A 72,089-nucleotide genomic window follows, 5' to 3' on the forward strand; every position below is an offset into this window, starting at 1 on the left:
AAGAGCACCCAAAAAAATGATCTTGCTTTCAAATGGCGCTCTTCTTTTCTTTGCTATGGCCACAACTGTTTTTGTGAATGTTTTGCACCCTGTAGAGTTTGATAAATAGCCTTCTATATTCACTTAAAGGTGGGTTATATTTTACGCCACACACACAAAGAATGAGGAAGAGTGAATGAATTGGTGAAAGGTTTTCAGAGGATACAGTCTGCACGAATATACTATTACAGTATATTATCAATGCCACTCAGATATCTCCAAGAGTATGAGTCTAGTGCCAATTCTATACTCTGAATGCAGCAAGCAAAGAGCTGGGTCAATGGTCAAGACTAATAGAAAATGCCATATAGTACTCATGAGTCAGCAAACATTTGATAACCTAAGTAAACCAGAAATCTAAATTACATGTGCCCTTCATACACAAAATGATATTTTTTTCTGCAATGCTGCAGTTTTTTAAATGAGCATTTTTTTTTATTTACTGCATTTTTTAAAGCTCTTCTCTTAATTCAGTGGTGCTCAATGTATAACAAAACAACAAATTATTCTACTATGGTTTAATTGTATTACCCAAGATAAGAGGGTTATTTAAAAGGGGCCATCCAATCTAGGACCACAGAGCACTAATGATATGTACTGTATGAGATACTTCAATCTAATTGATGCAATTTTTGAGAAATTTATCAGACAAGCATAAACATTTGGTACAGGATATGGAGCGCAAATACTCCCAGGTATATGCAAGAATGAAAAAGGGGGAAAATAGTGCAACACAGCAAAAAAGCTTAAAAATATAGAGGCAGAAAAACCCAAAATCCTCACACTCACAGGTTTACTATTTTTTACCCATTTATTATTCTTGTACAGTATATACCTGGGAGTATTAGCTCTCCATATCCTGTACCAAACAATTCTTAAGACAATTGGAAAAAGTATTTTTTCATCAGAGCTGCACTACCCCCTATGGTTTTTGTATTGTGATGTATATTATTCTTATTACATTCATTTTTCCCATATCACTGGGTTGGTTGAATAGTACCTTAATTTACAAGTGAAAATTGTCCCTTAACCTCTTCACTTCTGTTCACTAAGCATAAACATTTTAAATTATTTTTAATAGGCTGAAAGTTTTTCAGTGGGAACTGTGAAAGGGGAGAAAATGCTTGTTTATTTTTAATGGCAGGGTTGTAAGTACTTGAGAGTACGGCTGCGCTTATAGTGCTGGCGACGGCAACGCTACATCGCGTCAAAACAAATGCATTGTCGCCGGTGCTTATAGTGGACGCAACGGAGCAACAGCGCTACCAAAATTCTGGTAGTCAGTAGAATTTGATTTTTGGAGAGACGGTCTCCACATGTGACTGGCTATAAGTCAATCAATGAGCTTCTCCACCCGCCTGCCTTCCCCCTTGCTGACATCACTGGCCTTGCAGCCAGCGACATCTCCAGAATCTGAAATACAACTTTCGCAATGGCAACGGCAACGCCATCCTTCGTGTCGCCATCGCCGGCTGTAGAAGCGCAGCCTAAATTAAAAATAGAGAAGAATGTCTATGGATGAAATCTTAGAAGGAGTAGGTTATTTGTGGAGGATTTTGGGAATGTCCTAAATGCTTGAACTTAAGAGTATGGAAGTTGTAGTAAGTCTAATGAAGGTTAGTTAAGGTCTCATTTTGCCTTCTGTTAACAGCCTGAATTAGAACCAGGTGACATCAGTTGCCAACCAATGATGTCACAGTGCAGTGTTTTTATTTGAGTGTGTGAAATTAAGACAGATGCATATTTTCAGCTTGGAGCTTCAGTTGGACCTTGAAGCTGAAATCAACAAGTCGTGAGTTTCTCAGGAAAAAGAAATGTTAAACATGTATCATGCTAACCCTTCCACAATGTCTTCTGAGGTACAGTAAAAACAAAGTGTTGATGGAAATATTTTCTCAAAAGAAGACCAATAGTACATTTAATGGTCAACTTAAGATGTTCTCAAGCAGCATCAGTGATCATATAATTTGTTTGCTACATACTGTATATCTCATAAGAAAAAAAAATGTGGTGTATTTATTAAGCAGTCTTAAGCAGTATTAAGACACATTCCAGTTGTGAAAGATATTGCAGCATATTGGCTTCTAGCACCACAAGGTGTCTTATGGCTGAAAACAGCTTTGTAAATATGGCACTATGTATCAGATGCTGCTGATAACCAAGAACTGATCTTCAATTCTGATTTGCTCATTCTTACTTTCATAGCAGATGTGTATGTATACATAAAGATCTAAAAGTTATAGTGACTCTAAAATAATACTTAAAGACAGACTTTATTTCAGGTGAGTTTTTGGTGTCCCTGGTAGAAATTTGTAACATTTTGGCTAGTGCTCAAAAAACAGGCAACATTATCTTGCTCTTTCGTGAAAAATGTAGTGAATCCCACTTAAAGACATTCACACAACTGGAGTCAAGAGACGCGAGGTCATATAACCCTTTATACCGCCATTTTCATGTATTTTCACAACAACAATTTGAAAAACAGTCACACATCTCTAACCCTTGGTAAAGAATTAGTTCTATATCTAGATAAAAATAAAATTAAAAAGGGAAAGTCTGTTTAGAGGCGAAAATGCCATATTCAAAGGTGACAACAGAGCAAGGGCCAAATCCACTCCCCCACAAAGGTCTCCATTTTGAAAAAGAAACAGTATTTTTATTTGTAAAATATTCAAAAAAAATTTTTTATATGCCTGTAAATGTTTTATTGTTTTAATTTAATTTTCTGTGTTTTAAATGGGGACGGTTGTTAAATCTTGTTTCTTTACCACATTGAAAAGTGAAAAAGACATATGCACAGCCCTTGCATGTGAAATAATTAATTAAAAAAGAGAAGACAGGACAAAAGGAAGGTAACGCAGCAATAAAGGTACTGTAGTAAAACCCACCCACAATTTAGGTTAGTGTTCAATGTGAACATATATTGGCAGAAAACGTGATTTATTTATTTTTCATTTTTTTTTTCAACCCAGCATCAATTATCTAACTTTACTCTATTAAAATATCTATTCCTGGTTGAAATTGAAATTATAATGCTACAAAAAAGCAAAAGGAATATATTGAGCCTCGACCTAGCACAGATCCAGTAGCCCTGAATCTAGACTCCACTACATAATAATAAAATCCCTAAACTCCCATGCTTTCTCATAATAGAGCTAGTTGAATGTCTTTTCAGCTTGTCTTTACGAAATATTTAAACGTTATTGACCACTGCTGTACAGTACAATATGTCTGTGCTTATGTCTTTGAGTTGACATCCATAAACTTAGTATGTGGGACACTTTTTTTTTTTTTTTTAAAGACCCCCACATCCGCCTGGATTCAATAGGCTCTTCACTTACATCTTAAACTGTTTCCAACGGCAAGTAAACAATATAATTCCACTTTACCACATGCCCAGTAATGTGTTTTAAGTCACTGCACTTTGTCAGGGGGTCATATCTGGACTTCAAAAGGTATTTTTTCCCTCTGTACAAACAATAATCCTGGTGTATATTATTGAGTATACTACAAGGTAGTTGAATACTGTATATTACATCATAACTATCCACTACAATTCAGCAATAAGCAAATATGAATAATGCACAGAATTGAATGTCGTATAAATCACATTTACATACTCTGCGAAGAATAGCTATTTTTGTCATACTTGAAAGATTATGCTATATTTAATGTTATTAATGCCTAGATTTCTTCGCTTCATTAAGTCATTTTATAGACTTAAATCCTAGAAAAACAGTATTCTTGATAAATTTGGAATTAGTAATCTTTTTAATATTCTGTGAGGACAGTAAAAAAAGTATTTATAAATAAAACATTTATTGTATAATCTTGAAAATAGTTATCAATTGTTTTCATAAAGTATTGAATCTTATGTTAAATTATAGGTAAATGCTACCATCCCAGCTACAAAGACCCTTATCTGCTATGCTGATGGTATTGGAAAGGACACCTTTAAAATTGTAAGGTATCATGAGTATGTTGGTCATTAGACATATATAATCGTAGCTTTATTAACATGGAATATATTCATATGGCACATGTGGGAGGATGCATAAAATGTTGTGTCATGCATAAACACAAAGTGTCTTTATTAAGATTTTCATTTAAATATACTGTATCTGCCACTATTTTTGAAGCAGTATTGTACAAATGTACCTAACCTTACTAGTTACGTGGCCGTGGGTAAAACACCGAAATACAGAGGAGCTGGGTGAGGTCCGTTCTTTCCAATAGGACTTCTCAGAGCATTAATCCTTCCAAGCCACATTTGGCGCTGTCACGCAAATATTATGTCCAGCTACATTTGTATCAGTGAAACACTGTGTGTTTGTGGGTTCGACATTGGTGCAAGAAATGATGTCCAATCAAATTATTGCACATATATACAGTGGTGCTTTTGAAGGGGAAAAAGTGCAGGAATTAAATATAGTAAACAAGTACAAATCTAATCTCACTAAGTATTCTAGCACTATTCCCATTATTTCCAAATTCACTATACAAACCCTTTAAAAAAAAAAAAAATGCTACCACTCAGCTCCTGTGAGTTCCCCTATAAAAATAGTCCTGTGAAATTTCTGCTTTGTGGTTACTTTGATATAAATACTTTTTTGGAGGGTCTTTAGGAGAGAGAGAAGAAAAAAACCCGACATTACAGCTTAGAGTCTGCAACTTTAAAACAATCTGCTGCAATATTTCCTCAGTTGGAAATCAGTTATGATAACCCAAATCTAATCCCTTACAAAAGCAATATGTATACTTGTTACTGTGCGTTTCAGAATTAGTTTTCGGGCCTGTATTTACACATCTAAAAACATACATTAAATTATGTAACTGTTAAAATAATAGACAAGGTGTTTTATGAGGGCTTTCAATTTGTACTACAAAATAAAACGGCTGTGTTACATGTGCCAAACTTCCCAGACAGCCTTGCCCTGAAGTTTCTGTCAAAGGAAAAGGAGATGTGTAAGGGGTATGGAGCAAGATTAAATGTTGAAAAAAATATTTGAGCATTGCAGCCTTTTACAGATCATGATTACACCATTTAACCTAAGGCAATGATAACATAGATTAATGAAGAAACAAGTGAATTTAAACCAGATGTATCAGAGAACCAGGAAAGTATACAAGAAAAATTCCTTTCTTCTTTGTATAAAAGCTCAAGCCTTATTGTTTTTTGTTTATGCTCCTCAGAAAGCGGTGTTACTCAGTTCTATTTATATCTACAATCTCTTGCCAGCTCATATCACAATGCAGCTTGGCGTGCAGTTCAGTCGGCACCAGCTAAATTCCCATTCTGTTTCATTCATTCATTGCTCCAGGCATATGATGGAGAAAGCATTTTCAGCATGTCTTGCATGAATTCAGAAAACTTCTGGCAATTGTCTTCATTACCATGATATCATTTTACATGTTGTTTGATAAATGGGTATTGATTAAAATCCACTTATGTTAATCATTATGCATTTGTAATGTGTGTGTGTGTGTGTGTGTGTGTGTGTGTGTGTGTGTGTGTGTGTGTGTGTGTGTGTGTGTGTGTGTGTGTGTGTGTGTGTGTGTGTGTGTGTGTGTGTGTGTGTGTGTGTGTGTGTGTGTGTGTGTGTGTGTGTGTATATGCCTATAGGGAACAATGTTAAAAATGGTTATTGAGGCAAAAAGTGACACTGTGTGCTCATTTGCATGTCATTTCCCAGAATCCCTTGCTGCAGTGGAAGTGCTGTATGCTGGGTGATAATGGGGAAAGGCGGGGTTGCAGACCTGCCTAAGACATGCAGATGAGCACACAGCTATATTTGCATATTTGCTTTCCTGTGGAGGGTTTTTGTCACTTTTTTTACTCACCATAACTTAACTCAGTATTATGGTTTATATATATATATATATATATATATATATATATATATATATATATATATATATATATATATATATATATATATATATATATATATAATAATACTGAGTTAAGTTATGGTGAGTAAAAAAAGTGACAAAAACCCTCCACAGGAAAGCAAATATGCAAATACAACTGTATTCTCATCTGCATGTCTTAGGCAGGTCTGCAACCCCGCCTTTCCCCATTATCACCCAGCATACAGCAGGAACCATGTTAAAAATGGTTTTTGAGGCAAAAAGTGACACTGTGTGCTCATTTGCATGTCATTTCCCAGAATCCCTTGCTGCAGTGGAAGTGCTGTATGCTGGGTGATAATGGGGAAAGGCAGGGTTGCAGACCTGCCTAAGACATGCAGATGAGCATACAGTTGTATTTGCATATATATATGAATATATATATATGAATATATATATATGAATATATATATATATATATATATATATATATATATATATATATATATATATATATATATATATATATATATATATATATATATATATATATATATACAGTGTTCGACAAACCTATACATTTGCACGCCCCGGGCAAGTGGATTTAACATCGTGGCGAGCTCCTATTGGCCCAAGCAGCACACGTGTGGTACTAGGTGGCGAGTAGATTTTTTTGTTCGGCGAGTAGATTGTTTGGTGATTTGTCGACCTATATATATATATATATATATATATATAAAAGTATACATTACCGCATAGCAGCAAAAAGGGAGACAGCACTCAGGTGAATGAAAATAAATGTATTAAATACAGCACATAACTCCAACGTTTCGATCCCACAGGGGGATCTTCCTCAGGGTGGTGCAACAGACACAGGACAGTGAGTGACTTATATACCCCAACACCCAAGTGACATAAACATCTCCACATCATCAGAAAGCATCATCATCGGGCGACAAAACAGCTGTGCATAATACAATTTAATTAGATCATGCTCCAACTCCATGTCTGTACTCCTATTGGGGAATCCAAGTCACATGATCAAACCCAAGCTGTCAGTGTCATTGCATGTAAACAAACTGATGCTGCATCAGCAGGCCCGGTTTTCAAGGCAACAACATGTGTGCTCAACTCTTTAAAGGCAGCAGACACCGGTGGTTGTCATGTGTACTGCACGTGTATAGATACACCACTGCAAATGTGTATGTGCTGTAGCAGTGATGAATTTACTTCTAAACAGCACCTAAGAATAACAGATACTGGCATGCGTATATCAGTAGAATCCTATGACAGATAGAACCCGCTGTAATCCCAGTCGGGTAACCCATAATAAACCTGTCGGCGTCACATGCTGCATGGATATACATAGGTTGCTAGTTAACCCCTAGTATACCAGTACTGCTAAAGACACAAAGTGCGATCAAATAAAGGAACATACTGTCTGTAGAACTACATAAATATACAATATACGGACCTGCAAAAATGTGGAATAAAGAACACCCAATACACAGTGAGGGTAAAGTGAAGAGAACCGGGAGGGGAAAATAAAATCAATGGAAGAAGCTGAACGACAAGGATATACAAGCTGTAGTAAAATATACTGTATAATAAATGCCTTTTACATAATCATTTTGAACTACGCTGATCCATGTATACATACAGTTGATGTTGAACAGTAATAATTACAAAAAATTACAAAAAATTACAAAAAACAACCCAAGTTCATGTCCTCATTCAGGCCTTTGGGGGCCATAGAATCCAGTCTGTGAATCATCCTCGCCTCAAGCTGGAGCAAAAGCCTGTGTCTATTTCCTCCCCTGGTTGGAGTATGGGCTTACTCCAACCAGGGGAGGAAATAGACACAGGCTTTTGCTCCAGCTTGAGGCGAGGATGATTCACAGACTGGATTCTATGGCCCCCAAAGGCCTGAATGAGGACATGAACTTGGGTTGTTTTTTGTAATTTTTTGTAATTTTTTGTAATTATTACTGTTCAACATCAACTGTATGTACTGTATACATGGATCAGCGTAGTTCAAAATGATTATGTAAAAGGCATTTATTATACAGTATATTTTACTACAGCTTGTATATCCTTGTCGTTCAGCTTCTTCCATTGATTTTATTTTCCCCTCCCGGTTCTCTTCACTTTACCCTCACTGTGTATTGGGTGTTCTTTATTCCACATTTTTGCAGGTCCGTATATTGTATATTTATGTAGTTCTACAGACAGTATGTTCCTTTATTTGATCGCACTTTGTGTCTTTAGCAGTACTGGTATACTAGGGGTTAACTAGCAACCTATGTATATCCATGCAGCATGTGACGCCGACAGGTTTATTATGGGTTACCCGACTGGGATTACAGCGGGTTCTATCTGTCATAGGATTCTACTGATATACGCATGCCAGTATCTGTTATTCTTAGGTGCTGTTTAGAAGTAAATTCATCACTGCTACAGCACATACACATTTGCAGTGGTGTATCTATACACGTGCAGTACACATGACAACCACCGGTGTCTGCTGCCTTTAAAGAGTTGAGCACACATGTTGTTGCCTTGAAAACCGGGCCTGCTGATGCAGCATCAGTTTGTTTACATGCAATGACACTGACAGCTTGGGTTTGATCATGTGACTTGGATTCCCCAATAGGAGTACAGACATGGAGTTGGAGCATGATCTAATTAAATTGTATTATGCACAGCTGTTTTGTCGCCCGATGATGATGCTTTCTGATGATGTGGAGATGTTTATGTCACTTGGGTGTTGGGGTATATAAGTCACTCACTGTCCTGTGTCTGTTGCACCACCCTGAGGAAGATCCCCCTGTGGGATCGAAACGTTGGAGTTATGTGCTGTATTTAATACATTTATTTTCATTCACCTGAGTGCTGTCTCCCTTTTTGCTGCTATGCGGTAATGTATACTTTTATTATTTATATGGGACATGCACCTATTCATTATTGAATTTCTATTGGAGTGCCAGTGATTTTTTATCATATATATATATATATATATATATATATATATTTATTAGTCTCTGAAAATAATTTATTGAATATAGCAGCGAATAGATTTTACTTTGCAACAATTTCCTCATTACGATTCCAAAGCCTCATTACGATTCTGTTATGATATTATGTGAAGGTGTAACTCGAGAACTTGGTATGTAACAAGCAATATATGGAGATCCAAGAACTGTATCGCGAAGACGTAGTGATCCTCAGCAGCTTTTATTTTACAGGATACAGTTATAATATAAAGAATAATTGCAAAGGATCAAAAGGTTTGTATGAGAGATAAAGTGGGAGGTCACAGGCACAAAGCCGTTTCAAACGTTATTATCTTGACTCATGAGCAAAATAATAGCTGCATGTACAGGAGACTGTGATGGGAGCAGTCCGGTGTTCTGAACCTACATCTGATCATAATTGTTTTGCTTCCTGGATGTATATTTCTGCATGAGATCAGGTAATTTGAAGTTTAAAACAACAATCCCATCCATTTTCAGCACTGTGAACCCCCCAGTTCCGGAGATATTAACAGTTTGCGATGCCGACATACTTCCTGGTTTTTAAGAGAGCCCACTGCCGTCCAATAAAAAGCCAAAAAATCATCTGTTGTGACTTTCTATTGGCCTGCGGTATAGCAGCTACAGGTAAACCCTGTTATAACGCAAATCGGTTATAACGCGGTTTTCCCGTGGCTCCCGTTTAAAAAAAAAAAAAAAAAATTAATTTTTTTTTGCACACTGCACACACTCCCTGCACACACTGCACACACTGCACACACTGCACACACTGCACACACTGCACACACTGCACACACTGCACACACTGCACACACTGCACACACTGCACACACTGCACACACTGCACACACTGCACACAGCACACTACTCACAGCACACTGCACACACTCCCAGCACTCACTCTCACTGCACCACTGCACACACTCTCACTGCACACACTCTACACTGCTCACTGCACACACTGCTCACTGCACACACTGCACACACTGCACACACTGCACACACTGCACACACTGCACACACTGCACACACTGCACACACTGCACACACTGCACACACTGCACACACTGCACACACTGCACACAGCACACTACTCACAGCACACTGCACACACTCCCAGCACTCACTCTCACTGCACCACTGCACACACTCTCACTGCACACACTCTACACTGCTCACTGCACACACTGCTCACTGCACACACAGCTCACTGCACACACTCCTCACTGCACACACTCCTCACTGCACACACACTGCTCACAGCACACACACTGCTCACAGCACACTGCACACACTCTACACTGCACACTCTACACTGCACACTGCACACACTCCCAGCACTCACTCTCACTGCACCACTGCACACACTCTCACTGCACACACTCTACACTGCACACTGCACACTGCACACACTGCTCACTGCACACACACTGCTCACAGCACACTGCACACACTCCCAGCACTCACTCTACACTGCACACAGCTCACAGCACACTCTCACAGCACACACTCACTGCACACTGCTCACAGCACACTCTCACAGCACTCACATGTCAGCAGCCCACCCCCCCCTCTCACATGTCAGCAGCCCCCCCCTCTCACATGTCAGCAGCCCACCCCCCCTCACATGTCAGCAGCCCACCCCCCCTCACATGTCAGCAGCCCACCCCCCCTCACATGTCAGCAGCCCACCCCCTCACATGTCAGCAGCCCACCCCCCCTCACATGTCAGCAGCCCACCCCCCCTCACATGTCAGCAGCCCATCCCCCCCTCACATGTCAGCAGCCCATCCCCCCCTCACATGTCAGCAGCCCACCCCACCTGTCAGCAGCCCACCCCCCCTCACATGTCAGCAGCCCACCCCCCCTCACATGTCAGCAGCCCACCCCCCCTCACATGTCAGCAGCCCACCCCCCCTCACATGTCAGCAGCCCACCCCCCCTCACATGTCAGCAGCCCACCCCCCCTCACATGTCAGCAGCCCACCCCCCCCCTCACATGTCAGCAGCCCACCCCCCCCTCACATGTCAGCAGCCCACCCCCCCCTCACATGTCAGCAGCCCACCCCCCCCCTCACATGTCAGCAGCCCACCCCCCCACCAGCCCGTTTTTCACACCCCCCACCAGCCCGTTTTTCACACCCACCCCCCCCATCAGCCCGTTTTTCACACCCACCCCCCCACCAGCCCGTTTTTCACACCCACCTCCCTCCCCCCCATCAGCCCGTTTTTCACACCCACCCCCCTCCCCCCCCACCAGCCCGGCATGCTATGACCTCCCCGGCAGCCTGCTACCGCGCAACGCAAACCCTGGGGGCTGGGAGGGAGAGGGAGGGGGCTGGGAGGGAGACAGAGGGGGCTGGGAGAGGGCGGGAGGAGGGATGAATCGCCGCCATTTTTTAAAACTTTTTTTTAATTTATTTATTTAATTAATTAACTGGCGCCCGGCCAGAGTCATCGCGGGCCACACAGAGAGGCCAGACCGGCCGCATGCGGCCCGCATGTTGTGCAGACCTCTTCCTTCCTTCCCTCCTCACTCCCTCCCTCCCGATCAGGCGCGCGGCGGCCATTTAAAAAAAAAATTAGCGCGACCCCATTACTAACGCGGTGGTCTCGGGGTGGACCCCGAGGACTGCGTTATAACAGGGTTTACCTGTATTTTGATTTGCTCAAGAGGGACAGGAGACACAGGCACTTTAAAGCAGCAGTCCAAGCTGTTGTTTTTTGTCGTCCCTGCTCCCCCCCTTTAATATGTGCATAAATACAATCCACACAATGATAAGTAATTAGCTAAGTTTCCAATCGATCGATGAAGATTCAGCTCGGGGTTCACTAAATGGTTGTCAGTGCAGCAGAAGAGGACCAAAGATGCAAAGTTCTGTGGGGAAGATCGCGTAACCAGGCAGCCAGAATTGGTGCACTGCTAGAGAAAGGGCAGGGATCAAAAAGGGGTGTGCCAGAGCCTGTTTCAGAAGAGGAAGGGGATGTGACTTTGTAAACGGTTGCTATAGAAATACAAAATGCTCGTTATACAATAATACATTAAAAATTTAATTCAGAGGTGTTTATTTATTTTTTTAAATGCTGCAAGTATTTTCTCATAGTACAGAACTGATTTATTAAAAAAAACACACATAAAAAACACAATATACCAAGATATTGCTTGGTCTGCAGCTTTAAACTGTAAGGCCGCGTCCATAGTAGGACGCACTAGCTTCTGTGCTCCTCCTCCTCTCGGCGTCGCACTTGCAAAACAAACTTGTTTGTATTGCGAAGTGCCACTCTCCCTGTAGCGCATGGGCACTATGCACTACTACATTGCCATCCTAGTTTGTTTCGGTGCGAGCTATCCTGCACTTTGGACGCGGCCTAAGTTTCTCGAGAACCAGGGTGTCTCTGAAACTAGAAATAACTCAGTTAAATTCCAGGGGAACCCAAAATCCAAATGTAAAAAATATAAAAAATGTAAAAAGAGTAGCTGGGATAGCTGCTTTCTTTGGCTTTTTGCTGTCTTTATTTACATAGCGCCATTATTTGTTCGAATAAAGGCCGCTGCATCTGTACGTATAAATGACACGCACTTGTGGTCTGCACGGTCCGGCCATCTTGCCCAAAGTCCAGCGTTCCTGAGGCCAGAATACAGCAACATAAAGGTCAAGGTTTTCAGTGACCAAAGACCCTCTGTATCAAGGACTCGCAGGTACAGACGGGATGTCTTGGTGTCCCTCTGTATCAAGGACACATACATGCGGTCTGCAGGTCCGATTGTCCCTAGGTAGCAAGGACACATACATGTGGTCTGTTCACAGACCAGGTGAGAGAGACAAACAATTCCCTTTTCCTGACTTTTATACCATTGCTACACTCAGGTGGGCTCATTAGCAGCCCTGCCTTCCTCCATACAGGGATTAACTACTACCTTAACTACTACCTGGCTGACACCCAACAGCTCTACCTGTTGGTAACAGACTTGCCCTTGTTACAGATATAAACTGAACAAAGCTTGTACATTCAATAAAGATGGTTGTGACAGAATGGGCTAGCATAAACTGTAGGAAAATAACATATCATTTGGGTACCTGCAGACTGAAGTCCACAACGATGGATATGGACCAGTAAATCCGATGCTGCTAATTTGAAAATCCTCCTAAATATAATACCCTACTGGAAATGATCCAACATACTGTATGTTTCTGCTTGTTGGTGTTGCACTACTAATTAGCATTTTCTCTCTTTAGTGCAAGGAATATTTAAGGCCCCTGAAGAAATCACTTAGAGAGATGGATTTGCCCGAGGAACTTTCTAAGGAGAAAAAGTTAAAATATACACAGAGGAGTCTTATTAGACTTGGAGACCACATACTTTTCTTCTTGCAGCATTACTGTAAACCATGGGAAGTCAAACACTGGAAAAAGTAAGAAGATTTTTCTCTGTAAATTATACATAGAATAAATAATTGGAGGCTGAACTATAGGGTGGACATCACATTACGTGTTCAGTTAATCATCAACCATAAGAGCTTTGATGTTTCATAATGTCACCAACAACCCTGATTTTATTGCTTTTTTTAAGGCCAAGTATCACCATTTTTAATTGTGTAGGAAGCTCATATAAACCTGACTAGTGAACCATGAGTAGTCTAACTTTGCATGGATGTTGGGTATCAAATGGAGTGTCATTCAACTGTATAGTCTTTCACCCTATTCCACTAAAGAGATTACTAGACAAATTAAACAAAGTGGGCATGGTCCTTGAGTGATTGGATGTTTTAGAAATGGAATGGATTACAGACTAGTAGCATATAAAGTTTATCCTGAAGACAGAAGGGTGACCAGTGAAGTGTCAGATGGTTGAGTCGTAAAATTGGTCTTTAAACTGTGTTTTAAGTGGATATATATGAGCTAGACGTATAAGCAGGGCTGCATACAGCTTTCCCGGGGCCCAAGACTAAAGTTTCAACCAGGGTACCCCCATATTGGTGGCCTTCCAGTACTCCCCCTTTTTCTCCTACACACCTCCTCGATCTCTCACCCTATATTTTTCCCCCTTCTCACACTGCCCCACCCCATGTATTTATCTCCCCCATCTGTCTCTCACTCTTCCCCCCTCTTATTCACTCTCTCCCCCTTACGCTTCCATCAAATGCAACCTACACTGGCGACACAGTTTATTGCACTGCGGCCAGATCCGCAAGCCGGGAGATTTCCCGGCTTGCTAGTGGCCGCCCCTCGGCGTGCCGCGCGTCACCGACGCGCGGTCACGCGTCATCGGGAGCGTGCGCCCCCTGCACGCGCGTCCAGGGCTCCCCGAGGGAGCCCTGGTGTCCCGCGATGTGGGGGATGGCGGCAGGGGGTTCCGGGGGACCCGGCGGACCCGGCAGCGGGAGGGAGAGCGCCCCGATCGGAGGGCGCTCTTCCGCTGCTTCGGCGCGCGCCCGTCACCCTCCGGCGCGCGCCAGGCTACTGCTGCGGCCGAGAACGGGCAAATGCTCGAATAAACTCGGCCGCAGCAGTATGCTAAATTTAGATGACAGCTACTTTATCCTATTTTTGTACTTACATTATATTTATCAAGAAAAGGCAAACAAAAAACCCAGTGAAACATCTAATTATCTCATAAGGGGAAAAATAAATTCCTTCCTGACTCCAAATATTAGCAAACAGATTACTCCCTGGATTAACATCCTTTCCATGTTTACTTATTTGGTATATCGCTGTATACTTTTCCTTTCTAAAATGACGTCCAACTTTTTTTAACAAATCCATTGTATCTGCCATCACAGTCTCCATGGGTAATGAATTCCACATTTCAACTGCCCTTACTGTAAAGAACCCTTTCCTATGTTGCTGGTGACATCTTCTTTCCTCCAACCTTAAGGGATGACACCATGTTGTTTATACTGCCCTTGGGATGAATATTTATTTTGAACTCTCCATGTATTGACCCTGAATATATTTGTATATAGTTATTACATTAAAATGGGTGCTCGCCACAAACAAGACGGGACCGCGTGAGCGCGTCCAGAGTGCAGAGTGATAGTCGTATAACCAGGTCAGGGTTGGAGAAGTGAGGATAATCGTTATACTCGCCGTGGTCAGGGGTTGGAGAAGTCGGATGGTCGTAGAGGGTAGCCGGGGTCCAGGAGCAGAGAAGGTAGAGGTCCAGAAGCAAGCCGAGTTAGAGAGAAGTTGGTCCAGGTAGAGCCAAGTTGGTAGAGGTCCAGGTACAAGCCGAGGTCAAAACACAGAGACAAGACAGTATCAAAAATGCACAAGGCAACAGGACAGGGCAGCAGGAGCTTGAGGTAAGCACTACGCTCAGGAACTGTAACGCTGATGGTCACCACAAACAAGGCGGGACCCCGGTACTGAAGTGGGAAAGTGTAAACGCCACCCACAGCAACGAGGGCACATCTGGAGAGTGGATAGTCAGGTTAACTGTTTCGGTATTGGAGATGGGAGAACAGTCCAGATACTTGCCAAGGTCGGAGGGCGGAGCCGGTAGAATAGTCAATATCCGGGGTGCCGTGGTCAGGGGTTGGAGAGATACGGAAAGTCAGACGTAAGTCAGGGTCAGTAATCCAGAAGAGCGGAGTCCAAGGTTCAAGCTGGGTCAGTACACAGGGAATCAAACAGCAACAAGGTTAGAACAAGGCAAGGCAAGGCAGGAGAAAGCTAGGAACGGGGAAGTGGGAACACACAGCTACAAGGAATTATGCTCAGCCAAAGTGCCAGTGGCAAAGCTGAGCATATATAGGAGAACAGGTCCAATGAGACAGGAGGGAGGAGTGGAGGTGCGACCTCAGCGGAGACAGGGATAGGTGGAGCTGTGCAGGAGACAGGTGGGAGTGATGAACTTGATCAGTGATGTTGACACGCAGCTGGGGAATGGTACACACGCGTCACATGTGCACGCCGCCGTCAAGTGACATGAACGGTAGGCGGGGCCAGTCCCCATGATCTCATAAGTACCTCTTCGTGCGCGCGTAGTGATGTCTGCGGAGGTGTTTGAAGCTGTAGGTAAGGAGGGAGCACGCCGCGGGTGATGCGCTCCCCGATTCCTTACAGGAGCAAAGAAATATGCTCAGCCAATTTGTCAGAGGGCTGGCTGAGCATATAAAAGGGCAAGTGACCAATGAGCAGCCAGCAAGCAGCTGCTGCACATTAGCATGAACCACCCACTCGGTAGCAAGCGCCCAATGGTAGGACGGAGGAGGAGTGAGCCGCAGGTGATCCTGGTTTAGTGTGGAGTTAAGGATTAACCCCTCACGTGCTCTTCATGTAGCGGCACCGGTGCGAAGTTCCTGTGGGTGTTAAGCGTCTTCCGTGTTGTCACGGGACGATGCGGGGGTGGGACCTTACCGCGAACCTGGAGGTATCCCCCTGTCTGGCGGCGCCTCTGGGTAGATTCCCTGGTCTGCAGTGCGTCATCCGTGTCGTCACGGGAGCTGTCGTGGGGGCGGGACCTAACACCGATCCTCCCACATATCCCCTCTTAGACGCCTCTTTTCTAATGTAAACAAATTTAATTTAGCTAACCTCTCCTCATAAGTCACATTATTCAGCCCCTTTATTAATTTGGCGGCTCTTCTCTGCACTTTCTCTATTTCCATAATGTTTTTTTCTATGGTGTGGTGCACCCAAATTGTACTCCATATTCAAGGTGTGGTCTTAGTAAATCTTCATAAAAGGGCATCATTATGTTTACTTCCCTTCCATCCATTGCCCGTTTAATGCAAGATAAGATCTTGTTTGCCTTTGCAGCTACTGCATGACTTTGGGCACTATTGCTAAGCCTGCTGTCTACAAGCACTCCTAAATCCTTCTCCAATCCTTCTCTAAGGATTCCCCTAATTTATCCCCATTTAATTTGTAAGTCGCATATTTATTCTTGTTTCCCAAATGCATAACCTTACATTTATCTGTATTAAACCTTATCTGCCATTTACCTGCCCAAGTTTCCAGTCTATGCAAATTTTCTGGAGAGAAATTACATCCTGCAGTGATTCTTGGAGTCAGGAAGGAATTTACTTTCCCCGTACAAGATATCATCCAATGATATTTCACTGGGGATTTTTGTTTGCCTTCCTCTGGATCAATATACTGTAAGTACAGATATAGAATAAATTTAGCATAGGTTGAACTTGATGGACATATGTCTTTTTTCAAACTCATCTACTATGTAACTATATGTAAGTTAAAATGCAGGAGTCAAAGTACCGATCCGTTAAGTACTCCACTCACAAATGTAGCCCAACCTGAAAAAGTTCAATTTATTACAACTCTCTGTTGTCTATCATTCAACCCATTTTCAATCCAGCTGCAAATATTTTTAACGAGTCCAATTTACTTTATTTTCTACACAAACTTCGTGTGGAACCGTATCAAAAGCCTATGAAAAATCTAAGTAGACCACATCAACTGCATTACTCTGGAATAAGTTCCTAGTTACCTCATTAAAAAAACTAATAAGGTTCATTTGGCATGATCTACCATTTATAAATCCATGCTGACTATTACTAATAATTTTGTTTTCCATTAGGTATTCCTGAATATCCCATGTTAAACTGTAGCTTCCCCACTATTGATGTCAGGCTTAAAGGTCTGTGGTACTGAGCTTGTGGAAATTGAGTCCTTGAATATTAAATGTAATGGTTTGGCTATTACTGAACTTATCTCCTTGAGAACTCTTGGATGTATGCCATCGGGTCCAGATGCCTTATTTACTTTAATTTTATCAAGCAACCTATGAACTTTTTCCTCAGTTAACCAATTGTTCGTTCATAAAGAGGTTGTGGCTTCCTCCTGCGGCACTACTATTGCAATTGATTCTTACCTGGTAAATACAGAGGCAAAGCATCTGTTTAATACCTCTGCTTTTTCCTTTATCTCTTATCTGTGCCTGACCATCTCACACTGAGAGCAGCCTATTTTTTATTTTCTCATTTTCTTGTTTTTAAGGCACTTAAAGCTGCAGACCAAGCTATATCCTACATGCGTGTTTTTTTTTAAAAATAAATCAGTTCTATACTATGAGAAAATACTTGTAGCATTTTTTTAAACAACGCTGAATATATTTTTTATGTATTATAATGTAACAAGCATTTTTTGTTTCTATAGCAGCCATTAACAAAGTCACATCCCCTTCCTCTTCTGAAACAGGCTCTGGCACACCCCTTTTTGAGCCCTTCCCTCTCACTAGCAGTGCACCAATTGTATCTAGTGACTGCCTGGTGACGTGATCTTCCCCACAGAACTTTGCATCTTTGGTCATCTTCTGCTGCACTGATAACCATTTAGTGAACCCCACGAGCCGAATCTTCGCCTATCGATCACAGGAGAATGGACTGATCGATAACTTAGCTAATTGCTTATCATTGTGTGCATTGTATTGTTGCACATATTAAAGGGGGGAAAATGCGGCAGCATGGAATGCTGCTTTAAAAAAGCTTTTTAGAGTTGATCTTACTTTCTATTGCAATCCTTATCCATTTTTGCTAGTTTGATTGCCCTTTTACAAGTTTTGTTACATTCCTTATAATTCTGAAATTATGCCTCTGTCCCTCCTGATTTTAAGAATCTAAATACCTGCCTCTTTTTTCCATTTTGTATGTATCTTTGTAAATATCTTGTGTAACGGGTTTCCCCCCCCCCCCGCCCAATCGCAGATTATACTGTGGGTGCGGAGAAACAATCAGTGTTACCATAGGTGTGGTGCATTACCTGTTGGCTCGCAGGAGGGCTGAGCTTCCGCCACGGGGAACCTGGGGCAATATTAATACTAGGGGTACTCACTTACAACGATGCAGCGCCTCCATCTGCGATGGCTCCCACCAGAGGGGGAGTGGTTCCTCGCAGGACAATCACTAATAACCAATACTCACACACAGTGATATATAATAACTGATACCATTTACTTAGGAACATAAGATAACACATAACATGACAGGTGTCCCTCTCACGAGGAGACACTAACTGCGACGTCTCGCAGGACGCTTCCCCAACACCAGGTGATCCCACCCAGTGTCCAAAGAACCCCACCCAATGTCCCGCACTCTTGCAGAGAGAGTCAATGGGTGACTGCGCAGTCACTATTTATACTAAGGGCCCGTTGGTGCACTTGTGTATTAGATAGTACCTGCCGAGCACTCCCGTGCTCGGATCTCCAACTGGCTTCACAAAGGATCAGTCGTAGGATGACGTCATCTGATCCCCAACCGGACTCCTTGCACTCAGACCGCCAGGGCGGTCCCAACCTGGAAACCGTCTCTTAGGACCCCAACTTGGATCCGAACCTCTTAGCAGGAACCGCAGCGTCCGCTGTGTCCCTATCTAATCTACCCTACTGTGACAGGATCCCTAACATAGAACCTGTCCCTACAGCACTAAGTGACACACGCTATACTATAGGCCGTCCCTACAGCACAGCAACCTGTAATGGCTTTGGGGGAAACTCCTAGGGGCCTATAGGGGTTAATGACCTGCCCCACTCCCCTAACTCTTCCCAGCCCTGACTGTTACTAAACTAATCCCAGCGCCTGCAGCAACAAGCTGTGACTCACTGGATGCTGGCAGCCAACGTGCTGCGCAACAAGGTGCCTGCCTGTCAGACCTCACAGCACTGACAGCCGTGACTCTGACAAGGCAGCCCTACACTAAGGGCAGCGTCCCTATCTTGGGCCTCCCTCAGCACTTACCCACTAATCTAGTGGGGAGTTGGGGCCTACCTGGGGTGTGGGTACCTATATGGATGCAGGAGCTGCACTCGCTCCCCGCACCCTTCCTTCCCTCACAGCTCCCTGACTCCAACTGATAATCCTGAGTGACAGGGTCCCTTAACCTAGGGCAGTCCCTGGCAACACTCACTTTTGTGTGGTACTTAGCTACCTTGGGCCCTGGGGGTGCTGGCCTAGTACAGGGAGTTCCTGACTCCTGTACCCTACCTCCTTCCCTGGGCTGCTCCGGTCTCTGACTGCCTAGCGTGCTCCAAGCCCGCCAAATGTATCCACTTGCCTGCCTGGAGATCCTAAGCCCTATTGGCTCCCTGGCATCACGTGTTGCATACAGAGGCTCATGGGATCTGTAGTCCCTGCTCAGAGCCTCTCCTAATAGGCTACAGCTTCGCGGGCTTTTGGCGAGCTCATCTGCGCCTGCGCTATCTATCTCGGGCTGCCCTAACCTCCCCTGGGCTTTCCCTGCTCTCGCGCGACTTCTCCCTACCCCTGCACTACCTTCCGCGCATGCGCGAGCTATCTGGGGGCCTTCCGTGCTATCTGGTCCCTGCGCATGCGCAACATGCATTGCAATGGCGGCGCCCTGCTTCCCGAGCCGCCGGGACCTTAGAGATGCGACCGCGGCCCTAGCGACGGCCCGATCGCGTCCCCGGCAACTGGCCCGCTCGCGGAGGCAGAGCACTACTCCCTGCTCCGGCCCCCACCCTTGGAAGCAGCCGTCGGGTCCGTCGCTGGCTCCGGCGTCACCCGCGATCGGGCTGCACCAAGAGAGGGGGGTCTCAAGGAGCTGCTGGAGACCAGGGCTACACTTGTAAGTGTTTGGGAGTAGACTGATTGGTCTATAATTCTAGAGGTCTTCTGTTGTGGCTGAGGATAACTATGGCATTCCTTTATTGCTCTGGAATTTTCCTTTTCTTCAAGCAGCATGTATAAAGTTTTGCATTGAGTTTAACTTTTTCTTCCCTAATTTCTGTTGTAATTCCATCTTCCCAGGGATCCTTCCCATTCTTCGTAGATTTTATTGTTTTTGCCACTTTCTCTGGAATATCATTGTTTGTTCTCACTCTTCCTCTATTGGATTATGTCCTATGTTATCTGTTTTCTTGTACAATGTCATGTAATAGTCCGCAACCTTCTAAGTAAGTGCACTGTCTTTTCTAACGAAACCTTAGCTTTACTAATTAAGTATGGGCATAAAGTGAAATGTGTCTTATGCTTCATATAAGTCTACATGCCATTCTGGGATACACAGGACAGTGCCTGCACCTTGAGCACAGCCACTTAAGTGTAACATATGCAATCTCTTTAGAGAGTGTGCCTCCTGAGACATTGTTTTGTGCCATAAAGTGAAATCATAGACACCAAAAAAACATATTCAGTTCAGCACTTTTCCCCAGTTCTTAATGTAAATCAAAGAAATCAGTATTGTGTGTGCTCTGCTCATCAAAAATATGTTAAATACTTTATTAAATATGACATGATGAATAGGGTGACCAGATTTTCAAAAGGAAAAACCGGAACACAATAAAAAATTAATTATAAAACAAATTACATCACGTGACGCACCCCGTTGCCATGACAACGAGACACTGACGTCAGGCGGTGACATGTTGCCATGAAAATGTGGCATCACGTGATGCCTCGGCACCATAATGGGTCCCGTTGGTGGGGGCTGCAGTGTGTGTCTGTGTGTATATAAATAATGAAGACATTAATTAAAATTAAAATAATTAACAAATTAAAATTAAATAAATAATTAATTGATATAATTTAAAATTAAATAAAAAAATGTAGGCAGTAATTAAAATTAAGACTTTTAAAAATGTGACCTTCCTGACCTTGTGTGTATATTACACTTTGCAAAATAGGGTCTCTTGCTCTCCTCGGGGCAGTCAGTGATATCACTGCCATGCAGGGCCGCAGACAGCTTTCTAGGGGCCTCCTACCCACGTTTCGGCGGCCTTGCAAGAACCCCCCCTTTCTCACACACCTCCTCACTCTCACCCCACCTCACACTCCCCAGTCACCCATTCCTTCCCCCCTCTCTCTTACACCCCCACCCCCATGTATTTTTCTCCCCTCCCCACACTGAACCTCCCTCCGCAATATACGTGCACACACACACACAGTGACACACAGCCCCTCCCCTCCTCATACTAGCCCCTCCCCTCCTCATACTTCCCCCTCCTCACCTCATACCTGCCCCCTCATACTTCCCCCTATCCTTATACCTCCCCCTCTTCTCCTCCCCTCATACCTCCCCCTCTTCTCCTCCCCTCATAACTCCCCCAACTCTCCATATACCTCTCCCTCCCCTCCTCATACCTTCCCTTCACCTCCTCATACCTTCCCTTCACCTCCTCATACCTTCCCTTCACCTCCTCATACCTTCCCTTCACCTCCTCATACCTTCCCCATCCCTCCTCATACCTTCCCCATCCCTCCTCATACCTTCCCCATCCCTCCTCATACCTTCCCCATCCCTCCTCATACCTTCCCCATCCCTCCTCATACCTTCCCCATCCCTCCTCATACCTTCCCCATCCCTCCTCATACCTTCCCTATCCCTCCTCATACCTTCCCCATCCCTCCTCATACCTTCCCCATCCCTCCTCATACCTTCCCCATCCCTCCTCATACCTTCCCCATCCCTCCTCATACCTTCCCCATCCCTCCTCATACCTTCCCCATCCCTCCCCCATCCCTTCCCCATCCCTCCCCCATCCCTTCCCCATCCCTCCCTCATACCTTCCCCATCCCTCCCTCATACCTTCCCCATCCCTCCTCATACCTTCCCCATCCCTCCTCATACCTTCCCCATCCCTCCTCATACCTTCCCCATCCCTCCTCATACCTTCCCCATCCCTCCTCATACCTTCCCCATCCCTCCTCTAACCTTCATTATCCCTCCTCATACCTTCATTATCCCTCCTCATACCTGCCCCATCCCTGCCCCATCCCTCCTCATACCTGCCCCATCCCTCCTCATACCTGCCCCTCAGATCTCTCCCTCCTCATACCTCTCCCTCCTCTCGTCCTATGACAAACACACACACAGACAGACAGGACACACACACAGAGAAGCAGCTCACTGAGAAGCAGCTCACTCCATCCGGCCCCGGTACTAAGCCCCACCCCCGAGATCCTCTGACCTCCAACCAATCCCCTGCTTCTACTCTCTAAAGCCCAGCCCCCCCCCCCCCCCGGCATTCTAATATGGAAAAAATACTACTCGGCTGCCGCATCCTCCTCCTCGGCGCCGCCGATCGCTCCCCCCGCGCACCCCCCCCCCCACGCATTGTCGCCGACTCCCCCGCGCACCAGGGAGAAAAACCGGGACATTCCCGGGACGGACGGGCAACCGGGACAGCCCAGCAAAAAACGGGACTGTCCCGGCAAAACCGGCACGAATGGTCACCCTAATGAAAGATGAAAAAGGTTGGAGGAGATTTTAAACTAGGATGGAGGGGGGAGGGGAATGAAACAGATAATGAACTAAATGGAATAGATGAGGATACAAGGTGGTATGGAGGTAGAATGGGGGCAAGTGCAAATTTGACAAGCAGTGAGATACCCATAGTAAATAGAGATAATACTAGAAAACTTCTAAAGACTAAACCAAGTGGGAGCTGAAAGGAAGGAGCAGATAAGATAATAGTACAGGCTGAAAAAAAACTGAAATGCATGCTTGCTAATGCAAGAAGCCTGACAGATCAAATGGGGGAGCTTGAATTAATAGCTGCAAGGGAGCAGTATGATATCATAGGCATTACTGAAACATGGTGGGATGAAACTCATGACTGGACAGTTAATTTAGAGGGTTATTCTCTTTTTCGGAAGGATCGAACAAATAGAAGGGGAGGTGCAGTATGTTTATACAGTATGTTAAACCAGATCTAAAACCTATTATAAGGGATGATGTCTATGAAGGGAATGATGAACATGTAGAGACTTTGTGGATAGAAATTAGCAGTGGAGGTAAAAGTATAAAGAAAATGTGTGTGGGAATATGCTATAAACCACCAAATATCTGTGAGATTGAGGAAGCTAAAATACTTTTGCAAATGGAGAAGGCATCAAAACTGGGTCATGTTTGCATAATGGGGGATTTTAATTATCCAGACATAGACTGGGGCAATGAGATTAGCATTACAACAAAAGGAAACAGGTTTTTGGGGGTGCTTAAAGATAATTATATGACCCAAATTATTGAGGAACCAACCAGGAGAGGGGCAGTTCTGGATTTGGTCATATCAAACAATGTAGAAGTAATAACAAATATTCAAGTCCTGGAACATTTGGGTAACAGTGGTCATAACATGGTCTTATTTAAAATAAATTATCAAAAAACAGATTACTTGGGTTCAACAAAGACTTTAAACTTTAGAAAGGCAGATTTTAATAAACTGAGGTCTAATCTAGTACAATGGGATGATGTTTTTGCAGGTAAAAATGTAGAAGATAAATGGGCAGTCTTTAAAACATTGTAAGAAAAGCACACTTATCAGTGTATACCCTTGGGTAATAAGTATAAAAGAAATAAGTCAAAACCAATGTGGCTAAATAAACAGGTAGGGGAGGAAATGGACAAGAAGAGGAAGGCGTTTAGATTCTTTAAGTCAGAAGGGACAGAGACATCATATCAGAATTATAAGGAATGTAACAAAAATTGCAAAAGGGCAATTAAATTAGCAAAAATGGATAATGAAAAAAGGATTGCAATAGAAAGTAAGGTCAACCCTAAAAAATTCTTTAAGTACCTTAATAACAAAAAAATGAGAAGAGAAAATATAGGACTCTTTCAGTGTGAGATGAGTAGGCAGATTATTGGAGATAAGGAAAAAGCAGAGGTATTAAACAAATTCTTTGCCTCTGTGTTTACCAGGGAAGAATCAAGTTCAATAGTAGCGCCACAGGAGGAAGCCACAACCTCCATATTAATGACCAATTGGTTAACTGAGGAAGAAGTTCATAAGCGACTTGAAAAAATTAAAGTAAATAAGGCACTTGGCCCCGATGGCATACATCCAAGAGTTCTCAAGGAGTTAAGCTCAGTAATAGCAAAACCATTATATTTTATATTCAAGGACTCCATTTCCACAGGCTCAGTACCACAAGATTGGCGTAAAGCAGATGTGGTGCCTATATTTAAAAAGGGAGCTAGATCACACCCGGGGAATTACAGACCTGTAAGCCTGACTTCAATAGTAGGGAAACTACTTGAAGGTTTAATACGGGATAATATTCAGGAATATCTAATGGAAAACAAAATTATTAGTAATAGTCAGCATGGATTTATGAAGGATAGATCTTGCCAAACTAACCTTATTTGTTTCTTTGAGGAGGTAAGTAGGAATTTAGACCAGGATAATGCAGTTGATGTGGTCTACTTAGATTTCGCAAAGGCTTTTGATACGGTTTCACACAAGAGGTTGGTGTACAAAATAAAGAAAATTGGACTCAGTAATAATATATGCACCTGGATTGAAAACTGGTTAAAGGACAGACAACAGAGGGTTGTCATAAATGGAACTTTTTCAGGTTGGGCTAAAGTCGTGAGTGGAGTACCTCAAGGATCGGTACTGGGACCCCTGCTTTTTAGCTTGTTTATTAATGACCTTGAGGTTGGGATCGAGAGCAAAGTCTCCATCTTTGCTGATGATACTAAATTGTGTAAGGTAATAGAATCAGAGCAGGATGTAATTTCTCTTCAGAAGGACTTGGAGAGACTGGAAACGTGGGCAGATAAATGGCAAATGAGGTTTAATACAGATAAATGTAAGGTTATGCATTTGGGATGCAAGAATAAAAAGGCGACTTACAAATTAAATGGAGATATATTGGGGGAATCCTTGATGGAGAAGGATTTAGGAGTGCTTGTAGACAGCAGGCTTAGCAATAGTGCCCAATGTCATGCAGTAGCTGCAAAGGCAAACAAGATCTTATCTTGCATCAAACGGGCAATGGATGGAAGGGAAGTAAACATAATTATGCCCCTTTACAAAGCATTAGTAAGACCACATCTTGAATATGGAGTACAATTTTTGGGCACCAATCCTAAGAAAAGACATTATGGAACTAGAGAGAGTGCAGAGAAGAGCCACCAAATTAATAAAGGGGATGGGCATTCTAACTTATGAGGAGAGGCTAGCTAAATTAGATTTATTTACATTAGAAAAGAGGCGTCTAAGAGGGGATATGATAACTATATACAAATATATTGAGGGACAATACAAGGAGCTTTCAAAAGAACTATTCATCCCACGGGCAGTACAAAGGACTCGGGGCCATCCCTTAAGGTTGGAGGAAAGGAAATTTCACCAGCAACAAAGGAAAGGGTTCTTTACAGTAAGGGCAGTTAAAATGTGGAATTCATTACCCATGGAGACTGTGATGGCAGATACAATAGATTTGTTCAAAAAAAGGTTGGACATCTTTTTAGATGGGAAAGGTATACAGGGATATACCAAATAAGTATACATGGGAAGGATGTTGATCCAGGGATTAATCCGATTGCCAATTCTTGGAGTCAGGAAGGAATTAATTTTTCCCCTTAATGGGGTTTTTTGTTTGCCTTCCTCTGGATCAATAAGTAAGTATAGATATAGAATAAAGTATCTGTTGTCTAAATTTAGCATAGGTTGAACTTGATGGACGTACGTCTTTTTTCAACCTCATCTACTATGTAACTATGTAACTATGTAACTATGATATACATTTGGCTCTCACTAGCCCAGATTAGTGTTTTGAGGGCCCATGCCATGAACAGTGCTTCAGGAGTTGATTTCAATTGTCCAGAGCAGCCACTATTTTAAGTGAGGGAGATTTCTCACATTCCCATGTCTTTACTTGTACATTGTAATCCCATAAGACTTTAACCCAAGGGTGGGTAACTCCAGTCCTCAAGGGCCACCAACAGGTCAGGTCTTTGACTGAGCAACTGATTAAGACACCGGTGCTTAAGCATGAATAGCCTGAAAACCTGGCCTGTTGGTGGCCCTTGAGGACTGAAGTTGTCCACCTCTGCTTTAAATCCTGAATATTCTGAGAAGGCATGGAAAAACATTTTAGCCAAAATAATAAAAAATAAATAAAAATACTTACTCAGCAGGACAAAATAGTGAAGTAAGAATCACTATATTATTCATAACAGGCTTCAAAGTTTATATCAGCGAGAAATATCAGTAGGAAGTAAACATGAGTTTGAAGTAAATTTGCCCCATTTAGATTCCAGTATCAGCTCTGTGTCATTATTAGTCACATTTATTAAGCAGTGCTAGTAATGTATGTGTCTTACAGCTTAGGTACTCTTAATAAATGCATTATGCCCTTTAGTCTCTTTGTCTCCCTGTATCTCAGACATGAATATGTAGATTGTAAGCTATGCAGTAAAAAGTCTATTTGTAATGCTGTGTACATGGTAGCGCTACTGTACATATTAAACAATATTAGTGCTTCCAATGCTTATAAAAATACGAGAAGAGACGCACGACCTTTCGCTATGGCTGAACTTAACCATTTCTCTTTAACTCTGTGTCAAATTTTTTCTAGGATGATGTGGAGATTTGTATCTCTTTTTTCCAGCTTGGATGGTAAACGGTTGCACAACCTGTACAAATATACCAAGAAAAAACAAATGGACAAGTTTCTGGTAAGGCTCACATATAATACACAGGTACCATTTATATAGCAAACCAGAACAACCACCATGTACACAAATGTGTCCACCCTACATGAAAATATATATTCTTCACCTTTCCAACTAACACAAAAAAAAACTATAATTAATAAATGATAGTCAAGCTTTCCAAATGGCCATATCTTTGCACCAAAACTTCAACTGCATCATATTGAGTGTCACTGTGTCAATATTGTAGGCTGTTCTAGTGTCATTTGCGTTAGCATACAAAATGAAAACTGGTTATACAGCTCAATTGGGGGAATTATGAAGCATATACTTCATTTTCATATTAAATGGAATATATCCCTTAAATTGTTAGGTCTGTGTATATGTAAAAACAATGGTTTGTGCTGATCATGTTTTTTGAGGGGGTGGTGGTATTTTTTATTATCTGAAGTTGGGAGAAGGGGAGGAGCGGTTCATAGATTATTTGTGCCCCTCCAACCTCTGCGGACATAAAGTATAATGTTAATCCTTTGGACACAATATGGCCACCAGGGTCAGCCTAGCCTAGAGGATAATAGAAAGCTGTGTCGACATTGGCAGATGACATCATGACTTTCTAATGGTGACGCCGCAGCCTTTTTGTAGTTTTTTTGTGGCACTCATCACTCCTATGGACTTTCTCTCTCTCCCCCTTCCCTCCCTCTATCCCTGTCGATTGGCACCATCACAGTTTTGTTAATAAGCCACAAAGTACCAAAAAATAGAAAGATGTCAGTTTACATAACGGTTATTAAATGTGAAGTCCCACTTTATGGCTGTGACAGATGCATGTTACTCTTTCTTGTTCAACATATTTCACAGTTTATAGGCCTCCCATGGGATACGCAGATGCACAGATGCACAATTCTAATGGTACTTTAGGATCAAAACCCAGCAAGGGTATTGCTAAAAAATACATGTGTAGCTTCTGAGGCCAGCGCTGAAGGCTAAATAAGCCTTACTGGTCAGTGGTCTTACTTTCCCACTGAAGGGTTGCTGAGGCCCAGGGCTGGTCTGCAGATATCTGGGCAACCACTTTTGCTGCTCCTCATAGGAGAAGCCCAGGTCGCATATCAGGGCCTACCTGCAGATCAGGCCATGTACTATAAGCAAGTAAAATCCACAATTTTTAATTGCTTAGGCATGGGGGGCCGAGGGGGGGGGGGGGGGGCAAAAAAATCATTCCTAGAAGAGATATCCCCTCCCTAGGTAAAACGCTGTTTTGCCAAAACCATAACTTTGGCTGTTCAGCCCATGGAAAATGAGGGCCTTGGGGCCGAGGACCAGGAGAGACTCCTGGGCTCAATGGCACTAACTCCACGCGCTCTGGCTGATGCTCCAGGAAGGTGGCTAGACCAGCATGTAAACTACATCCCATAAGCTCACAACTGCCAACCCCCGTGAAGGGATCAGCCATTCCAGTGGTGGAGAGGCCCTGATGCCTGTCCCTGCCGAGACCTTTGTCTACTTCCTGATTGTGACGGTGCTCGTCTCCAATCAGGAAGCGGACCCGCAGGGCTGAGGTAGGAATGAAGATTAACTAACCAGAGCCCAGGGACAGAGTCCTATCAGAGTTAGTAAGCAGGTAGGAGGTCAGGGCTGGTGGCAGTGGTGCAAAGTCCAGTAAACAGGCAAAGGGTCAGGGCAGGCAAAAAGCAGGGAGGTCGGGGTTACAGTCCGGGGTCAGCAACAGGAAAATCCAAACAGATAAAAGGGTAAATGATTTGTCCTGATTTGGGGTAAATCCATCCAAGCCCTTGTGGATTCGGGCTCTGGGAAAACTCTTGTCTTCAAGGAACTTATACCACCTGAAATGCTTTCCTATGACACTCCATTGAACATAGAATGTATACATGGAGATATAAAATGGTACCCGACTGCCAACATCCTGCAGGTAAAGGGACTGGCGGCCAGGCTAGAATAGAGTAGGAGTCGCTCCCTGCCCCTGTCTTACTGTCCGAAACCCCCCACCTCAGATACAAGAGAAGCCTGGGAAACTCTTCCCGTTCACTTCTGAGATCTTCCCCAATAGACATTGGGTTCCGAAATCTCGGAAGCAAAGTGGCTGTGACACACAGGACTGGTTAAAAATATCCGGGACTGAAGATACCAACACTAATATGCATACAGTAAGTCACAGGTAATGACTATGTAACAAAGTGACTATGTAACTATGTAACTATGACTGGAAATGGACAGAAGGGAGAGACAGAACCTGGAAAATAACCTGAACGGTCTCTCCCTGATTTTCGCCAGAGGCAGAGGGAGGACCCAGTCCTTGCAAGATAGTATGAGAAGGTGGTAAAAATCGATGACAATGAATTGAATGCACCAGGTGTAAAGGTGTTCCATCATTTTTTTGGTGCCAAATTATGTGAGGCATGTTCTGAATGCCAGCTAAGCAGCCCAAAGGTACAAAAAACAGCCCATTTGATTCCTCTACCCTTGGTCTAGGTCCCCTTTGAAAGTTTTGGGATAGACCTGGTAGGTCCTCTAGAACCTCTGCGAAGGGATTATTCTGGTTATAGTTTACTATACCACCAGATACCCGGAGGCATTCCAGAGGACAGCAACTGCTAAGCAGGTGGCCGACAAGTTGTTGAAACTGTTCTCACGGGTCAGAATCCCCAGGTAATGTTAACAGACCAAGGGGCGAATCTCATGGCTAAATTGATGTAGGATGTCTTAAAATGACTAGAGGTCAAGTCAGTTCAGACATCGGTCTACCATCCACAGACTGAGAGTATGTTAAGGAAGATTGTAGATACTGAAAAGCGAGTTTGGGATGAACTTCTCTCCATTCTGCTATTTGCCATGCGAGAAGTTCCTCAAGCCTCCATGGGATTCTCCGCAATTGAGCTCCTATATAGCCACCATCCCCAGTCTCCTACTAAGAATACCCTTCAATATCTGTTAGACCTTAGTAAGATACTCGCCGGACGAGAAGGGAGGTTCCAGAAGATAGTTGGTACCGAGAGCCTGGGGTCCAGAGCCGGGACGTAGATCAGGATCCGTAAGCAGAGGAAAGAGGTTGGAAAGTTCAGGAGGTCAGAATACTAGCCAAAAGTCGACGTCCAGAGCGGATCCACAGCCAAGCCGGTTCGGTACACAAAAGATCACTAGAAAAGACAAAGGGACAAGAGCTAAGGCAGACATGACCGTGGTTAACACTGGTCATACAGAACTATGCTCAGCCAACGAAGAAATGGCTGAGCAGGGTATATATAAGAAGGGAGACCAATGGGAAGAGGGGGAGGAACAGAGGCGCGATCCCATGGGAGACAGGGATAGGAGGAAATATTGCCCCAGCTGATTTGCCTGACGCGCGACTTGTGAGCGGTGCACGCGCATCAGGGGGGTGCCCCGTGCGGGGGAGATGTGCGCGGCCTAAGCTGGGGCTGGGAGTCCCTCTCGCGGGAGGAGACGGAGGCGCGCGAATGTGCGCGCGCATGCGCGCTTCCAGTGGCAGCCGCGGGGACCAGGGAAGGGGAGCTCAAAAATGACTACTCACAATAAAGCAGTCAAATTCAGGCAGTCATCCAACTTAAGGGGTGGATTTTCCCTGTGTATACAGCAGCCACCAGCCCCCAACCTCCAAGGAGAAAAAAAGAAAAAAAAAAGAGACCATATAGTGCAGATGGTATTTAGTATTAAAAGGGAATTTAAAAAATGTAGGCTTACACTTCATATGATCGAGGTAGGTAGTATGATATTATAGGTAGTGGGTGCTCATCTGGTCGCGATCCTTTTGAGTTCCTCACTATCCTCTGCTCCACCGCAATACTCTTGCGTCCACGCCAAGCACTCCCGTTGCGTCACTTCCGGTTGTTCGGCGAACTTCCGGATCTGATGACAGGGGTGGACCTCAGTTGTTCTTCCTCTTTGGTGTGGGCTGAAACACTCTACCTGTTTCGCCGTTGTTACGGCTTCATCGGGACTCCTGTGTAAGCCTGCATTTTTTAAATTCCCTTTTAATACTAAATACCATCTGCACTATATGGTTCTTTTTTTTTGGTCTCAGTTGGATGACTGCCTGAATTTGACTGCTTTATTGTGAGTAGTCATTTTTGAGCTTTGTTTGCACAAATTTATTCACAACAGTATTACACTATGTAGTGTTTCTTTATTTCATAACTACGAGACGAGCTCCCCTGATTTGTTGGAGGATCACCTGGTGCAAGACGAGTGGAACAGTCTTTATCAAGGGTTGCAGTTTGTTTCTAAGTTTCTTAATTTTTTCTTTAGATCACTTGATTGCTATTATTATCACATTGCTTTATTATTTACACATATGTGGTTGAATTGGAGATTGTCACATTTAGGGTGTGTTTAGAGCGCTATTGTTAGTTTTTTTCCCAAAGGGGAAGGAGAGGCCTGCTCGCGGGAAGAAATAAAGGTGCGCGAACGTGCGCGCCTCAAATGGCAGCCGCGGGAGCCAGGGAAGGAGAAGGAGAGGACCGCTCGCGGCGGAGCTCCTGTGGAGCAGGAGCCGGAGAGCGCCGGGTGAGTTGTGGCCTGGGGAGACCCCTCTTGGGGAGAGATGTTCCTTCAGGTTATGGATTGGAGCACTGTGTCTTACCTGCCAGTATTGGGTAGGGGGGGGGGAGGGGGAATTCCTGCACTTTATCTATATAGCACTAACTTCTGTATATACTGTATAACTATAACACTGTATGTTAGACAGCACACACATGTCTAATACAACTATACTGTACACTGGCGACACACTTTATTCGAGCTCGGCTAGTCCCACGAATTCGGGTATACCCGGGTGTATTGAGGTTTGTGACTGTTTTCTGCCCGAGTACATTGGGTTATTTTCAAGGCAGGGATTGAAGCATTTTATTCCCGCTGGCTGCAATACTGCACAGTATATATATATATACTGCATTACAATTCATGAATTTATGCCATCTGGTAGACACACGAAGCATTGCAGCCTATTAAATCCTAATCATTATCATTTAACAGATCAGCCGCCCATCAGCCAGGCATGAACCCAGGCTGGGAAGGCAAATGCAACGGGGCTTGTCAGAGGTGAGGAGCGGCGCATTCCAGGTATCTGCCAGGTACATACCGGGTATTTGCTCGAATAAAGTGTTTTGGTGCAGTACAGTGTACATCCTGTACTGTATATATATATATATATATATATTTTGAGTGCCATACTTACCTATATCATACTTACTGTACCTATCGTACTAAAGTACAGTACCTTACTACATTCCGGTGGCCTGCCCATTACGCTGTAAAAGAATGGGCAACATGCTAGCTATATGATCTATATATTTATTGCAGCGTTGTACAATTAGTATGTTGTTCCAGAAACTCAGTATTCCTTTAGCCAATTCATCCTTTTTGGACGGTTTCACAACTTTTCTGATATGATCTTTCATCTGATGCCATACCAATTCATTGGGATTCAAATCTGATGATCTGGAATTGGAGGGGGGGAAAAGGTGAAATAGTTAAAGAGCTCTAAACAGTGTAAAACAATGAGAAACAGTTACCGTACAGTACACTGGAGAACTGCTGAACTTACTCCGGTGGCATCTTTACCCAGTTGATACCGCTCGCAAGAATATGGGCAGAAGACGCCGTGTGTTTTGGGTCATTGTCCTGGAAGAAATGGTGACCAGATGGGAAATCATGCCTAATGTATTCAACAATCTCGGGGACTATTTTCTCTTGGAAAAATATTTTATCCATGATTCCTGGAACAAGAAAAGAAAAATGAAAAATGTACCAACACTACAGTTGTACAGTGCATAAGGCCACAGCATGTGAATTTGTGCATTATTCTACCCTCAAAGATGATGATGCATCCTGGTCCACGTCTAGAGATCACACCACACACATGCATCTTCACTGAGTGCTTGGGCCACGGCTTCAGAGATAAGTGTCCTTTTTTGTGGAATGCAAAAGTGGCAAATCTCTCACGAGCTACAGTCTCATCAGTAAAGATGGCATCCTGAAAAGTCTCGCCACTTTCTATCCATGCCAGTGCTTGGTCCACTCTTTTTACTTTGTTGGCATCCCTTTTCATTGGATACGCTCTGTAATGAGAAGGAAGAATTTTACAGGTACAGTAAAACCACACCGCTCAGGGCCACACTGGACGAGGCCTAATTTTGCACGCGCAAGCGGTTGAAATTTAGATATATTTGTATTTACATTGTATACCGTTTTAATAAAGTTTTTTTTCATGTGATTTTGATTACATCAGGCGGGGGGGGGGGCGAGAAATTTCATGGATGAAAAGGGGGGCTCGACGTAAAAAGTTTGCTCACCCCTGACCTACTGTACAGTACTAACTAAAGCACTCAGTACTACAGTACTACAGTTGCAATTGCAATATACTGAACTTTATTACTACTGTATACTGTAACGTATTCGTGGGGGTAATACTACTGTATACTGTACTTTATTTAGTACTATATGCAATATACAGTACTGTACAGAACAGTACTTTGTTACAGTAAGACACTTACTTTACACATCCATATTTCCATCCCAATTGGCATCTCATCACCCTGATGCTGATCTCAGATGCCGTGATATTGTGACCATTCTCTAGAACAGTCTTGACTCTTGCTGCACAGCGCTCATCATTATCCTCACTGATTTTGTTCACCAGATGCTTTGTCGTTCTACAGTGTAAAGGAAAAGAGAACAATTTGTTACAGTAGGCCCAAAATTAAGTCAACACAAATACATGACATACAGTACTGTATACAGTATTCTACAATAATTGCAAGGAAAAAAGTAAACACACAAATGCATTTTGATAAGCAAGAAGTTTAGAGTAATACAGTATAATACATTACTTTATAAGCATCTAGAGCCCAAAAATACATTTTATATTTTCTTCTAAAAGCAGCACAGCAATTTTTTGGCTCTAGACTGTGGGACTCCGCTTTACATTTTTTGCCTTACCATGGGCATGATAACCGACAGTGCTTTTTGCTAAAACAAGGCCCGAAGAACGTAACCAGCGTTGGATCTGTAACATTCTGGGTCCTTTCTTGTACATGTTCTGTATTCTCATGATTTTGGAAAGAAATCCAGCATAGAAGAATGTATATTCGATGTATATTCAATGTGCATTGAATCAACAGAAATAATGGTGTATTTAAACAATGTGATGAACCTTGCTTGACAGGTTAAGCACTGTACGCCCACTCGTGTCCATGCCCGCCCAAAAATTCAAACAGGGACACAGTGCATAAAAGGTGACACAAATTGCATAGCCACCCACACACTGATCTCTATCTGAACGAGCTCTTGAACAGATACTGTATTATGCATTCTTCCATCTTCTTCCATGGATCAACCCCGATTCTACGGACCCAGGAACCTGCTTTCTTCTGCGGTGCCGACCACGAGAAAGTGAAAGTCGGAAGCTGTTTCCATGCCAAAGCCAAAGGAGAATAAAGAAAATGTTCCGAAGGCTCCCAAGGCAAAGAACCCTGGTGGTGGGGAAGAAAATGGCAAAAATCAACTTCAGTCAAACTGTTTGGTTAGGCACCAGATGTGCCCCCGCACCCACAAAAGCTGAATCGGACATCCCGGACTTTTCATTGCAACGCCCACCGCCACCAATTCCAAAACATCCGCCCGCTCTGACCCCCTCTCCAACGATGCTCATTCTCAAGCCCCCAGCTCACCTGCTCCAGCACCCACCAACGCCGACGTTCATCCTGAAACCCCCAGCTCACCTGCTCCAGCACTCATCCACGCCGACGTTCATCTTGAAGCCCCCACCTCACATCCTCCAGCACCCAGCCATGCAGATGTTCGTCCGGGTGACACATAACTGCTTGCACCAGATCCAGCTCGTTCGCTCGCATGCTGGATGTTTTCAGTGATGTCGCAATCACTGACAACTCAACAGAGCAATTCAAGGGCCGAATGGAGGCCGCGATGGATCTTCTTTTGGAGACCATGGTGAATATGGATAGGTGTATGGGTGTTCGTCTGGATAAGATTGAGAGGAACATCGCGGGGCGATGGAGTCCCTGCCCCTGCATGTCTGTCTGACGCAGGAGCAGGAGGGTGGCCTGGAGGTGCCTTATTCTCCCATGGAGGAACTGCATACCCCCTCTCCCCTTGCACCCTCTCAATCCCTGGATTTGACCTTCATGCTTCCAACACCAAGCACACCATGGACCCCCCACGCTCATCCCCTTCATCTGCAGTATACACATATACCCTTCAAGGGGTGGAGATGTTTTGCAATTAAATTTCTAAGCCAAAAACTCCAGTTCTCCCACTTAAGTTTCTCGACGGTATTGCAGACAACACTAAAATGCAATTTTCTGCACCCGATAAAAAAACTAGTAAACTCGCGTCTTTAAGCAGTAAAGTTTGAAGAAATCACGCAGCATGACCTGGGTATGCCCAGGAATACAACCCGTGAAATGTTTGGATAACGGCCGCTGCATCTGTAGGTTCTTCTCTGTTTTACAGAAAGGTGTTAAACAGAGGTCACGGCAGTCCCCTATTAATTGCACTCTGGCAAAATGATAGGATACCTAGCTTATTTGAAGGGAACACATGGAGAGTAATGTGTTATGGTAAAGCTAAACCCTAAAAGTGTCACGTTGAAGACACAACAATTTAACTAATCCTAACAAATTGTGTATTCCATAGTGTATCTGGTGGTGACTCAGTAGTATCACTCATCAATAATTATTAACAGACCTATGTACAGATCTATAACACAGAAAGGTTAAATGCCAAAAAGATATAGGTATCCTCAGTAGGGACCTAGGTCCCAGATGGTAAAAAGGTAATTAGAGGATACAAAATCCACTAATAGATTAATGTCTAAACAGTAATAAATGATCAAATGAATAATGTGTAATATAATCCAACTGAAATGACCATATATATCCACAGAGATGTCTGATAGCCAAAATTATAATAGTGACATCCACAGATAAAATAAAAAAATAAAAAAACTTTAATCAACCAAATTACCGCCGCAAAACAGGTGACATAGATATAAACGATGTGTACAATGTTAAAATACCCCTGTAAGGGGAGCGGGTAGGAGAAGGGTAGCAACAATGTGTATAGGGAAAAACATAATATAATAATGGTATATATAATATAGTAATATCCCTAATGCGGCTACAAAATAGCTAAATAGCCCTGTTGGTAAGGTCAACAATTGGCACAGTATGGTAAAGGAGCATGTACACGTGACTACATGTAAACAGAATGTAGCAGGTGGTATACTGATAAGTCTGTCATGGGGGAGCATAAATGGCCACAACCCACAGCCAGTGTCTAATGATGTGCCTAAGGAATCAGCAACATCAATGGCAAGCAAACAGATACAGACAGGCAAGATGTATACAACCGTGCTCCTATTGTTCCTAGTTCTGCAACCGAGCTGTACTATTTCCCAACAGGGTCTGCTCAGCTCCACATGAGATCCAGCTCTCAGACGCCCACTAGTGACGTCACGCCCCAATGCGCGTTGCGTGTGACGCTTCACACTTCATCGGGGGGAGGAGTTATTACTGTGGGTGTCTGTGCTCTTCTTATATGTATGGCTACAAAGGGGGCTGGAACAGAGTGTCCAATCCGTGTGCATGCTGCTGCTGTGTAATGATCTGCCAGCCTGCATGCACACTTAAGAAATGAAAAGAAAATGAATTAAATAAATAACAAGAGGTGATAGATTTGTGTGAACTACCACATCAATATACACCTATGTAGCCCTTTTTGTGAATCCCAGATCTAAGGGAACTACTGGTGTGCTGTATATACCTGTGGTTTCAGGAGCTCTGAGCCTCCGCCATGGGAGAGCCTGGGGTCATACCCTTAACTATCATGGTGCAGCGCCTCCACTTACCCAGGATCCCCATGTTAGAGAATCTGCCCTGAGTAAGAAACATACAACGGTATTGTGCAACAGGCAACCTTTTACTATTGCAATTTGTAACGAAAGCTTAGAGAGTATACATGACACGTCTTAACCCTTATACTCTATATATCACATCATGTAACACACACACAGTGGCTCAGCCACACCTTGTTAGGTATAATGTTCTGTACACAGGTGGCTCTGCCACTCTCCCTAGGAGTATGTCCTGTAACTAGTGTCTGTATAGCATAGTACGCTGGCACACTGGTGCCCCCAATTAGTTAGTGGGAGGCAGGATCAGCGCCTGATGACCGGTGTAGGTGCACTTGTTGATTAAAGATACCTTCCGGTCACTACGGTGACCACACCACTTCACACAGGTACCCAGTGTTGCTCCAGCCTTGCGCCGACACTCCGTTATGCTGTGCGGTCTGTCCTCCAGACCAAGATGGCGTCCGCAACTCCGCAGCTGAACCGCACTAAAGGGTGGTTCCCTAACTACTACGGCCGTCCCTACAAAAGCGGCACCCTACGATGACAGGGGTAATGCTCCTGGGGGCTGGGGAATGTCTCTCACCTAAGCGGAAGGGTCACTGACCCTCCGCTCGCGCACACGAGGTTCCGCCACCTTCCTCCTTCACCTCTCACTCGTGTGTCCCACCGCCCACACGCATCCTGTCTTCTCTATCCAGAGTCTCGCACCCTATTGGTCCCCAGCCTCAGCTGACTCTCCCACAGTTCAGAGTTCAGAGTGCAACCCCCAAAGTCTCTCCAGATTGGTTGCCGTTCGCGCGCTTTCCTCGCGCATGCGCAGCCTGACTCTTACTCGGTGACCTTACTGGCAACAGAACAGTATGGCGCTTCCTATGTCAGTGACAGCGCGGAACCATCATATATATGTATACACATCCTTACATTCTCCCCTCTCCAGATTCCAACGTCCCCGCTGGACTACCTAACCAACATATATGTGAACTTATTTACACCGCCCTCTCTTTCCTAGATCAGGTTACACATTTCGTTGAACAGTACCACCATAGCTTGCATTCTATGCCGAGCCCACTGCTGAGCCTCATAATGGGGTGCCCCAAATTGATCGTATGCCATTTGCATGGGAGGCTGACTGGTTCTTTGACTTCGCCAAGGTTGATTCTCCTCTGCTTCCTCTGCAGAGTATCCAGTCTCATCTGGTATTTCCATCTCTACCCTTGAGGGGTTTTCAACATTATTAAAGTCTCTTTGGGGTGTGAAACATGGGCTTTGTGGATCTAGGGACTGACTCACTGGAGTCAGATTATCAATGTTCGGGCCAAGAGGCTCTTTACCCGTAGCTCCTTCGGGAGATGCCCCCGCGGCCGGAAGGCCCCTTTGAGAGGTTCCTTCCATCGGATCCTCAGAGGTGGCAATTTTCACAGTCTCTAGGCCAACCTCTGGAGTTTCAGCTTCTCCATCTATTGGCGTAGCAGATAATTCTAACTCATTGTTCCCTACTTGAGGTATGGGAAGTAGATGATTCCTATGCCACACTTTTACGCGGCCTTCGGAGTCCTTGATCCGATACACAGGAAGGCCAGGCATTTGTGACTCCACCTCGTACACACCTTCCCGCCACCGGTCCGCCAATTTATGTTTCCCAGGAACACCTAAGTTGCGTAAGAGGACCGCATCCCCGGGGTGAATCTCCTTGTGACGTACTTTGTGATCGTAGCGTCTTTTATTTCCCGCATTCAATTGTGCTGCCGTTCGTTCAGCCAATTTATAAGCCTGCTGCAAACTGTCCCTCAGTCGCTGTACATATCGAAAATGCGTCCTATTGGATACCCCATCGGTAGATATCCGTAGTCGCACATCCACCGGTAACCGGGCTTCTCTTCCGAACATCAAAAAGTACGGGGTGTACCCAGTGGACTCATGCCGGGTACAATTATACGCATGCACCAACGCTTCGACGTGCTTACTCCACTCCGTCTTTTGTGGGCTTGTCAGTGTCCCCAACATGTCTAACAAGGTGCGATTGAACCGTTCGGGCAACGCATCCCCTTCGGGGTGGTACGGGGTAGTTCGTGACTTGGCAATGTTTAGTAATGTGAGCAGTTCCTTTATCAGTGTACTCTCAAAGTCCCTGCCCTGATCAGAGTGAAGACAATTTGGTAATCCATAATGAATGAAATACTTCTCCCACAGGACTCGGGCCACCGTTACGACCTTCTGATCTTTCGTAGGGAACGCTTGGGCGTACCTGGTGTAGTGGTCAGTGATCACGAGAACATTACTAACGCCCCGACTGTCGGGCTCAATACAGAGAAAGTCCATACACACCAGATCCATGGGGCCCGAACTTTTCAAGTGTGCCATGGGAGCCGCCCTGGTGGGCAGTGTCTTCCTTTGTAGGCAGCGGTTACACCTTCGACAATGCTGCTCCACGGACTCCCTCATCCTAGGCCAGTAGAACCTATCCTGTAGCAGCCCAAATGTCTTATCAATGCCCAAATGGCCATGGCCATGGTCATCGTGAAGGGCCCGAAGGACTAGGGTCCTCAAGCGTTCCGGTAGAAACAGCTGACGCCGATCGGGATGGTTATGATATGGTATCACCCGATATAACAAACAATTGTCCATTTCGAACTTCCCAAACTCGTTCAACAGGAGTTTCACCAAGTTCTTGGGGGCTTGCTTCAGTATAGAAGGATCATCTCGTTGTACCGCTTGACGAGCCATCTCCACTATGGGGTCTTGAGTTTGGTAATGCACTAGATCCCTCCATGAGATGATATTGTCTTCCGTGATATTCATCCCTTCTCGACCTTGATAGGCCCGAGGAATGGCTCGTGAATGGCATCCCAAAGAGTCAGCAACCCGTAATTCCGAGAATGCTACCTGATTGTCGACTATCGCAGCCACGGAACAGAGAGCACGAATCCCGGGACCCGGTATTTCTTCCCATACTTCCTCATCAGGGGTAGATTGAAGGCCAGGTCGACGAGATAGAGCGTCGGCACCTATGTTGGTGGGTCCGGGTTTGTATTTGAGGTTGAACCTATAGTTGGCCAGGGCAGCTAACTAACGGTGTCCAGTGGCATCCAATTTGGCTGATGTATTTATATATGTCATGGGGTTGTTGTCCGTGCGTACTTCGAACTGTACCCCATACAGGTAGTCATGCAGCTTGTCCACCACGGCCCATTTTAAGGCCAAGAATTCCAGTTTATGGACCGGATAGTTCTGCTCACTAAGGGTCAAGCTTCGGCTCGCATAGGCCACCGGACGTAGCCCTGTCTCATACTTCTGATGCAATACCGCTCCCAGCCCGCTAAGGCTAGCATCGACATGTAGGACATATTCCCGTTCTGGATCCGCATAGGCCAAGACCGGAGCCGGAGTGAGGCTAGTCTTTAAGTTCAGGAAGGCCTGTTCACATTCTGGGGTCCATTTCTCCCCAAAGGGCGTCTGCGCCGTGACCCCCTTCCTCTCGGTTTCTCCTGGGTACACCCTTAGAAGATCGTTCAGCCGCTTTGCTTTGCTAGAGTAGCCTTCTACGAACCGCCGATAATAGCCACAAAATCCTAAAAACAACCGCAGCTCCTGAATATTTTGAGGCCTAGGCCAGTTCAGCACCGCTTCTATCTTCCCAGGATCGGTGGACACCCCTTCGGCCGATACGATGTGGCCCACATACGTCAGAGAGGACCGACAGAATTTACATTTGTCCAGAGACAGTTTGAGGCCCTCCCCCTGAAGCCTATCCAGTACCTTCATTAGTCTCTCGGAGTGTTCTTCTAGAGTCCGCCCAAACACTATAATGTCGTCCAGGTACACCAGGCATTCTTGCGGGTTCAGGTCTCCGAGAGTTTTTTCCATTAATCGCTGGAACGTGGCGGGTGCCCCGCAGATCCCTTGCGGCATGCGTGTGAACTGATAAAACCCCAAGGGGCAGATGAAGGCCGTCTTTTCTTGGTCCTCCTGGCCCATGGGTACCTGGTAATACCCCGACCTGAGGTCGAGTACACTGAACCAAGTACTTCCCGTCAGAGCGTTCAATAAATCTTCGATTCGGGGCAGCGTGTATTGATCGGGAATGGTGCGGGTATTTAGGGTTCGGTAGTCCACGCATAGGCGTACAGTCCCGTTCTTTTTGCGGACTACCACGATGGGCGAGGCGTAAGGACTCCGGGACCCTTGCACGATCCCAGCCCTCTCCATTTCGGCGATTAACCTTCTCACTTCGTCTACGTCCCGTGGGGCGAGTCGTCGAGAACGTTCCCGGAAGGGAGTAGCATCACTCATTCGGATGGTGTGGCGGGCACTGCGGCTGCATCCCACATCCATGTCACTGGTGGAGAACACCTGTTGGCGCTTTGTAACTCGATCCGCAGCCTTTCCCTCCACTCCTCAGGGAGCGGAGAATCCCCAAAGTCTAATTCTAGCCGGGATCCGGAGGTATGACCATAGTTATGGGGTCGCCCCGTTACGCTCTTTTCTTCGGGAGTCACGGGGTATATTCTGCCTAGTGGCTGGCGTCGATCAATGCTCATGGGATATGGGGAGATATTTTGCACGTATACCCAGGTGCGCTCAGGGATTTTTCCAGGCCACTTCTTGACGGAGGCCAACACTTCGTAGCCCAGCCGGTGCTCATCCTGGGCCACGCTTTCTAAGGAGAAGAGCTGATCCTCCGGGCGTCGACCCGGGTAGTGGCATGCGGCGACCATCATTCTTCCTTCCCCCGGGGGAATTTGAGTCAGTCCCCACTCTTGACTATAGAGCATCCCATGCTCTTCTTCAGTCGCGATTTTCCCGCAGACCTCTTGGAGAGCAGGGCAGTCGGCCAGGGCCAGCAGCGGGGCTTCTCCCGCCTCTTGCAAATACATGCGGAACACCGCGCGCACAATATCAGCGTTAGTGCCCAAGATGATCGGGGCACTGGGGTGATCCTGCGGTTCAGGGCACACTAGGGCCTCCACTTCCATGGGATGATGTTTACCAGTGTTCAGCTGTGGGATGTCTAACTGCACCTTTACTACGCCGTCTATGGGGTAATCCTCATGACTCAATCCCCTCAGTCGCAAGGCATCCGCAGAGAGTAACGGTAATCGATGGAGGTGTTGATCGTAGAAGGGCCGGTATACGATGGTCACCTGAGATCCCATGTCCAGCAATGCGGCGGCGTAGATGCCTTCGATAACTACCCGAATGATGGCGGCGGGGCCGATTCGGCTGCTTGGGGATGGCGGCGACGTCCCTCCATCCTCCAGAGTCTTGCACGGCATTGACTGCGCGGGCCGGGATGCCGTTTTCCGTAAGGTGGGGCAACGGGCACGCAGATGTCCCATCTTCCCGCACGCGTAGCACTGAATCTGGCTGAGGTAATTCTCGCTTTTCCCGGTTGGTGAGCTTCGCCCGGTCGAGAGACGAGGCCGGGGCGCCACTGGTGTGCTGGCGTCCTCGTGGTCGGGATCGAGGTCCCCAGGTTCGGGTCCGTCGGCCTTGGGTTCCACTTTCTTGACTTCCTTACTTCCGGGCAGGGGCTTTTTCCCAGGAGCCAGGTCACGTCCTAACAACACCGTCTCGTGCGCTTGGACCCGATCCATTAGGTCGTGAAACGATAAGGCTTGCCCGGGAGTTAGACAGCTACTAACCCGTACCGACACGGGGTGTAGGGGTAGGAGCCCCCTCAACAGCTGAGTGGTGCGCAGTCCATTGGCTTCTATCCTTGGCAACACGCCCTTCCTCACCAGATTCCATAAGTCCAGGTGTAGTCGCCTGAGGAAGTCGGATACCATTTCCCCTTCCTTCTGGGCTAACGCGTGAAATTTGGCCATCAACGCATAAGTATCCACCGGAGCCCCATACGCCTTTGTCAGGCAGTAGATGAGATCTGCTGCATCAGCCTCCGGATTGTCATCTCGGTAGTAGTGCACCATGTGGGACGCGGGGGGCCGTAAGCACTCAACGATGCGTTGTCTTCGGACCGCGTCCGTGCAGGTCCATTCAGGCAGCACTTGTTCTGTGTGATCCAACCAGTCCTCTATTCCTACTTCCCCTTGGGGCATGGGTTTCTCGCCGGAGAAGGCCTTTAACTTCCTATACTGGAGCGACTGGGTTGTGTTGTGGAGAGCGGCTGCTATCGCGGGAATAGAGGTGTCTCCCGGTAGGCTATCCCCAACTGCGGGGTAAGTGTCCAGTCTGGATAAGCTAAGTCGGTTGAGGCCGGACCGCAGGCCTGGCGGGGTGGCCGAGGAGCCTAGGTTCAGGGCTGCTGGCCAGCGCGGTTGCAGGCCACGGTCAGGGGAATGGTCTGTGACCCCAGTCGCGGCACCTACTGCGGCTGTATACTCTCTCTGTGGGGTGGAAGTGGCCAGGGGCGCAGGGGCGTCCGCCTGGACTATGGGGCAGCACGCCCCCGGGGCCTCGGGCAACAGCAGTATACGGGGCAAGGCCTCGGGGCATATATCTTGTTCAGTGGCATACAAGACCCGGCGCCAGGCCTGGTCGCGGTCATAGAAATGGTCTTGTACTTGGGCATTGTCCAGGAGCGGGAGTTTGCGGACCTGCTCGGTCACTGTACCTAACGAGATTGTGGCGGGAACATGGCCCAGCGCGAAAGCACGATTTAAGGGAATCCCGCGCCGCTGGGCCCACTTGCGCACCTCGAGCGCCGAGGGCACCGACATGATGTGTTTTGGTTGCACAATATGAGAAAGAAAATGAGGGGGCACCCCAGGTCTAAGTATCTCAGCAGCGCCTCCAAATGTAGCCCTTTTTGTGAATCCCAGATCTAAGGGAACTACTGGTGTGCTGTATATACCTGTGGTTTCAGGAGCTCTGAGCCTCCGCCATGGGAGAGCCTGGGGTCATACCCTTAACTATCATGGTGCAGCGCCTCCACTTACCCAGGATCCCCATGTTAGAGAATCTGCCCTGAGTAAGAAACATACAACGGTATTGTGCAACAGGCAACCTTTTACTATTGCAATTTGTAACGAAAGCTTAGAGAGTATACATGACACGTCTTAACCCTTATACTCTATATATCACATCATGTAACACACACACAGTGGCTCAGCCACACCTTGTTAGGTATAATGTTCTGTACACAGGTGGCTCTGCCACTCTCCCTAGGAGTATGTCCTGTAACTAGTGTCTGTATAGCATAGTACGCTGGCACACTGGTGCCCCCAATTAGTTAGTGGGAGGCAGGATCAGCGCCTGATGACCGGTGTAGGTGCACTTGTTGATTAAAGATACCTTCCGGTCACTACGGTGACCACACCACTTCACACAGGTACCCAGTGTTGCTCCAGCCTTGCGCCGACACTCCGTTATGCTGTGCGGTCTGTCCTCCAGACCAAGATGGCGTCCGCAACTCCGCAGCTGAACCGCACTAAAGGGTGGTTCCCTAACTACTACGGCCGTCCCTACAAAAGCGGCACCCTACGATGACAGGGGTAATGCTCCTGGGGGCTGGGGAATGTCTCTCACCTAAGCGGAAGGGTCACTGACCCTCCGCTCGCGCACACGAGGTTCCGCCACCTTCCTCCTTCACCTCTCACTCGTGTGTCCCACCGCCCACACGCATCCTGTCTTCTCTATCCAGAGTCTCGCACCCTATTGGTCCCCAGCCTCAGCTGACTCTCCCACAGTTCAGAGTTCAGAGTGCAACCCCCAAAGTCTCTCCAGATTGGTTGCCGTTCGCGCGCTTTCCTCGCGCATGCGCAGCCTGACTCTTACTCGGTGACCTTACTGGCAACAGAACAGTATGGCGCTTCCTATGTCAGTGACAGCGCGGAACCATCATATATATGTATACACATCCTTACATTCTCCCCTCTCCAGATTCCAACGTCCCCGCTGGACTACCTAACCAACATATATGTGAACTTATTTACACCGCCCTCTCTTTCCTAGATCAGGTTACACATTTCGTTGAACAGTACCACCATAGCTTGCATTCTATGCCGAGCCCACTGCTGAGCCTCATAATGGGGTGCCCCAAATTGATCGTATGCCATTTGCATGGGAGGCTGACTGGTTCTTTGACTTCGCCAAGGTTGATTCTCCTCTGCTTCCTCTGCAGAGTATCCAGTCTCATCTGGTATTTCCATCTCTACCCTTGAGGGGTTTTCAACATTATTAAAGTCTCTTTGGGGTGTGAAACATGGGCTTTGTGGATCTAGGGACTGACTCACTGGAGTCAGATTATCAATGTTCGGGCCAAGAGGCTCTTTACCCGTAGCTCCTTCGGGAGATGCCCCCGCGGCCGGAAGGCCCCTTTGAGAGGTTCCTTCCATCGGATCCTCAGAGGTGGCAATTTTCACAGTCTCTAGGCCAACCTCTGGAGTTTCAGCTTCTCCATCTATTGGCGTAGCAGATAATTCTAACTCATTGTTCCCTACTTGAGGTATGGGAAGTAGATGATTCCTATGCCACACTTTTACGCGGCCTTCGGAGTCCTTGATCCGATACACAGGAAGGCCAGGCATTTGTGACTCCACCTCGTACACACCTTCCCGCCACCGGTCCGCCAATTTATGTTTCCCAGGAACACCTAAGTTGCGTAAGAGGACCGCATCCCCGGGGTGAATCTCCTTGTGACGTACTTTGTGATCGTAGCGTCTTTTATTTCCCGCATTCAATTGTGCTGCCGTTCGTTCAGCCAATTTATAAGCCTGCTGCAAACTGTCCCTCAGTCGCTGTACATATCGAAAATGCGTCCTATTGGATACCCCATCGGTAGATATCCGTAGTCGCACATCCACCGGTAACCGGGCTTCTCTTCCGAACATCAAAAAGTACGGGGTGTACCCAGTGGACTCATGCCGGGTACAATTATACGCATGCACCAACGCTTCGACGTGCTTACTCCACTCCGTCTTTTGTGGGCTTGTCAGTGTCCCCAACATGTCTAACAAGGTGCGATTGAACCGTTCGGGCAACGCATCCCCTTCGGGGTGGTACGGGGTAGTTCGTGACTTGGCAATGTTTAGTAATGTGAGCAGTTCCTTTATCAGTGTACTCTCAAAGTCCCTGCCCTGATCAGAGTGAAGACAATTTGGTAATCCATAATGAATGAAATACTTCTCCCACAGGACTCGGGCCACCGTTACGACCTTCTGATCTTTCGTAGGGAACGCTTGGGCGTACCTGGTGTAGTGGTCAGTGATCACGAGAACATTACTAACGCCCCGACTGTCGGGCTCAATACAGAGAAAGTCCATACACACCAGATCCATGGGGCCCGAACTTTTCAAGTGTGCCATGGGAGCCGCCCTGGTGGGCAGTGTCTTCCTTTGTAGGCAGCGGTTACACCTTCGACAATGCTGCTCCACGGACTCCCTCATCCTAGGCCAGTAGAACCTATCCTGTAGCAGCCCAAATGTCTTATCAATGCCCAAATGGCCATGGCCATGGTCATCGTGAAGGGCCCGAAGGACTAGGGTCCTCAAGCGTTCCGGTAGAAACAGCTGACGCCGATCGGGATGGTTATGATATGGTATCACCCGATATAACAAACAATTGTCCATTTCGAACTTCCCAAACTCGTTCAACAGGAGTTTCACCAAGTTCTTGGGGGCTTGCTTCAGTATAGAAGGATCATCTCGTTGTACCGCTTGACGAGCCATCTCCACTATGGGGTCTTGAGTTTGGTAATGCACTAGATCCCTCCATGAGATGATATTGTCTTCCGTGATATTCATCCCTTCTCGACCTTGATAGGCCCGAGGAATGGCTCGTGAATGGCATCCCAAAGAGTCAGCAACCCGTAATTCCGAGAATGCTACCTGATTGTCGACTATCGCAGCCACAGAACAGAGAGCACGAATCCCGGGACCCGGTATTTCTTCCCATACTTCCTCATCAGGGGTAGATTGAAGGCCAGGTCGACGAGATAGAGCGTCGGCACCTATGTTGGTGGGTCCGGGTTTGTATTTGAGGTTGAACCTATAGTTGGCCAGGGCAGCTAACCAACGGTGTCCAGTGGCATCCAATTTGGCTGATGTATTTATATATGTCATGGGGTTGTTGTCCGTGCGTACTTCGAACTGTACCCCATACAGGTAGTCATGCAGCTTGTCCACCACGGCCCATTTTAAGGCCAAGAATTCCAGTTTATGGACCGGATAGTTCTGCTCACTAAGGGTCAAGCTTCGGCTCGCATAGGCCACCGGACGTAGCCCTGTCTCATACTTCTGATGCAATACCGCTCCCAGCCCGCTAAGGCTAGCATCGACATGTAGGACATATTCCCGTTCTGGATCCGCATAGGCCAAGACCGGAGCCTGAGTGAGGCTAGTCTTTAAGTTCAGGAAGGCCTGTTCACATTCTGGGGTCCATTTCTCCCCAAAGGGCGTCTGCGCCGTGACCCCCTTCCTCTCGGTTTCTCCTGGGTACACCCTTAGAAGATCGTTCAGCCGCTTTGCTTTGCTAGAGTAGCCTTCTACGAACCGCCGATAATAGCCACAAAATCCTAAAAACAACCGCAGCTCCTGAATATTTTGAGGCCTAGGCCAGTTCAGCACCGCTTCTATCTTCCCAGGATCGGTGGACACCCCTTCGGCCGATACGATGTGGCCCACATACGTCAGAGAGGACCGACAGAATTTACATTTGTCCAGAGACAGTTTGAGGCCCTCCCCCTGAAGCCTATCCAGTACCTTCATTAGTCTCTCGGAGTGTTCTTCTAGAGTCCGCCCAAACACTATAATGTCGTCCAGGTACACCAGGCATTCTTGCGGGTTCAGGTCTCCGAGAGTTTTTTCCATTAATCGCTGGAACGTGGCGGGTGCCCCGCAGATCCCTTGCGGCATGCGTGTGAACTGATAAAACCCCAAGGGGCAGATGAAGGCCGTCTTTTCTTGGTCCTCCTGGCCCATGGGTACCTGGTAATACCCCGACCTGAGGTCGAGTACACTGAACCAAGTACTTCCCGTCAGAGCGTTCAATAAATCTTCGATTCGGGGCAGCGTGTATTGATCGGGAATGGTGCGGGTATTTAGGGTTCGGTAGTCCACGCATAGGCGTACAGTCCCGTTCTTTTTGCGGACTACCACGATGGGCGAGGCGTAAGGACTCCGGGACCCTTGCACGATCCCAGCCCTCTCCATTTCGGCGATTAACCTTCTCACTTCGTCTACGTCCCGTGGGGCGAGTCGTCGAGAACGTTCCCGGAAGGGAGTAGCATCACTCATTCGGATGGTGTGGCGGGCACTGCGGCTGCATCCCACATCCATGTCACTGGTGGAGAACACCTGTTGGCGCTTTGTAACTCGATCCGCAGCCTTTCCCTCCACTCCTCAGGGAGCGGAGAATCCCCAAAGTCTAATTCTAGCCGGGATCCGGAGGTATGACCATAGTTATGGGGTCGCCCCGTTACGCTCTTTTCTTCGGGAGTCACGGGGTATATTCTGCCTAGTGGCTGGCGTCGATCAATGCTCATGGGATATGGGGAGATATTTTGCACGTATACCCAGGTGCGCTCAGGGATTTTTCCAGGCCACTTCTTGACGGAGGCCAACACTTCGTAGCCCAGCCGGTGCTCATCCTGGGCCACGCTTTCTAAGGAGAAGAGCTGATCCTCCGGGCGTCGACCCGGGTAGTGGCATGCGGCGACCATCATTCTTCCTTCCCCCGGGGGAATTTGAGTCAGTCCCCACTCTTGACTATAGAGCATCCCATGCTCTTCTTCAGTCGCGATTTTCCCGCAGACCTCTTGGAGAGCAGGGCAGTCGGCCAGGGCCAGCAGCGGGGCTTCTCCCGCCTCTTGCAAATACATGCGGAACACCGCGCGCACAATATCAGCGTTAGTGCCCAAGATGATCGGGGCACTGGGGTGATCCTGCGGTTCAGGGCACACTAGGGCCTCCACTTCCATGGGATGATGTTTACCAGTGTTCAGCTGTGGGATGTCTAACTGCACCTTTACTACGCCGTCTATGGGGTAATCCTCATGACTCAATCCCCTCAGTCGCAAGGCATCCGCAGAGAGTAACGGTAATCGATGGAGGTGTTGATCGTAGAAGGGCCGGTATACGATGGTCACCTGAGATCCCATGTCCAGCAATGCGGCGGCGTAGATGCCTTCGATAACTACCCGAATGATGGCGGCGGGGCCGATTCGGCTGCTTGGGGATGGCGGCGACGTCCCTCCATCCTCCAGAGTCTTGCACGGCATTGACTGCGCGGGCCGGGATGCCGTTTTCCGTAAGGTGGGGCAACGGGCACGCAGATGTCCCATCTTCCCGCACGCGTAGCACTGAATCTGGCTGAGGTAATTCTCGCTTTTCCCGGTTGGTGAGCTTCGCCCGGTCGAGAGACGAGGCCGGGGCGCCACTGGTGTGCTGGCGTCCTCGTGGTCGGGATCGAGGTCCCCAGGTTCGGGTCCGTCGGCCTTGGGTTCCACTTTCTTGACTTCCTTACTTCCGGGCAGGGGCTTTTTCCCAGGAGCCAGGTCACGTCCTAACAACACCGTCTCGTGCGCTTGGACCCGATCCATTAGGTCGTGAAACGATAAGGCTTGCCCGGGAGTTAGACAGCTACTAACCCGTACCGACACGGGGTGTAGGGGTAGGAGCCCCCTCAACAGCTGAGTGGTGCGCAGTCCATTGGCTTCTATCCTTGGCAACACGCCCTTCCTCACCAGATTCCATAAGTCCAGGTGTAGTCGCCTGAGGAAGTCGGATACCATTTCCCCTTCCTTCTGGGCTAACGCGTGAAATTTGGCCATCAACGCATAAGTATCCACCGGAGCCCCATACGCCTTTGTCAGGCAGTAGATGAGATCTGCTGCATCAGCCTCCGGATTGTCATCTCGGTAGTAGTGCACCATGTGGGACGCGGGGGGCCGTAAGCACTCAACGATGCGTTGTCTTCGGACCGCGTCCGTGCAGGTCCATTCAGGCAGCACTTGTTCTGTGTGATCCAACCAGTCCTCTATTCCTACTTCCCCTTGGGGCATGGGTTTCTCGCCGGAGAAGGCCTTTAACTTCCTATACTGGAGCGACTGGGTTGTGTTGTGGAGAGCGGCTGCTATCGCGGGAATAGAGGTGTCTCCCGGTAGGCTATCCCCAACTGCGGGGTAAGTGTCCAGTCTGGATAAGCTAAGTCGGTTGAGGCCGGACCGCAGGCCTGGCGGGGTGGCCGAGGAGCCTAGGTTCAGGGCTGCTGGCCAGCGCGGTTGCAGGCCACGGTCAGGGGAATGGTCTGTGACCCCAGTCGCGGCACCTACTGCGGCTGTATACTCTCTCTGTGGGGTGGAAGTGGCCAGGGGCGCAGGGGCGTCCGCCTGGACTATGGGGCAGCGCGCCCCCGGGGCCTCGGGCAACAGCAGTATACGGGGCAAGGCCTCGGGGCATATATCTTGTTCAGTGGCATACAAGACCCGGCGCCAGGCCTGGTCGCGGTCATAGAAATGGTCTTGTACTTGGGCATTGTCCAGGAGCGGGAGTTTGCGGACCTGCTCGGTCACTGTACCTAACGAGATTGTGGCGGGAACATGGCCCAGCGCGAAAGCACGATTTAAGGGAATCCCGCGCCGCTGGGCCCACTTGCGCACCTCGAGCGCACCGACATGATGTGTTTTGGTTGCACAATATGAGAAAGAAAATGAGGGGGCACCCCAGGTCTAAGTATCTCAGCAGCGCCTCCAAATGTAGCCCTTTTTGTGAATCCCAGATCTAAGGGAACTACTGGTGTGCTGTATATACCTGTGGTTTCAGGAGCTCTGAGCCTCCGCCATGGGAGAGCCTGGGGTCATACCCTTAACTATCATGGTCCAGCGCCTCCACTTACCCAGGATCCCCATGTTAGAGAATCTGCCCTGAGTAAGAAACATACAACGGTATTGTGCAACAGGCAACCTTTTACTATTGCAATTTGTAACGAAAGCTTAGAGAGTATACATGACACGTCTTAACCCTTATACTCTATATATCACATCATGTAACACACACACAGTGGCTCAGCCACACCTTGTTAGGTATAATGTTCTGTACACAGGTGGCTCTGCCACTCTCCCTAGGAGTATGTCCGGTAACTAGTGTCTGTATAGCATAGTACGCTGGCACACTGGTGCCCCCAATTAGTTAGTGGGAGGCGGGATCAGCGCCTGATGACCGGTGTAGGTGCACTTGTTGATTAAAGATACCTTCCGGTCACTACGGTGACCACACCACTTCACACAGGTACCCAGTGTTGCTCCAGCCTTGCGCCGACACTCCGTTATGCTGTGCGGTCTGTCCTCCAGACCAAGATGGTGTCCGCAACTCCGCAGCTGAACCGCACTAAAGGGTGGTTCCCTAACTACTACGGCCGTCCCTACAAAAGCGGCACCCTACGATGACAGGGGTAATGCTCCTGGGGGCTGGGGAATGTCTCTCACCTAAGCGGAAGGGTCACTGACCCTCCGCTCGCGCACACGAGGTTCCGCCACCTTCCTCCTTCACCTCTCACTCGTGTGTCCCACCGCCCACACGCATCCTGTCTTCTCTATCCAGAGTCTCGCACCCTATTGGTCCCCAGCCTCTGCTGACTCTCCCACAGTTCAGAGTTCAGAGTGCAACCCCCAAAGTCTCTCCAGATTAGTTGCCGTTCGCGCGCTTTCCTCGCACATGCGCAGCCTGACTCTTACTCGGTGACCTTACTGGCAACAGAACAGTATGGCGCTTCCTATGTCAGTGACAGCGCAGAACCATCATATATATGTATACACATCCTTACACCTATAATCTGCACAGTACATGACTGCAGATCTCCAGCATACATGCATATACTGCTGCGGCCAAGTTTATTCGAGCATTTGCCCGTTCTTGGCCGCAGCAGTAGCCTGGCGCGCGCCCGAGGGTGACGGGCGCGCGCCGAAGCAGCGGAAGAGCGCCCTCCGATCGGGGCGCTCTCCCTACCGCTGCCGGGTCCGCCGGGTCCCCCGGAACCCCCTGCCGCCGTCCCGCGATCGCGGGACACCAGGGCTCCCTCGGGGAGCCCTGGACGCGCGTTCAGGGGGCGCAGGCTCCCGAAGACGCGTGACCGCGCGTCTATGACGCGCGGCACGCCGAGGGGCGGCCACTAGCAAGCCGGGAAATCTCCCGGCTTGCGGTACCGGCCACACTTTAATAAAGTGTGTCGGTAGTGTACATACACATGTACATATATGTGTATCACCCCAAAGGGTCATCAGTCCGTGGCAGATGTAATTAAAGGCATATACACACATAATAGATACATATACACATAGATGCATGCCTATGCTTGTATACACACGTATGTGTACATGCAGGGGGAGTGGATATCATTGAATAGCTCACCATAGGCACAATATGTTAACTGGCACAAAGGGTATGGGTTCTACTAATACCACAGGGTCCCATATAGGACGACTAGTTACAATGAGAATCCATATCAAAGAGTGGCCTAATGATGAGATAAAATAGTACCATTGTAAGTCTAAATGAACGAAGTATAAATAAAACCTTCGTTCATACCATTAGGTGCAAGTGTTCCTAAGGTATGAATCCACCTACACTCCATCTGTTGTAATTTACGGTCCCAGTCTCTGCGGTTCTTCTCTGTCCCATGTTTTGCAAAGAATTGTTTTGGGAAATTGTATGTTTTGAAAACCAGAGAAATAGGGAAAATGCTTTTGACATTTCAGGACTGCGTGTCTTTTTCTCAATCATGCACTCTTTTGCTGATTTATTGAACAAGTTATGTGCATATTTCCCCTGATTTGAATTACAATGGGAACCTCAATAGAGAATTAAGCAATTTTTGTTCCAAAACCCACAGTGACACCACATGGTGTCAGAATAGAATGCAACTGCAAAATATCACACATTACTGATCAGTATTGGCAGGAATTTCTCACAACTGCCCTATTTAATATTGTAAAAGTCTAGAACGCACAATTAGCAATGCATTAATTTCCATTTTCTTAAACAGGAGTTATTGCTTTACTAACTGTAATTTCCTGGCTGCAAAAGGTAAAATTGGAGCAATAAACAGCAGTAAAAAAAAAAAGGAAGGGAAGTTCCCAGCACTCATAAATGGAGAATAAGGATAATGGGAATAAGACAAATTAACTTTAATGTGGTGACAAGAAAAAATACAAAAACACAGAACATCAATCAAATGAACCACAATTAAACTAAATGTTAAACCTGCAAAAAGGTATATTCTTGTATACAGAGCCAATATGGTCTGAGACGTTATAAGTGGGGAGGGATAAACACGGGGTAGGGGAAGGAGAGGGAAGGGGAAGACAAGGAAAACAGCGGGGATGCAGGGGAATAAAGGGGGCAATGTTTCGGGGGTGAGCCCCTTCTTCAAGCCCGTTCCCAAAGATCTAGATGACCTACAGTAACTTACCCCTGTGAACAAAAAAACTCCCTATAACAAATCAGAAAATATAGTGATAGTGGAAAAATCCCTTCTGTAAGCATGAACATTAGTTAAAGCCTAAATGGGCAGTATACAATGGAGGAACAATCCCTTAACACTGTACTCTGTTAAAAAACTGAGCAGCGTGCTGCTAATGATGGGCACCCTACTGAGGCAATGATACCTGCCTCCACAAGTGAAAGTGGTCAGGCAAGCTCCAAGGAGCAAACTAGCAACAACAGGGAAACACAAGTCTAAAGTCCAGTGTGAAAAGCAACCATTACAGATACTGTTTACAAAGTCAACCTTGAGTAAGCAATAAGGCAAAAAGGAGGAGTTACGTCTGGTGCAGGGATTCTGATGATCGAAAAATAGCAAGAGAAGCGGTGCACTGCTAGCCAGTCAGTGCAACAATGAACACAATCATGAAAAAAACGAAATTTGTTCCATAGAGAGTAACCTTGTAGTACAGCTATATTCAGCATTTGAATTGATCAATATAGTCTTGAGATATACAGGGCAGATTATTTACTCATCTAATACTGTATATACAGGTGTTATATTCTAGTGTGTTTTTGTGTGTTCAGACATATTTGGAGATTTTCATTATCTAGATTTAATATCTCAAGTTCATGCCGTGAGCATACCATAACATTAGTGCTTGATATAGAAGAGAGGTTTTGGATGGAAGTGCATAAGGGAAGTATCATAGACTCAAAAGGTCTGTGGGAACGGGAATGAAGAAGGGGCGATTTAGGTCCAAAAACTTTGCCCCCCCTTGTATATATCACCTTATCTCTTACGTTTGTTGTACATCGTTTTTTCCATTTGTATTTTCATCCCCTTTTTTTCCTCCACTCCTCCTCTCCCCTTTATTTTGATATTGTGTATTTCTGCTTGATCAGATGTACTCTCCATGCCTTATCTAGGTGCAATTCCTTGTTGCATTCACTTATGTACAATCAATATATTCTTTATTTTCATTTCACCTTTGTCTGATTCTCCTTTAAATGGGGTGCTGGGACTCATACACGTTGTATTACACATCCTTACATTTATATATATATATATATATATATATATATATATATATATATATATATATATATATATATATATATATATATATATATATATATATATATATATATATATATATATATATATATATATATATATATATATATATATATATATATATATATATATACATACATACATACATACATACATACATACATACATACATACATATATATATATATATATATATATATATATATATATATATATATATATATATATATATATATATATATATATATATATATATATACATACACACACACAGTCATGTGAAAAAGAAAGTACACCCTCTTTGAATTCTATGGTTTTACATATCAGGACATAATAACAATCTGTTCCTTAGCAGGTCTTAAAATTAGGTAAATACAACCTCAGATGAACAACAACACATGACATATTACACTGTGTCATGATTTATTTAACAAAAATAAAGCCAAAATGCTACCTTACACATATACTTTTTGTATTCCCTTTATCCTTATTCTCCATTTATGAGTGCTGGGAAGTTCCCTTCTTTTTTATTTGGGTTATGTGGAGGGATTAGGGTTCCTCCTTGTTCCCTTGCACCAGTTCTTTCTCAGTTTAGTTACCACCATTTTTTCATATTTTCATATTGAGTGCTGTCTATTTCCTATATTTTCAGCAATAAACAGCAGTACTTTTGTCAAAGAAGATTAATATGATTTGGTGCAGGTTTTTCACTGGTTTTGCAGTGCTCTTGCGGAGTTCTACTATGAGCGGGACTTCACCCCATGTTTATAAAACTGTATCTGTTTCAGAAGATGTACTACACGTGTGAAACACTGAAGCCTTTGACATTGCCAGAGAGCACAGAGGTGAAGCATATTTACGGAGCATGGGACCGCAACTGCTTGAGAGAAAAGTTAAATAAGGTGTGAAGAGGGAACCCAATGAGCAAATGGCTCAGCGTGCTTTGCAAACCTTTTCTTGATAGATTTTGACATACAGATGACATACAGATGACATACAGATGACATACAGATGACATACAGATGACATACAGATGACATACAGATGACATACCATAATACTGAGTTAAGTTATGGTGAGTAAAAAAAGTGACAAAAACCCTCCACAGGAAAGCAAATATGCAAATATAGCTGTATGCTCATCTGCATGTCTTAGGCAGGTCTGCAACCCCGCCTTTCCCCATTATCACCCAGCATACAGCACTCCCACTGCAGCAAGGGATTCTGGGAAATGACATGCAAATGAGCACACAGTGTCACTTTTTGCCTCAATAACCATTTTTAACATGGTTCCCTATAGGCTTAAGCTTGCTGCATGGTCACAGCTTTGAGCACAGCCAGGGTTAAGGTGCATACCCAGAAAACCACCCACAGACAGCTTTTTTTTTTCCTCCCGAGAGGGTACACCCTCTCGCTCATCGGATCCCAGTCCACTTCAGTGGATAGGGAGCTTGCCCTTGGACTGTCCAACCGAAGTCAGACCCGCCCTCAGTGCACAGTTTCCCTGAAGGTTTCAGCCCGAAAGCCTAGGTCTCCAGGGACATTGATGCCTTCCTCCGTTAGGATTCAGGACATCCGTCTCTTCCTCCCTCTGGCCCGAGGCCCGCAAGGGAGTTCGCATCATCTCCCCTCTTTCGAGGGTTGTTCGAATGCCATCCCCCCTTAGCCCGAAGGCTCAGGGGTTCTGTGGTCCGGGGCCTGGACACCACCTCTCAACGAGCTAGAGGGCCAAAAGCTTGCCACAGACCTTTCCTACTGAAGCCCCAGATAGGATAGTACTGCATTTGGTCATAGCTGTGCAGGCCGAGAGGAGCACTCATATCGCCTTGATCTAAGCCAAAGGGCCAAGGCACCCACAGACAGCTGTTTCGACCTTGATGGGTCTCATCAGTGTGGGGTTGATTTTAACATGCAAATGTGTGCTCATTTGCATGTCATTTCCCAGAATTCCTTGCTGCAGTGGAAGTGCTGTATGCTGGGTGATAATATTAAGGTATAGCCTATCCCATAGCCTCTCTTGCATTCCCAGTTAAAATCAACCCCACACTGATGAGACCCATCAAGGTCGAAACAGCTGTCTGTGGGTGGTTTTCTGGGTATGCACCTTAACCCTGGCTGTGCTCAAAGCTGTGACCATGCAGCAAGCTTAAGCCTATAGGGAACCATGTTAAAAATGGTTATTGAGGCAAAAAGTGACACTGTGTGCTCATTTGCATGTCATTTCCCAGAATCCCTTGCTGCAGTGGGAGTGCTGTATGCTGGGTGATAATGGGGAAAGGCGGGGTTGCAGACCTGCCTAAGACATGCAGATGAGCATACAGCTATATTTGCATATTTGCTTTCCTGTGGAGGGTTTTTGTCACTTTTTTTACTCACCATAACTTAATATATATATATATATATATATATATGAAGGGGAAAAGAGAGGCGCGCTCTCCTGGTGTAATATTGCTTGAACAATTTATTACACTAATAAAATCAATTGTGGTTCAACTCACAAACAATGGCTGATAGTTCGCAGATGAGTATAATACTCAGTCCCCAGCTCGGCTCAGTATACTCCTCACTGTCTCTCCGCGTGTAGTTCGCGTTGTGCATCTTCCGCTTTGCCAATGACCCGGAAGTGATGTCAATACACACCCGGCGCTGTCCCAGGCTCCGCTGTGGGTGGGATCGTGGCTGTAGCACTCAGATCACTCTTTCCAATATACAGCCAATGGAGAGACGCGGAGAGACGTGGAGGAGTATACTGAGCCGAGCTGGGACTGTGAGTATTATACTCAAATCTGCGAGCTATCAGCCGTTGTTTCCGAGTTTAACCACAATTGATTTTATTAGTGTAATAAATTGTTCAAGCAATATTACACCAGGAGAGCGCGCCTCTCTTTTCCCTTCCCTTTTATCTTTTTACAGATTATCTCTGGGATCAGTTTCCCTTGTGGAGAAGGCTGCCAGGAACTCCCAAATCTCCATTTTGGATTATTGATTCTTTATTTCTTGCTTGGACTTTATACAAGGACTGAGTATATTTTACTGTGTTTAGTTATTTTTCTATTTACAGAATCAGTGTGTTATAGGTTCCTTCTGTTAATATTTTATTCCTCTTAGAGTCATTTTTATTAGATTTTGTTCATCATTCTAGCGCTGTTTTATATATACTGCTGCAGCAGCTTTTAATCTAAAGTTCGCCAGGAGCTGGCCGGGAGCGCAGCGGGTCTGCTCTCCATTTAAAAACGCGGCGGCCACTTCAATAGATAAGCGCTAATGGCACTTACTATTGAAAGCGCCCGAGGCGCGGGAAAACTGGCTGGTTCTCGGCCGAAGACAGCCGCGCGCCACCCATGCTATTTTTAAAATGCAGAGGCAGCCGCATTAGGTTAAGCCTGGTCGCCTCTATAGATAGAGAGATAGAGAGATAAAACTCCACAAAGTTGTAGGTTTTTTTTCTTTTCTTATACTAACAAACTTTCATAATTAAGTTTTATATTTGACCACCCATTTGCAAAAAAATAAATCATAGAAAATCCCACTGTTCACTATTTATAGTGGCTGAAAATGAAGAGAATTTCAAACCACATGGCAACTGTGTTGCCAATTTTTCAGTTTTGATTGAGGTTGATGGATAATGCGAAATGTTTCTATTTGTGCGAATTGTGCACCTGTGTCAAATACTCGCTAACTTTGCAGATGCGTGCAGTACTCTATGTAAACTTAAAAATACTTATGTGGCTCTGATCTGAGAGATGGCTGCTTCCTTGCCTCTAACTCCATGCTAGGTGTATGACGTACTGTACAGGTGGTCCTCGGAATCCGACGGTCCACTTTCTGTCTAACGCTTTATCCGACACTGCATAATTCAGTCCGCTAGACGCATTATCCAACGTCGTAACTGCTTATCTGACACACACCACCACGGATTAACATGGACCCGCAATCCGAGGACTGACTGTAACATTGATCTCCAGAGGACAAGTGGAGAAAAAAAAAAACTTAAAGGTGTATCAACTCTGGCTGCAAGACCTGGGTTTTTTTTATATTTTCTTTTTTTATTTATAAAAAGGAGGTAAAAAGAAAAATTAACTTATCAGAAGGAGGAAATAACTTACTAACCTTTGTTTACAGAGTTCTGCTTCTTGCTGCAGAACATGTAGTGCAATTTTTTGGTTTATGCCATCTAAGAGCTAGCGTAGAGCTGTTGACGAAAGAGGAATAAAATGGCAAACAGAGATGCAGAAATTGATAACTTCATTACAATATGTGCACTACTTAACTCATCATATGCATTGCCCAAATCGCAATCCGATAGGAGTAGGGTAAAATTGGTGGAATGTGCTTTATACAGTAAGTAACCCTCCCTGCCCGGCTCCTAGGAGCTTACATCAGTGTCTACTATTTCACAGGAATAGCCAATAATATAAAGTATCTCTCTCTATGTGGGTCCACACCATTAACCCCTACAAGACCATTGTAATCCCATAGGGGGGTTACATATATATTAGTGCTCTGGAACACAGATTCATTGTAGGTTGTGACACCTTTCAGGGGAACAACATAAGTGTACCGTGCAAACTTGAAGAAGTAACCTATGAGAGTTTGAAAGCGCTGTACAATACAATTTTATCAATCAAAAACCTTTTGTTGGTCCAACAAAGCTATAAGAGCCTACAATCAATATACATGGCTATTACTGTTCATCTACTAGAACTTTGAACTACTGTATGCTATAAAACACAGGTTAATTACACCAACATTATCATGACAAAGATGCCACAATATGCATGACAAGATATCTATTTTCTCCACCAGGTTGAGAAACTGTGACTACTTAAATAAAGAAGAAATGGAACTATGAAGAAAAAGTAAAGAAAAAAGGAGTAAAGGCCAGTACACCTATTTCAGCCAGTGACGAGCAAGATATTTTTAACAGAATCAAAACTCTCATTATAATACTATTTAAATAAATGATTAAACTATTACAATTCCCAACTGCGCTTAGAACATTTCCAAAATCAATTTAAATATGAAACATATTTTGCAAAGTGATTTTTAATTTTGAAAAAATAACAACCTTGACGTGTATTAGTGGTGCAAGTAAAAAAAAAAAATAAAAAAATAATATTCTGCTGCGCTCACTCGGGTATGTGGGTATATGGTATTGGAGAATACATTATATAATGATGACAGTATTGTCTACACGGCCACAGAGACAAACTACACAGAACACAAACACAAAAAACAAACAGACCAGGGAAAACAAAGAAGGAAGAAATGAATTGCCCCACAACCGATCCCAAAAGCAGATGGAGCCGGAACCAATGCTGTAGGGACGCCGCTGCCAGTCTTAATACTGTATATAAAATACTTATTTGTAGCCCAATACCCAGATTACGGCCACTCACAATATTAAAATGATATCAAGCAAGGAACTCAATGTAACCAGAACTTCACCCGTTACTCCGTCACATACACCAGGTTCACGTGTGATGATACCGCCGGACCTCCGCCACGGAGTAGACCTCGCCCTCCTAACCCCAGACCCTAGCAAAATTCCCACACGCGTATGCTGTGTTACATAGTTACATAGTAGATGAGGTTGAAAAAAGACGTACGTCCATCAAGTTCAACCTATGCTAAATTTAGACAACTGATACTTTATCCTATATCTATACTTACTTATTGATCCAGGGGAAGGCAAACAAAAAAAACCAGAGTCATATCATCCAATGATATCTCATAAGGGGAAAAATAAATTCCTTCCTGACTCCAAGAATAGGCAATTGGATTAATCCCTGGATCAACATCCTTCCCATGTATACTTATTTGGTATATCCCTGTATACATTTCCTATGTAAAAAGATGTCCAACCTTTTTTTGAATAAATGTATTGTATCTGCCATCACAGTCTCCATGGGTAATGAATTCCACATTTTAACTGCCCTTACTGTAAAGAACCCTTTCCTTTGTTGCTGGTGAAATCTCCTTTCCTCCAACCTTAAGGGGTGGCCCCAGAGTCCTTTGTACTGCCCGAGGGATGAATAGTTCTTTTGAAAGCTTCTTGTATTATCCCCGAATATATTTGTATATAGTTATCATATCCCCTCTTAGACACCTCTTTTCTAATGTAAATAAACCTAATTTAGCTAGTCTCTCCTCATAAGTTAGATTTTCCATCCCCTTTATTAATTTGGTGGCTCTTCTCTGCACTCTCTCTAGTTCCATAATGTCTTTTCTTAGGATTGGTGCCCAAAATTGTACTCCATATTCAAGGTGTGGTGTTACTAATGCTTTTTTAAAGTGGCATAATTATGTTTACTTCCCTTCCATCCATTGCCCATTTCATGCAAGGTACTGTAAGATCTTGTTTGCCTTTGCAGCTACTGCATGACTTTGGGCACTATTGCTAAGCCTGCTATCTACAAGCACTCCTAAATCCTTCTCCATCAAGGATTCCCCCAATTCATCCCAATTTAATTTGTAATTCGCCTTTTTATTGTTGCATCCCAAATGCATAACCTTACATGTATCTGTATTAAACCTCATCTGCCATTTACCTGCCCACATTACCAGTCTCTCCAAGTCCTTCTGAAGAGAAATGACATCCTGCTCTGATTCTATTACCTTACACAATTTAGTATCATCAGCAAAGATGGAGACTTTGCTCTCGATGCCAACCTCAAGGTCATTAATAAACAAGTTAAAAAGCAGGGGTCCCAGTACCGATCCCTGAGGTACTCCACTCACGACATTAGCCCAACCTGAAAAAGTTCCATTTATGACAACCCTCTGTTGTCTGTCCTTTAACCAGTTTTCAATCTAGGTGCATATATTATTACTGAGTCCAATTTTCTTTATTTTGTACACCAACCTCGTGTGAAACCGTATCAAAAGCCTTTGCGAAATTTAAGTAGACCACATCAACTGCATTACCCTGGTCTAAATTCCTAATTACCTCCTCAAAGAAACAAATAAGGTTAGTTTGACATGATCTATCCTTCATAAATCCATGCTGACTATTACTAATAATTTTATTTTCCATGAGGTATTCCTGAATATTATCCCGTATTAAACCTTCAAGTAGTTTCCCCACTATTGAAGTCAGGCTTACAGGTCTGTAATTCCCCGGTTGTGATCTAGCTCCCTTTTTAAATATTGGCACCATATCTGCTTTACGCCAATCTTGTGGTACTGAGCCTGTGGAAATGGAGTCCTTGAATATTAAATATAATGGTTTGGCTAATACTGAGCTTAACTCCTTGAGAACTCTTTGATGTATGCCATCGGGCCAGGTGCCTTATTTACTTTAATTTTTTCAAGTCGCTTGTGAACTTTTTCCTCAGTTAACTAATTGTTAATTAATATAGAGGTTGTGGCTTCCTCCTGTGGCACTACTATTGAACTTGATTCTTCCCTGGTAAAACAGAGGCAAAGAATTTGTTTAATACCTCTGCTTTTTCCTTATCTCCAATAATCTGCCTACCCATCTCACACTGAAAGGGTCCTGTATTTTCTTTTCTCATTTTTTTGTTATTAAGGTACTTAAAGAACTTTTTAGGGTTGACCTTACTTTCTATTGCAATCCTTTTTTCATTATCCATTTTTGCTAATTTGATTGCCCTTTTGCACTTTTTGTTACATTCCTTATAATTCTGATACGATGTCTCCGTCCCTTCTGACTTAAAGAATCTAAACGCCTATTCTTGTCCATTTCCTCTCCTACCTGTTTATTTAGCCACATTGGTTTTGACTTATTTCTGTTATACTTATTACCCAAGGGTATACACTGATAAGTGTGCTTTTCTAACAATGTTTTAAAGACTGCCCATTTATCTTCTACATTTTCCCCTGCAAATACATCATCCCAATGTATTTGTAACGCTCGGCCTGCCCACAAGCCAGACGAGACCCCGGGACTAAGGTGGAAAGGGGAAATACCACACACCTAACAGTAAACGGGGGCACGGCCGGAGTGTGGAAGTAGTGTAGCTGGTCCAGGGAACAAAAATAGAAAGAGTTCAGTACTTGCCAACTCCAGCGTAGAAGGGTAAAGTCCGTAAGCCAATGGTCAAGGTGTAGGGAGAGCAGCGTGGTAGAGTGTCCGTAAGCCTGGGTCGTGGAGCAGAGAGAGCAGCGTAGTAGGGGTCCGTAAGCCGAGTCCAAGGGATATAGAAGACTGCAAGGTAGAGAGTCCAAAGCCAAATCCAAGGGGGTCCAGAGAGCAGCGTGATCGAAGTCCAAAGCCAAAGATCAAAATCCAGGGAGGTCAGCAGAGAATCCAGGGACAGGAACAGGGACTATAACACAAGAGAGCCAAGCAGAAGCAGACAGCACCAAGGTACAGAAGCTATGCAGAGCAATGTGGTAATGGTGAGGGGAGACTAAATGGTGGGCTGGGACCTATCAGGGGAAAGGGAGGAGCGGAGGTGCGGCCCAAGGGAAGCCCTGATAGGGGAGAAGAGCCTGGGGGCGGACCTGGTGGAGCAGGGGCAGGAAAGCGCGCCGATGCGCGCGCCGCACTGGAGGAGGCGGGGTCAGGCTCCTGGTGCCAGAAAAGGGAAGCATGTGTCTGCGCGCGCCCGTAAGGGTGAAGCACACGACCCAGAAGTGTGGGAGCAGCCGCGGGGGAGACGCCGAGGACCGGGGAATGCCACCGGGAACCAGAGGCAGCAGGGAGAAGAGGTAAGGAGGCGCTGGTAGCGGGAGTCCCCACAGCACGGGTCCTTACAGTACCCCCCCCCCTCGAGGGTCGGACTCCGGATGATCCATCCAAGGTTTGAGGGGAAATTTTTGATGGAATTGTTTGAGTAGAGACCGGGCGTGAAGATCAGCATGCGAGACCCAAGAACGATCCTATGGTCGTATCCCTTCCAATGGACCAAAAACTGGAGTTTGCCCCTGGAGATGCGAGAGTCAATGATGGACTGAATTTCAAATTCCTGTTGTCCTGGTACAATGGCGGGAGGAGGCCGAAGTGAAGGATGAGTAAATCGTGTGCCTTGGATGAATGGTTTCAACAGTGAGACATGGAATGTGGGTTCCTTTGTTCCTTCCAGAAGATGTCTCCATTCTTGTAATGCCATCTTGATGGCCAACAACTCCCTATTCCCCACGTCATAAGGTCTTTCTGCTAAAGAAATTTTTTGGGAAAAAAACCCACAGGGGTGGAGTTTATCTTCGGGGGTGGTTCTTTGAGAGATAATCACACCGGCTCCCACATCGGAAGCGTCAACTTCCAAGATAAAGGGGAGGGTGGGGACGGGATGTCGCAGAATGGGGGCCGACACAAAGGCTTTTTTAAGAGACTTAAAGGCACGACTGGCCTCCAATGGCCAAAAGGAAGGATTGGCCCCTTTTTTGGTAAGGGCCGTAATGGGTGCTACCAAAGTAGAAGAACCAGCAATAAATTTCCTATAATAATTTGCGAAGCCAAGGAAACGCTGAATCGCCTTCAAGGAGTTAGGTTGTGGCCATTCGAGTATAGAATTGAGCTTCTCCGGATCCATGATGATCCCCTGGTCCGAGACAATGTATCCCAGGGAGGTGGTTGAGGATTGATGAAAGACACACTTTTCCATCTTAGCGTAGAGCTTGTTGGCCCGTAGACGAGAGAGCACCATCTTGGTATGGAGAATGTGTTCCTCGAGAGTCTTGGAAAAGATGAGGATATCATCCAAGTAGATAATCACAAAAGAATTCAATAGATCACGAAAAACCTCATTCATAAAGTCTTGGAAGACTGCAGGGGCATTGCACAACCCAAACGGCATCACCAGGTACTCATAGTGACCACTGCGCGTGTTGAACGCGGTCTTCCACTCGTCGCCACTGCGGATGCGAATCAGGTTATAGGCCCCCCGTAAATCAAGTTTAGATAAAATCGTCGAGCCTTGCAGCCTATCGAAGAGCTCGGGGATAAGAGGCAAAGGGTAGCGATTTTTGATGGTAATTTTATTTAGGCCACGGAAATCGATGCACGGGCGAAGCGTCCCATCCTTCTTTTTTATAAAAAAGAATCCTGCTCCGACGGGAGAGGTGGATTTCTGGATGAAGCCTTTTTGAAGGTTCTCTGCGATATACTCGACCATGGCCTCCGTCTCAGGCAAAGATAATGGATAAGACCTGGCTTTAGGAAAAGGTGCACACGGAATTAAGTCAATCTGGCAGTCGAAAGGGCAATGAGGGGGAAGCTCCTCGGATTTGGTCTTACTGAAAACGTCCAGGAACTCCGAATAAACATCCGGTAGGGTGGCGTCTTGCGGGGGAAAGGTTTCCAAGACGCCAATACCGCAGTGGATGGAGGAGGCAATTCCACATGGGGTGATCTCCATTGAATGGGGAACTCGGCCTCAAGGGACAACGCGGCAAGATGTGCCCAGGAGATCCGCAATAGAAGCACAGGCCCTCGTTCCTCCGACGTAGTCGCTCCGTAGAAGAAAGTTGATGGCTGCCCAGTTGCATGGGTTCAGGAACGTCCAATTCTGGTAAAGCAGGAGCAGGAGACCTGGAAGCAGAAGGCATAGAAACAGAAGTATGAGGACGTTGATGTTCAGCCCGCCTCTCCAAAAGTCGTTGATCCACCCTGATGCATAAGGCGATTAAGGCCTCCAATGAGGATGGCCTCTCACGAGTAGCCAGTTCGTCCTTTAAGGATTCCGAAAGTCCCTGCCAGAAAGGCGCGGAAAGTGCCCCATCGTTCCAGTCAGTCTCAGCTGCGATTGTCCGGAACTCCAGAGCGTATCGTGCCACTGATCTCCGACCCTGCGAAATGTGGAACAAGGAGTAAGCAGCCATATCACTACGTCCAGGGGTATCAAAAACTAAACGAAATTCTCTCTTAAAGTTGGGAAAGCTGTAAGTGAGTTCAGGTTTTAGCTCCCAGATTGGTGAAGCCCAGGCCAGGGCGTCCCCGGTGAGAAGGGAGAAAACATAAGCCACCTTGGTTCGGTCCATGGGGAAGCGAGAAGGTGACAGTTCGAATTGTATCTTGCACCGATTTAAAAACCCACGGCATGCAAGCGGATCTCCAGCGTATTTACTAGACGTAGGGATTCGCAACTCCGAAGAGCCTGTTCCTTCACGGGAGACAGTGGGAGGGATAATGGAACTGGAGACATTAACCGGGGGAATCTGGGAGGTTAAGGTAGCAACCTGTTGGTTAAGAGCGGTAACCTGGTTGTCCAAAAAGGTAAAGTGTTTGGAGATAGTGGTTAGGGTATCTTCCGCCTCAGGGGGGTCTGGGTCTGATGGGCTCTGCATAATGTAACGCTCGGCCTGCCCACAAGCCAGACTAGACCCCGGGACTGAGGTGGAAAGGGGAAATACCACACACCTAACAGTAAACGGGGGCACGGCCGGAGTGTGGAAGTAGCGTAGCTGGTCCAGGGAACAAAAATAGAAAGAGTTCAGTACTTGCCAACTCCAGCGTAGAAGGGTAAAGTCCGTAAGCCAATGGTCAAGGTGTAGGGAGAGCAGCGTGATAGAGTGGTCCGTAAGTCTGGGTCGTGGAGCGGAGAGAGCAGCGTAGTAGGGGTCCGTAAGCCGAGTCCAAGGGATATAGAAGACTGCAAGTTAGAGAGTCCAAAGCCAAATCCAAGGGGGTCCAGAGAGCAGCGTGATCGAAGTCCAAAGCCAAAGGTCAAAATCCAGGGAGGTCAGCAGAGAATCCAGGGACAAGAACAGGGACTGTAACACAAGAGAGCCAAGCAGAAGCAGACAGCACCATGGTACAGAAGCTATGCAGAGCACTGTGGTATTGATGAGGGGAGACTAAATAGTGGGCTGGGACATATCAGGGGCAGCCGCGGGGGAGACGCCGAGGACCGGGGAACGCCGCCGGGACCCAGAGGCAGCGGGGAGAAGAGGTAAGGAGGTGCTGGTAGCGGGAGGCCCCGCAGCGCGGGTCCTTACGGTATTACTTAATACGAATGTATTAAAATCTGCTTTTCTAAAGTTTAAGGTCTTTGTTGAACCCAAGTAATCTGTTTTTTGATCATTTATTTCAAGAGACCATGTTATGATCACTGTTACCCAAATGTTCCAGGACTTGAATATTTGTTATTACTTCTAAATTGTTTGATATGACCAAATCCAGTACTGCCCCTCTCCTGGTTGGTTCCTCAATAATTTGGGTCAGTGCAGCAGCGGAAGAAGAAGCACCTGTGGCGGGAAGACAGCGCGGGAAGACATCCACCCCCGTTGACGTCCGGTACGAAAATGCCTGAAAACGGATGGACGTCACCGGATATGGCCAGGCGGCCATCTTGGTTGAGGCACATAGAGACCCGCACCGGAAGGAGTCAGCGGCAGCACGGTCCGCATCACTGAGGCGCGACCCAGACGCTGACAGCAAGGGGGAGCCGGGACATGCTCAAGCTAGGCCATGGGCCCAGGGGCTCATTAGCGGCCATATAGCATAAGTAGGCTAGCGCACCCGCGCAATGGAATGGCACAGGCCGCCGCGGACCTAGGTCTAGGAGATAAGAGAGAGGTTGATGGGGTCTGAGGGGCCCACCGCACCTAGGCAGGGAACGGATCAGGCATAAGGCAGGGTGTAAGAGAAGAAGGCGGCAGGGATGGGAAATTGATGTGGGCCACCAAAGAAGGACACATAGAGCCTAGAGGGCAGAAGGCGAGTAAGAAGTTTAATCAAGCAAGCTGGTAAAATACTGAGGAAGAGGAGGGAGCCACAAATAAGATAAGCTACATCAGACAGACACCTGACCCATAGGCCAATGAGTAGTATATGAGTAGTAATGAGTAGTATACAGTACAGTAGTCACAGTAGTATAGGAGCAGGAAGCCGTCCCTGTAGGAAAATAAAAACACGATAGAGCCCCAGCCAGAGACCAGAGCGTGGGTATAAGGGGCCAGGGGCAAGGGCAGGCGGGTAAACGCAGGCAGAAAGGAGGGGCCGGCGACAAACAATTGCGAAAGGGGGACCCCAATCATAGTGCTAAAGCGCAATTAGGGAGCGCTAAGTTTTTTTTTTTTTTTTTTTTTTAAGCCAAGAAAGTGGATGTTGGTTGTTGTTGTTATTTAATATGTATTGCTCGTGGCGGAGAGAGGGGAGTGGTGGTCCCCGCCCGCCATCGTCATGGGACTCCACATGGGAACCTGGGGGCCAATCCCCAGGGGGCCCATGAAGGACCCCACTGGACCGGTTGAACTGGGCTCGGTGAGAGGACCGAAGACCGTCCTAACCAGAGGCCGGACCTGAAAACCAGTAGGGGCAAGCAGGGTGGCTACGAGGATTTATCCCCGGTTGCCCACCGGCTGTTTCATTTGTATATATGTTGTCCTTTCTATGTCCCCCTGGTGTGTACCCCCTTGTTTTTCCCCCGCACAAGTGAAAGGAGCAGGACGTATGCGACGGGACCCGAGACAGAGTGAAAGAAGCAGTGAACTCGCGGACCTACATCAAGGCCCACGGACAAGAAAAGACCCCAGACACCACAAATGGGTAGGAACATTACCATAATTTCCCATAATGTTAAGGGGTTCAACAGCCCCCATAAGCGGAAAATGGCCATGAATGATTATAAAAAACAAGACCCCGATATTATTTTACTACAAGAGACGCATTTTTCTAAAGAGAGCTCCCCGAAGTATATAGACATAAGATACCAGCAATGGGTTTCAGCTGCGGCCAATAAAAAGAAAAAAGGCGTAGCAATCCTCATACATAATCGTGAAGCGTTAGATATTAAGTTAACCAAAAAAGATAAAAATGGGAGGTTCATCATTGTGGTGGGCGAAATCCATGGGAAAACCATCACGCTGGCGAACGTATATGCGCCCAGCGACCAGGCGGACACCTTCATGGACAGATTCTTTACAACCCTGAGCAAAGTGGCACAAGGCGGTGTAGTCCTTGGAGGTGATTTTAATCAAACCCTAGATTCAATCACAGACAGATGCACCCCAGGAGGCCACAAACGTCCGAAGGTTAGAGTCGCCCAGGTGCGGGGCCTGCGGGCAAATAGGTTAGTAGACATTTGGCGCGAACAGCACCAGGGTGAGAAGGAATTTACATTCTATTCGCACCCACATGACTGATACAGCAGGATAGACTACCTCTTTGTGTATAACAGAATGGTTTCGCAGATCTCCCACATGGGAATCCATGATATTTCATGGTCAGATCATGCACCAGTAGAGCTGCGGTGCACTGATTTTGGGCTAGACAGACCAGGAGCGACCTGGAAACTCAATGAGTTATTGATCAAAATCCCAGAGATTGAACTAAAAGTAGGGGATAGAATCAGGGACTACTTCCTGGAAAACATGGGTAGTGTATCATCACAATCCACCCTATGGGAGGCCCATAAGGCGACAATGCGAGGTGAGCTCATAGGGATAGCAAGTAGGCGGAAAAAAGAAAAGGACAGTAAGATCAAAAATCTGCAATCGGAATTGGCAGTCCTATCCGCCCTACATAAAAATGATAAACAGGCTCAGACCCTGAAGGCCTGGCTTGATACAAAAACAAAGTTAAACCTACTGATGTCCTCCCGAGCTGAGAAGGAGCTGACTTGGTCTAAATGAAAATTCTATGAAAAAGCGAACAAGCCAGATACCCTGCTTGCCAATAAACTTAGAGATAAAACACATAATTTTCACATTCAGGCAATTCGGACAAAGAATGGTGACTATACTTCTGACCCAAAACGAATTGTAGAAGAATTTAAAAATTACTATGAGACACTCTATGATGGGGCAAAGGTCTCCCATAACGAGACCACTCATATACAACTAAAGACATTTTTGAAAGGGGCTAAGTTACCCAGATTGGGCAGAGAGGAGAGGGACGCGCTACAGGAGGATTTCACAGGTGAGGAGCTGACAGAGGTAATTAAGTCACTGAAGCCAGCCAAAGCACCGGGCCCGGATGGCTTCTCTAATCTGTATTACAAAAAATTCCGGAAATTACTAGCTCCTCACCTACTGAGGTTGTTCAATTCCTTTCTGGCGGGTGCCCCAATACCTAGCCAGATGCTACAGGCGTCAATCTCGGTGATCCATAAACAAGGGAAGGACCCAGAAGATTGTAAAAGCTATCGACCAATATGGTTGATAAATTCGGACACCAAAATATTTTCCAAATTATATGCAAACCGATTAAACAAAGTAATGCCAAAGCTGGTCCACCCTGATCAGGTAGGGTTCATATGTGGCAGACAGGCGGCAGACAGGCGGCAGACAATACTAGACGGATAATAGACCTAATTGATTTGGCTCAAAGAAAAAATATCCCGTCTATGGCACTAAGTCTGGACGCCGAAAAAGCTTTTGATCGGATTGACTGGCCCTACCTGAGAGAGACCCTTGTGGAGTTTGGTATAGGGAGGAGAATGTTGGGCGCAATTCTAGCTCTGTATCGGGAACCGACAGCGAAGGTTAGGCACCAGGGCTTCCTGTCGGAGGAATTCCTGATACAGAGCGGCACCATACAGGGGTGCCCCCTGTCCCCACTTATCTTCGCCTTATGCATAGAACCCTTGGCGGCACATATACGCCTCAGCCCAGACATAACAGGAATACAAATCCAAGAGCAGTCACATAAAGTTGCCCTGTACGCAGATGATGTTATCCTAGCGTTATCAAAGCCCCTCACCTCTCTGCCGAATGTTTTTAGCTTGTTGGGAGATTTTAATAAGATTTCTGGGTTTAAAATCAATCAGGCCAAGTCAGAAGCACTAAACATAAACCTGCCAAAGGTCACTGAAAAATTAATCGAGTTGAATTTCAATTTCAAATGGCAAGCCTCCTCCATTAAATACCTAGGGGTTAACATTACCAAAAACTATAGCGCCTTATATAAAGCCAATTACCCCAGACTTATAAGTACACTGAAGGAAGATCTGAGAAAGTGGTCAGGCTACGCAATTTCCTGGATCGGCAGGATCCAGAGCCTTAAGATGAATCTCCTCCCTGGAATCTTGTACCTCTTTCAGACCCTGCCAGTGCAGGTGGTCAGAGATTATATCCTTAGTCTGCAGTCCTCTATGGTGAAATTTGTCTGGGGTAATAAAAAAACACGTATCAAAACTAGTACACTAATTAGGCCAACTGTGAGAGGAGGACTGTCGGAACCTTGCTTGATATCGTATTTCAGAGCGGCCCAATTATCCCAAATTATTCAATGGCATCTACACCCAAGCCTGCGAAGGTGGGTGGAACTGGAAAAAGATTGCTGTGCACCTGTAGTACTACAGGACCTAATTTGGCTGCCAAAAAAGGTAATTAAGACCATAGGTGTACCATTAGCCGCGCTGAGCGGCTCGTTAGCGACTTGGGAGGCTACAAGGTATAGGTGCGCCCTTACAACAAGACATACCTTAATGACCCCATTTGTGGGGAACCCTGATTTCGCTCCTGGCCTGTCGGACAAGAACCTAGCAATATGGAAACGGAAGGGCCTCACAAGGCTCTTACATTTGGAGGGTAGAAGCTCTATAAAAATGTTTGAACAAATTAAATCAGAAAGCGAGTTGCCAAACTCTGAATTTTTTAGATACCTCCAAATACGAGCATTTTACACTAAAACCGCAAAACGCCCCAGGCGCACAAATTTTGAGCAGCTGTGTTCGAGAGGGACGGACACCATGGGACTTACTTCTAGGATTTACAGGGAGGTGTTCTGTCCTGGAACAACAGATGACTTTAAACTTAGCTATAGAACTAAATGGGAGCTGGACTTAGGGGAGACGCTAGAAGACGCAGACTGGGACACCATTGTACTGGCAGCGGCAAAAAGTTCTATATGCACAACCTTAAAGGAGAATGCATATAAAGTCCTGATGAGGTGGTATCTCACCCCAATGCGATTGGCTAAATTTGTGAAGGATTACCCTCCATTGTGCCCAAAACAATGTGGGGAACAAGCAGACTTGCTACCCATGCTGTGGAATTGCACCAAGGTGGCCCCGATATGAGAGGAAATTAGAAATTGGCTGCAGAGAATTCTCAGAATCGTGGTCCCCTTGGACCCCTGGTTGTTCTTGCTAGGCAGACGCACCCAGGGGCTAAGCAGACCAGCGCATAAATTGGTTGCACATTTTGCAACAGCCCTGCGGTGCGAAATCGCAGCATTGTGGAAGCAACCAGATTTACCCACAATCACGAAAATTAGGAATAGAATGTGGTACGTGTGCCGGATGGAGCAATTGACGAGTCTGGTTAATGACACCGGCACAAAATTTCTAAAAGTCTCGGCTCCGTGGCTGGCCCAATTTGATATCCCGGGGGTAGATGCCGCCACCATACTGCAATGATAGTCTGAGATGCATTCTCCTTTGAAGTGCCAGTACAGACAGTAATGGGGAAGAGGACAGGTAGGGCCGACAAGAATTCACACTACACTACTCAGAACCCGAGGAGAATGCCTTCTTTGCCACGAAGCGAAGATCAAAAAGGATAACGAGTCCTGTGCTCTGCGTGCGGATCCCCCCCC

The 72,089-nt window shown here is 45.9% G+C and overlaps 1 protein-coding gene across 2 annotated transcripts; it reads left to right on the forward strand.

Annotated features, from left to right (window-relative positions):
• The first annotated feature begins 1,802 nt into the window (after positions 1-1,802).
• Positions 1,803-59,624, forward strand: CHCT1 (CHD1 helical C-terminal domain containing 1). Of its 2 annotated transcripts, none has more exons than XM_075593339.1 (6): positions 1,803-1,898; positions 3,927-4,001; positions 13,160-13,335; positions 27,205-27,304; positions 55,430-55,543; positions 59,447-59,624. In XM_075593339.1, the coding sequence occupies exons 1-6, from the start codon at positions 1,854-1,856 to the stop codon at positions 59,459-59,461; spliced, it is 525 nt and encodes a 174-aa protein (XP_075449454.1). In that variant the 5' UTR covers positions 1,803-1,853; the 3' UTR covers positions 59,462-59,624. The 2 variants fall into 2 exon arrangements, with proteins under 2 accessions (XP_075449454.1, XP_075449455.1); XM_075593340.1 differs by having other exon boundaries at positions 55,433-55,543.
• Positions 59,625-72,089: the final 12,465 nt, after the last annotated feature.

The sequence above is a fragment of the Ascaphus truei genome, chromosome 3 (assembly GCF_040206685.1).
Source record: "Ascaphus truei isolate aAscTru1 chromosome 3, aAscTru1.hap1, whole genome shotgun sequence".
Classification (NCBI taxonomy): Eukaryota; Metazoa; Chordata; class Amphibia; order Anura; family Ascaphidae; genus Ascaphus; species Ascaphus truei.

Excerpts from the sequence above, each read along its gene's own strand:
- CHCT1 (XM_075593339.1), top strand. The coding sequence starts at position 1,854 with ATGTTAAACATGTATCATGCTAACCCTTCCACAATGTCTTCTGAG. Across the intron at positions 4,002-13,159 it reads GAAAGGACACCTTTAAAATT|TGCAAGGAATATTTAAGGCC; the intron begins GTAAGGTATCAT and ends TTCTCTCTTTAG. Across the intron at positions 13,336-27,204 it reads GAAGTCAAACACTGGAAAAA|GATGATGTGGAGATTTGTAT; the intron begins GTAAGAAGATTT and ends AATTTTTTCTAG.